The 54,199-nt window shown below is 32.3% G+C and overlaps 4 protein-coding genes, 1 long non-coding RNA gene and 1 other non-coding gene across 6 annotated transcripts in view; 1 reads left to right on the top strand and 5 right to left on the bottom strand.

Annotated features, from left to right (window-relative positions):
- Positions 1–15,459: 15,459 nt before the first annotated feature.
- LOC146953477 (uncharacterized) lies at positions 15,460–20,291 on the bottom strand. The gene is made up of 6 exons (XR_015010444.1): positions 19,677–20,291; positions 19,279–19,392; positions 19,038–19,094; positions 18,383–18,476; positions 18,208–18,279; positions 15,460–16,697 (listed from the first exon to the last, which is right to left on the bottom strand). It is a non-coding gene; the product is annotated as an uncharacterized LOC146953477 (long non-coding RNA).
- A 6,489-nt stretch (positions 20,292–26,780) lies between these two features.
- Positions 26,781–26,862, bottom strand: TRNAS-UGA (transfer RNA serine (anticodon UGA)). Its single transcript has one exon. It is a non-coding gene; the product is annotated as a tRNA-Ser (tRNA).
- Positions 26,863–27,710: 848 nt separating this feature from the next.
- On the bottom strand, positions 27,711–29,068 carry LOC146953475 (uncharacterized). Its single transcript, XM_085710178.1, has 2 exons — positions 28,526–29,068; positions 27,711–28,238 (listed from the first exon to the last, which is right to left on the bottom strand). Exons 1-2 carry the CDS (start codon positions 29,014–29,016, stop codon positions 27,926–27,928), a joined length of 804 nt encoding a protein of 267 aa, XP_085566304.1. The 5' UTR covers positions 29,017–29,068; the 3' UTR covers positions 27,711–27,925.
- Positions 29,069–38,186: 9,118 nt separating this feature from the next.
- On the top strand, positions 38,187–44,006 carry LOC146953474 (putative CoA ligase CCL6). The gene is made up of 19 exons (XM_085710146.1): positions 38,187–38,518; positions 39,398–39,461; positions 39,594–39,683; positions 39,821–39,877; positions 39,963–40,011; positions 40,331–40,407; positions 40,530–40,569; positions 40,663–40,757; positions 41,013–41,177; positions 41,516–41,632; positions 41,727–41,814; positions 41,949–42,015; positions 42,092–42,167; positions 42,247–42,364; positions 42,518–42,763; positions 42,875–43,014; positions 43,120–43,302; positions 43,410–43,529; positions 43,762–44,006. The coding sequence occupies exons 1-19, from the start codon at positions 38,367–38,369 to the stop codon at positions 43,807–43,809; spliced, it is 1,992 nt and encodes a 663-aa protein (XP_085566272.1). The 5' UTR covers positions 38,187–38,366; the 3' UTR covers positions 43,810–44,006.
- A 145-nt stretch (positions 44,007–44,151) lies between these two features.
- On the bottom strand, positions 44,152–47,443 carry LOC146953473 (cold-regulated 413 plasma membrane protein 1-like). The gene is made up of 4 exons (XM_085710170.1): positions 47,212–47,443; positions 46,233–46,340; positions 46,047–46,117; positions 44,152–44,615 (listed from the first exon to the last, which is right to left on the bottom strand). Exons 1-4 carry the CDS (start codon positions 47,340–47,342, stop codon positions 44,362–44,364), a joined length of 564 nt encoding a protein of 187 aa, XP_085566296.1. The 5' UTR covers positions 47,343–47,443; the 3' UTR covers positions 44,152–44,361.
- A 4,674-nt stretch (positions 47,444–52,117) lies between these two features.
- The window catches only part of LOC146953472 (cold-regulated 413 plasma membrane protein 1-like), a 2,691-nt gene continuing 609 nt past the window's right edge, over positions 52,118–54,199 (bottom strand). The window contains exons 2-4 of the mRNA XM_085710159.1: positions 53,275–53,382; positions 53,100–53,170; positions 52,118–52,648 (exon numbers count right to left, since the gene is read on the bottom strand). Of these exons, the coding sequence (XP_085566285.1) occupies positions 52,389–52,648; positions 53,100–53,170; positions 53,275–53,382 (439 nt within the window). The 3' untranslated portion in view covers positions 52,118–52,388. The remainder of the gene's footprint in view (positions 52,649–53,099; positions 53,171–53,274; positions 53,383–54,199) is intronic.

The raw sequence follows: 54,199 nt of genomic DNA, 5'->3' as shown, positions 1-54,199 counted from the left end.
TTAAAGTTTCATTTTGTTCCTTGAATTAATAAAAGTTACGTTGTGGTCCCTTAATTTCATCTCTGTTTGCCATTTTGGTCTTATTCTGTTATTTTTAACCTCGGTTAACCCCAAACGTCTAAGGTGAACCAACATTATAGGATCCACCATAAACCTTATTGATTTATTTAATTTTAACCCTAATCATTTTGAAATAAAATAGACCCTTAAATCATGCAAGCACAATAAATCTAATAATGAACCACCAACACTTCATTTTTTTATTCTTCTTCTTCTTCTTCCATCGTCTTCTTCTTCATCTTCATAGCATACTCATCAACATTCTAATATTGAATCACAGAGAAGAGAAAGAAATAGTTAGCTTTGTAGCAAACTTCCTTTTCTCTTTGATGATATGATTATGAAAAGTTTGGCATGATTTAAGAAGGGAAAAAAAGAAGGAATAATATGATGTGATGATGAAGGAGAAAAGTTGTAAATGAATTTTTGGATGATTTGGATTTTCTAGTTTTGTTTATTTTTTCTAGGTATGACTGATGAAGATGTATGAGGATGTTGTTGAAAATAATGAAAAAGATGAAGAAATAGAAAGAAAGAAGAAATTAGTTGTTGATGGTCCAAAGTAAGATACACTGAATCTCCATGATCCGATCACCTTTTCAAAAAATAGATTAGAGTTACAATTGCAAAAATTAATAAGGCTAATGAAGGACCTTCTGTAGGTTCGCCTAAAACATTTGGGGTCAAAAGTAACGGCCAAAATGACAAACATAGATGGAATTATGTCACAAAAACATAATTTTTATTAATTAGGGGATCAAAATGAAATTTCAAGATTAATTAAGGAACCAAATATCTAATTTAGCCATTTTTATAATATGAAAAGAGTAACATTTCTTGCTTTCTCGTCAAATTAACAATTTCTTGTGTCCTTAAAAGGCAAAACAAAATAGATTCCGTGAGAGTGATCTCCGCCAGTACAATCCGTGCATCGAGTTACTCTCCTTTTGTTCTTTACAAGACCAAACAGACCCTAAAAATGATGTCGAAAAACTTGATTCTACTGCTAATTTGTAAGGACGATAGGCTGATTGCTAGTTTGTGATATAACTTAGTTGTGAAATAACAATAAATTAAACACAGTTAACAAACGTACCAAAGTTGTTTAATGTAATTCAAAATTAGGGGGTATATATCCGACCTCTATCAAAATAAAAGACAAAATGATTTTGAAAGAGCAAAAGAACCAAATTGTGTTCAGTAAAAAAGTCACATCTTTATTGAAGTCAAATATGATCGATTTCAAAAGAGAGAAAGAACTGATAGGTCCTTATGACCAAAAGTCTCTCATAAATAAACAAGTATCGTAAAAAAGTATGTCATAAAAAATATTAGATGTTAAAGAATGAGAGTATAAATCATCACGACCAAGTCTTTCATTTCTATCACGATAGAAATTACTATAAAACAAAGGATGTAATACTATAAGACAATGAAAATAAATAAACAATAAAGAAAGGAAAAGGTTAATAATAAATAAGTATAGGACAAGAAGTAAAGAACAATGCCTCTAATATGGGGTTAGAACAATGCCTTCAGCCCAACAGTAAAATAAAGATTTGAAATAAAACTAAAGGATATAGGAACATATGGTGATAGCATTAGCAACAAAGTTTTTAAGTTACAAAGGAAAAGAAAAAAAAAAAAAACAGAGAAACAAAAGAACAAATAGAAGCAAAAAGAAGAAAGGAAGTGTAGATCAAATTGAAAATCCTTTTTCAATTTTACTTCCCTTGCAAATTGCTTACCCGCTGCCATTGCCATATATACAACAATAAAAAGGGAGTCTCTACCACATGGGTGCAGAAGTGATAAAGGAGAGTTGGTGTGAATTAATCTGAACCATTGGATCTTTCGTACATCTTAATTTGAAGCCGTTGGTTACGTGCTACCATGTACCAATTTTGACCTAGTACGAAAGAAAAAGAAAAAAGAAAAAGAAAACACTTAACTAGACATGTGCTACCAAATACCAGCATAAAGTTGTTTGTCTTTTTCATATACTCTCTCTCACTCGCTATTTTGTAATTATGAATGCAAATGAAAAATGATTAGCAACGAAAAAACTAAACTAATAAACATTTTTTTTGGAAATGCAATGCGTTTTGAAAAACAGCAAGAGAAAATCACGATGACATGAAAGTCATATTTTGTAGCTTCTTTGTTTTCACGTGAATAATATCTCAGAATGTGAAAACAAAACTCCAATTGTGGTTCAAACATACGCTAAATAGGCTAGATGAATAATTTTTCTATTTTGATACTTTTATTTTTTGTTTTATGATAATATTATCATGCCAATATGTCTACCGGCATAATAGAGTTATGTTACTCATTTGTGTTGATTTATAAATATATTTATTTGCAATTTAAAAAAAAAAATCTGTACTCATTACTAAAAATAAAATAACAATTGTACTCCAACAAATTCATATACCTGAGAAAATAGGATAGTATAATAGCAATGTGCACATTCATCATTTAACTAATTTATTTGAGAAGGGTCAATATTTAACTAATTGAACCTCAAAGGGCAATATATTGCCTTGAGTTTTGGCTTTGAATGAACCATGATGGGTCACGGCCGTTTAACTATTTAATCATTGTCCTATTAGATGGTTAAAGATGATTGAAAACTTAAACGACAAATAGAGTAGTGTACCTCTCATCCTTCCTCTCTCACTAGCTATCTCCCGGTTCTCGTAAATACTAAATATACACCGTTCTTGATCTATCTTAATATATGTGTAAACATCAACAATTTCATGATCATTCCGTTAAAATTCCTTCATCATGTGCATGGAATTAGACATTACTTATAAACCAAGGCAATGTGAAAGTGGTATTGTTTTCCCCCTCTGTTTTTCTAAGTTCATTTTTATAGTAGTATTGATTTAATTTTCACCAAGAATTGTATCAGATAGAAATATTCGAGCATTTAAATATTTATTGAATAGATAAAAAGCTGAGAAAATATTACATAATCTTATATCAAGACAATGACATTTGATGAGGATTGTCCAAGTACCAATGTCTGGGAAAACATTATTATAGGTTTTGGATGTTTCCCATTTTTGAGAATGTGAAAGACCAACGAAGGAATGACTGGTTTTGTGAAGGGAAGATAAAATGAAGTTATAATCGGATACGGAAGGGATACCATTAGAGAGCATGATATTGAACATAGTACAGCGAAACAGCCATACTTGCATGAGTGAACAATTTTAGGATCAATATTAAAGATGTTAGAGTTATCTTCGTAACAATGTTATTCAGTCTGCGGTCGAACGAGTTATTTCCGACTGAAACTTAAACTTAATCTCAGTTTCAAATAAGTAGTCCAACGCATCATGCAGAAATAAAATATACACAATGTGGAATGACAACTATCATACATAAAAGAAAGAAAGTAGGAAGAAATCAGAATCAGAAATGATACAGCAAATATGAGAAAGCAATATGAGACAGTCTCAAGTAGCTGTTATGAGCTAAACTAGGTTTATAATACTGGAGGAAACTTATTTGATCATAGCCAAAAACATGAATGAGAAACTCAATCCTAGATTGTACGGTCTATTACCGAATCATAAGAGTAAGATCCATCCAAAGAAAATGTCACAAGGCAAGACAATCATAAGCCATAATCTAAGAGAAAATATAAAACAAGAAACACATGAACAAATTAGAATTACATTAATTAAACATTATTATTTAGCAGTGCACACACTTGGAAGCAAAGATATAGAAGTGAAAGTAAAAGCAGAAGCATGGTCCTTAAATTAGAAAACTAGAAAGCATAAGCATGTAATCTACAATTTTCCACATGCAGGTAGCTCCTTCCGTCCTTCCTTCGCAGCATCCATCCTTATTTCAATAATTAACCTCGGTAATGATTTTCCAGAAAGCTAATGTCAAGCAGGAAAACACATGAAATAAATATAATCATAATAATTAACCTCAGTAATGATTTTCCAGAAAACAAACGGAAAATCTCAAACTCAACTCTTCCACATTTCTTGTAACTTTAACTCTTCCACCATTGTATAGTCCACCAATCACGGATTGACAGCTAGCAAGATCAGGTTTGACACCGCATTTTATCAGAACAGCAACTGCTCTTTTAGCAGCTTTCACCTCTTGTTTTGTAACTATTTTAGCAGCTTTCACATCTTGTTAATTACTGATGTTTCTTAGTGCTTCCCTAAATTCTCTAAACAAGGCAATTGCTTGTTTAAATTGACCAGTGATGCAATAGCCATAGACTAGACAGCAATATATGACATTACAAGGAATGATCTTCTTAACAATCATTTCAGAAAATAAATCATAGGCTTCGTTTAGATGTCTTTCCCTGCAGAGTGTGATTATGATCGCATCATACAAATCCTCATATTCTTCTTCCTCCTGCTCCGCCTCGCTCAAAAAGCGAAAGGGTATTTTAGTTTCTCCAATCTCACATAAACCATGCTTTTGTTCCTTGTCAATCTGCGGTGCCTCTCTCAAAAAGTGTATTGCTTTTTTAGTTTCTCCTATCTCACATAAACCATGGATTATAATCGAATAAGTCTGAAGGTTCAACTAAAAACCCTTTAGTATCGTGTACTTATAAAACATAATTGCTTTATAAATCTGGCCTCTATCACGTAAACCTTGAAAAAGATAATTCAAAGTGTCTGTTGGTGCTCTTTTTCTTGTTTTCCTGGATAGGGTATTTATGCAAATGCTTGCACCGACACTGATCTATTAATTTCACTTTGAAGAGGTTTGTTTGTTTGTCCTTGGATTCGTTTTGTTTGTGGAGATATCATGTGCTTCTTGTGTATAAAGCTGACCAGCACTCGCAAGTCTAGTGTTTGTGGTGCAGAGGTTGTTTGGTGGTGATGGTGGTGCCGTGGCATGTTGGTTTGCGCGGTGGGGGTGGTTATGTGGTGGTGGTGATGTGTGGCGATGGCGATGTGTAGTCGGTGGTGGTGACGGACGTGTGGTGTCTGGCAAGATTTGGCATGGTGCATTTGGCAAGATTTGTCTCTAGGTTAATTCTCTATGAAGAAATCCAAAAATATAATTGCATGTTGCATTTGGCAAGATTTGGCAATTAATGAATGAATGATGAAGAAGGGAGGAACACGTGAGGTAGGGAAGAGAAGAGAGGGATAAGCTTCTGATAGAGGGAGAAAAGAAAGGGAAAATGAGAGGAAGAGAGAGTTTAGCCCCTTTTTATACTTGACAATTACCAAAATGTCCTTCTCATTAAAAGTCTTGCTAAGACACACTAAAACTAATACTGATAGTTGAGCATGTATGTTTAACTGACACTGCAGATTAAGTATTCCCTATTACAATTAACTCTCGTAAATTTTTTCCTTAACACGTTTAATTGATTCTGCAGTTTAGTGAGAATTAGTGGAATGTTAGAAGAGTGAATGAGAGTTAATTGTTAGTGGATAGAGAATAATTATTTTGGGGGTATAATGGTCAATTTGGGGTGCGGGGGTGAAATTTAGGCAGCTTACTTAAAGAGAAATTTTCTAAGCTGAATTGTGGTGCAAAACGTGAAATCTAGGTATTGCAAAATAAGATAAAATACGATATTTTGTCTAAATTTTAGAGATAGAAGATGTGAAAGTGCACACACTCCCAACTATTTGGGTATGACCTTGATCGTGGAGATGTCAAAATCATTCTGGATAGGGTGGACTGGACTGAACTTGCCATAACGTATATGGTGAAACAATATAAACCATATTGTGTCATTTTATTTTCATCTCTCTTTTATGTTTTCTCTGTATTGTGGTAAGCCTAATGTTCTTTATAGTTAAACTTCACTTTTTTTTTTTAAAAAAAAAAAATAGTTTAACTTCTTATTGCTTTTCAGATTATAAATGAAGTTAAATAATTTCATATAGAAATTTTGCTTCTTATTCTTTGATATATAATCCTTTCTTAAACTAAGTTTAAGAATTTAATGGTTAAAGAAAATAATTTTTCAAAAGAGAAAACACAATTTAAACTGTGTCCTCTTTCTTGTGTTTTTCCACTTTCGTAAATACCTCAAAAAAGTTCATGTTGCACTTGATTTACTCAACTATTCAATAGTCTAGTGTAAATGAAAGGTCTGTCATATGCATATGCACTTGTGAATACTATGAAAACTAGATAACATTTTCATAACGGAAGCACTGCACCGCTCCTATACATTAGGAAGACCAATATTGGTAACTAAAAATATGTTATGTAAACAACAACAAAAAATAACATTTTGTAAGATACCAAACACACGATACCTTGAAAATAAAAAAAAAATATAACCCATACTTTTTCTCTTTAAGATACCAAACACACGATACCTTGAAAATAAAAAAATATAACCCATACTTTTTCTCAGCTTTGAATATGATTCTAAATACTTTTTCTCAACTTTGAATATGATTCTGAATCTCGTTCTTGCTATAACAAAAGCCATATAGATGATATCAATTAAGGGGTCTTTAGTGATCTACAAATGTAAATTAGTAATTATTCTCAAATTTAATACTGGTATATTAAGAACACGCCCAAGTTTGTCACATGTGGTGTGAAATACGACCCCCACCAAATTGAAAATTATGTTGAGGATAGTCTCACTATAATGAAAGTTGGAAATCAATCACAACGTGATGAAACTACATGGGAAATAACATGCTCCGCAATTTATTGAGAACTAAATTAGCACCACATGTGACGATCTCTGGCATTATCTTGAGATACTAGCATTAAATTTAAATTTAGGAATGAAAACTAGTTTGCATTTGGAGACTTCTAAAAAACAAAAACTCATTGATGACATCCCTTATATGGCTTCTGAAATTAGAAAGAGTAATATCCAAATTAAGAAAAAGGTTTGGGTTACATTGTTTTTCGATTTTCACAGTACATCGTGGTTTTTATGTTATTAGATGTGGATTTTTTTTAACAAAACTTATTTTAGTTTCCAATATCGTCCAAACAAGCTTTGCTGTCTTAGCCTTTACCAATCTATTCACCAGTTTTCCTTGTATTGCACAAGTGCATATACATATAATAGAAATAGACATTCAAATTATTCAGTTAGATTACAATGTTGAAAACAGTTAAAAAAATCAAGTGATTCGTGCCCTCTTTGAATGTTTTAGTTGTATTCTCTAATGTTGTCAAAACACTTAGAACTCTAAAAACGAATTGGGATAATATAATATTAAGGGCTTGGACCGAGTGTTATTTATTTCCATTTTGATAATTATCATTAAGACACCAACAACCATCTTCTGCTCCTTTTGTTGATACTTAATCGTGTTGAGAGGTTTGTTTTATTTTTATATTGTATGAACCAAAATTTGATTTACCCTTGAGTATAAATGTTTACAATACATGCAGAAGATAAAAATTTACCCTTAAGCATAAATGTTTACAGATATCTGCAGAAGATAAAAAGAATTACATCAAGTCACCTTTTGTTTGCAAGAAGTTGTAATTATTTAGTTATTCAAATAATCCATTGGGTTTAAAACTATTTGGGAACATGCTCTGCAATTTATTGAGAATTAAATTAGCACCACATGTGACGATCTTTGACACTATCTTGAGATACTAGCATTAAATTTAGAAATGAAAACTAGTTTGCGTTTAGAGACTTCTAAAAATCTCATTGATGACGTCCCTTCTAGGCTTCTGTAATTAGACAGAGTAACATCCAAATTAATAAAAATGTCTGGGTTACTTTTTTACATTTTCACAGTACAACGTGGTTCTTATGTTATAAAATGTGGATATTTTTTTTTGTTTGCAAAACTTATTTTACTTTCCAATATCTCTCAAACAATTGTTGAGAAGTAGCGCTTTGCTGCCTTAGCATTTACCAATCGGTCCACCAGTTTTCCTTGTATTGTACAAGTGCATATGCAAATAACAGACATTCAAATTATTCAATTAGATTACAATGTTGAAAACAATTACAAAAATCAAGTGAATCATGCCCTTTTTGAATGCTTTAATTGTATTCTCTAATGTGTGGTCAAAACACTCAAAACTTTAAAAACGAATTGGGATAATATAATATTGAAGGTTTGGAATGAGTGTTATTTATTTCCTTTTTGATCATTATCATCCAAACACCAACAACCATCTTCAGCTCCTTCTGTTGATACTTAATCGTGTTTAGGGGTTTATTTTATTTTTACATGAACCCAAAATATGATTTACCCTTAAGTATAAATGTTTACGGATACGCAAACAAATTATATTTTTGATTAGGAGTCCATTGTAGATACAAGAGGTGACTTGATGTAATTCTTTTTATCTTTTGCAGAAGTTGTAATTATTTAGTTATTCAAATAACCGTTGGGTTTAATCTTTTTTGAGATGATAACTTAGATTTGTTTTCTAAACAAAGTATAAAGTTGGATATACCAAGAAATCATCTTATCTGCATTAGGCCATATTGCAGCGTACTGGGGAAACATTTTCAGTTACGAAGTTCATCCATTTTTTCAAGATGTAACCAAATCTTATTGAAGTGGATCAATATTTTTTTTTTCCATTAGGCTGCACCTAATGTTCGAAAAAGCTATTATGTTTGTCCTAGTTACAACAAATTGGTGTCTGCACAAATTGATTGAGGTGTGGCAACCAATTTTTTTAAATAAATTTAAAAAATGAAAATCCATAATCATCACATAAAGCAGTAATCAAAACGCTTCTCATCAATTTCTCATTGTGCTTGATGCTCATAAAGTTTTTATACAATCAAAGCTATAACAATCTAAAAGCGAAATTTTGGAAACTTGTAAACAACATATCACATAGGATTGATTACAATGTACAATTTGAACCAAAATTTATGCAAGGTTTACGTAGCATTGTAACATCAAATCAATAGACATACTTCAGTTTATAACTTTCAATCAACAAAATTAGATTCATGGGGTTTATGCACTCACAAATTTGAGATAAAATCACCATATTGAAGCAAGCACACACACTCGAGCATATTAAACATGAAATAATCGGTTGTTGCTAAAGATAGCATTTAGTTAGAGATTGTAAAGAAAAAGACAAACAGGGAACAAAGATCGTAACTAATTTCACTAACCAAATAGATATATAAACTAGGAAAAGTAAAATATTAAATGGAAATCAAGGAAATGACAAACTTAGAGTTTTATGTACATTTATAATATTTTTTATAGGCTAAATTGGACATTTGGTCCATTAATTATTTTAAAAGTTTTATTTTGGTCCTTAAATTAATTAAAGTTATGTTTTGGTCTCTTAATTTCATCTTCGTTTGTCATTTTGGTCTTATTATGTTAATTTTAACCCCAATTAACCTCAAATTTCTAAGGTGGACCAATATTGTATGTGATCCACTATAGACCTTATTAATATATTTAATTTTAACCCTAATCATTTTGAAACAAAATAGATCATTAGATAATTTATTAAAAAAAAGATCATTAGATAATTAATGTAAGCCCCTTGAATCTAATAATGAACCACCAACACATAAACATTTTTTCATTTTCTTCTCCTTCTTTTTCAATCGTCTTCGAGAAGAGAAAGAAATAGTTACCTATGTTGCAAACTTATTTCTCTCTTTAATGACATGATTATGAAAAGTTTGGTATGATTTAAGAAGGGAAAAAAAGAAGGAAGAAGATGACGTGATGGTGAAAAGTTGTAAATGGATTTTTGGATGATTTGGATTTTCGTTATTTTTTTTTTTTTTGGGTATGACTGATGAAGATGTATGAGGATGTTGTTGAAGATAACAAAGAAGATGAAGAAATAGAAAGAAAAAAATAAAGTTGTTGATGGTCCACAGTAAGATCCACTGAACCTCCTTATCTGGTCCTCTTTTCAAAATATACAAGGTCTATGGTAGACCATCTATAACATTGATCCGCCTAAGACATTTGGGGTCAAAAGTAATAGTCAAAATGACAAACATAGATGTAATTATGTCACCAAAAACGTAATTTTTATTAATTAAGGGACGAAAATGAAATTTTGAGATTAATTAAGGAACCAAATATCCAATTAAGCCATTTTTATGATATCAAAAGAATAATATTTCTTGCTTTCTCGTCAAATTGACAATTTCTTGTATCCTGAAAAGGCAAACAAAATAGATTCCATGAGAGTGATATCCGCCAGTACAATCCATGCATCGAGTTGCTCTCCTTTTGCTCTTTAAAAGACCAAACAGACCCTACAAATGATGTTGAAAATCTTGACCCTACTGCTAATTTGTAAGGACCGTAGATTGATTGGCTAGTTTGTGATATAACTCGGGGGCTAATTTGACAGTAAATTAAACACAGTTAACGAACGTACCAAGTTGTTTAATGTTCAAAATTAGGGGGTATATATCCGACCTCTATCAAAATAAAAGACAATGATTTTGAAAGAGCTAAAGAACCAAATTGTGTTCAAATATGATTGATCTCAAAAGGGAGAAAGAACTGATAGGTCCTTATGACCAAAAGTCTCTCATAAATAATCAAGTATTGTAAAAAAGTCTGTCATAAAAAATATTAGATTTTAAGGAGTGAGAGTACTAATAATTCATCACGACGAAGTCTCTCATTTCTATCACGATATAAATTACTATAAAAGCAAAGATGTAATACTATAAGACAATGAAAATAAATAAATAAACAAAATGAAGAAAGGAAAAGGTTAATAATGAATAAATAAATATAGGACAAGAAAAGTAAAGAACAATGCCTCTTATATGGGGCGAGAACAATGCCTCCAGCCCAAATACATAATAAAATAAAGATTTGAAATAAAATTTAATAAATGAATGAATAAACTAAAGGATATAAATAAATACATAGAAACAAAAGAACGCATAGAAGCAAAAAGAAAGAAAGGAAGTGTTGACAAATTGAAAGCCCTTTCTCAATTTTACTTCCCTTGTAAATTGCCATTGCCATGTATATATACAACAATAAAAGGGGAATCTCTACCACATGGGTGCAGAGGTGATAAAGAGAGTTGGTGTGAATTAATTTGAACCATTGGATCTTTTGTACATCTTAATTTGAAGCCGTTGGTTATGTGTTACCACTTACCATGTACCATAGAAAAAGAAAACACTTAACTAAACATGTGCAACCAAGTACCATCATAAAGTTGTTTGTCTTTTCAATATACTAATTTGTAATTATGAATGCAAATGAAATACAATGCAATGAAACACTTAACTAAACTAATAAGCATTTTTTTGGAAATGCAATGCATTTTGAAAAACAGCAAGAGAAAATCACGACGACATGAAAGTCATATTTTGTGGCTTCTTTGTGGTTCAAACATACGCTAAATAGGCTCGATGAATAATTTTTCTATTTTGATACTCTTTTTGTTTTTACAAAATAACTAAAAATAAAACCAAAAGCATCAGTGTGCTTAAAGAATCTAAAACTTCACAACGACTAAAAGGATATTTTGAGGGTTTTTTCTTGATTTATTTGCCATTAAAAAAATATTCTGTTACTCCAAATTCATATACTTGAGAAAATAGGATACAACAAAAGATCGGAATCCAAACCTACTACACACATAGAAGTCTGTTCCTAATTAATAATAATGTGCACATTCATCAACAATTTCATGATCATTATGTTAAAATTTCTTTAGCATGTGCATGGAATTAGACATTACTAATAACCCAAGGCAATGTGAAAGTGGTATTGTTTTCCCCCTCTGTTTTTCTAAGTTCATTTTTATAGTAGTATTGATTTTATTTTCAACAACAATTTTATCGGATAGAAATATTCAAGCATACCAATATATAGCTAGGTCCTTGTGGTGACCAAGGTTGTCAAAATCGGGACTTTACTTCAGGTCGAAAGAGAATAACAAAATCGGGACTCGTAAAATCGCAATCAAAATCGAAGGATTTTACTCAACTACTTTTGCAGAATCGATATAAGAAATTGTAAAATCGCAATCAAAATCTTGTATCCTACCTATATTCCACAAACAAGTTCCTACGCACCATCCTAATTTCTTTATCTTACACATAGATGTTCCTAATTGTTCTACAAGTTTCAGCACTATCAGGTATATCTTGTTAACAATCATTTCATAAAATAAATCATAGGCTTCGTTTACAAGTCTATCGTGGCACAGTCTAGATATGACTGAGTCATACAAGAACGGATAATTTAGCTTCTCCTGTCTCACATAAACCATCAATCAGAATCCAATAACTTTCATGGTTCAACTGAAAACCCTTTAGAATGATGTAGTTATAAACATATTGTTTTATAAATCGGGTCTCTATGACATAAATCATCAAAAAGATCATTCAAAGTGGAAGTACTAGGATGATTACCAGTCTTGATGATTTTATTGAATAGAGAAAAACCTGAGAAGATGTTACATAATCTTATAGCAAGACAATGATAATTGATGAGGATTGTCCAAGTATCAATGTTAGAGATATCTTCATAAAAATGTTATTTAGTTAGCGGTTCAACTAGTTACTTGTGACCGAAACTTAAAACTTAATCTCAATTTCAAATAAGTAGTCCAACACTTCATGCAGAAATAAAATATAAAACAGTGTTGGAATGACAACTAGCATACATAAAAGAAAGAAAATACGAAGAAATCAGAATCAGAAATGATACACAAGCTTCTATATATAGTGAAAGCAATATGACACAGTTCTGAAGTCAAGGAACCATTGTTAGCCAAGAAAAGGGAGTCTATCCTCAATGACATTAAATGTAATCTGACAGTAGAATACATACGCAGTTGGCGATTGGGTCTACATGAAATTGCAGCCATATAGACTGAAGTCAGTTCTTAGCCAAGAGATGAATTGGAAACACAATCCTAGATTGTATGGTCTATTACAAAATCAATAAGATCATAAGACAAGTGGCTAACAAACATAATCATCAACCTAAGAGTAAGATCCATCCGAAATTAACGTCACAAGGCAAGACAATGACAAGGTATAATCACAGAGAAAATATAAAACAAGAAACATAGGTGTTAACTATCCGTCAGACATCTATCAGTGAACATGATCAAATTAAAATAACTAATTCAAGGCAATTTCTAGGTTTATAATACGGGAGGAAACTTATTTGATCATAGAAAAAAACACGAAAATGAGAAACTCAATCCTAGATTGTAAGATGGTAGGACAAATGGTCTTCCAACATAATCATAAGAGTAAGATCCATCCAAAGAAAATGTCACCAGGCAAGACAATCATAAGCCATAATCAAAGAGAAAATATAAAACAAGAAACACATGAACAAATTAGAATTGCATTAATTGAACATTATTATTTTGCAGTGCACACACTTGGAAGCAAAGATATAGAAGTGAAAGTAAAAGCAGAAGCATGGTCCTTAAATTAGAAAACTAGAAAGCATAAGCATGTAATCTACAATATTCCACAGGCAGGTAGCTCCTTCCATCCTTCCTTCGCAGCATCCATCCTTATTTCAATATTGTACAGCTAAACCCATATTATTATCATGAAAGCTAAGGTCAAGCAAGAACACACATGAAATAAATATAATCATAATAATTAACCTCAGTAATGATTTTTCAGAAAACAATAGGAAAATCTCAAACTCAACTCTTCCGCCTTTCTTGTAACTTTAACTCTTCCACCATTGTATAGTCCACCAATCACGGATTGACAACAAGCAAGATCAGGTTTGACACCGCGTTTTATCAGCACAGCAACTGCTCTTTTAGCCGCTTTCACCTCTTGTTCTGTAACTAATTTAGCAGCTTTCACATCTTGTTCAATACTGATGTTCCTTAGTGCTTCCCCAAATTCACTAAACAAGGCAATTGCTTGTTTAAATTGACCGGTGATGCAATAGCCATAGACTAGACAGCAATATAAGAAATTACTAGGTATGAAATTCTTAACAATCAATTCAGAAAATAAATCATAGGCTTCGTTTATATGTCTTTCCTTGCAGAGTGTGATTATGATCGGTCCATACAAAGCCTCATATCTTTTTTCATTGTCATACTGCAGTGTCTCCGCCTTGCTCATAAAGCGTATGATTGGTTTAGTTTTTTGAATCTGCTCTGGTTCCTTGTGAATCTGCGGTGCTTCTCTCAAAAAGTGTATTGCTTTTTCAGTTTCTCCTATCTTACATAAACCATGGATTATAATGTCATAAGTATCAAGGTTCAACTGAAAACCCTTTAGTATGGTGTACTTATAAAACATAATTGCTTTATAAATCTGGCCTTTACCACATAAGCCTTGAAAAAGATCATTCAAAGTGGAAGGAGCAGGACGATGACCGGCTTTAATTATATTGTTGAATAGAGAGAAAGCTGAGGATATGTTAGATTTAGAGTGACAACTGATGAGGATGTTCCAAGTATCAACGTTTGGATATACACGATCATAACACTTACGGGATAGGGATTCATCCCATCGTTGAGCAAGTTGAATTAATAGTCAAGAGATAACCCTTTTTTTTAAGGGAAGAAAAAAGGAAGTTATAATCGGATATGGAATAATCGAAATCGAGCATCACATCGAATACATGAAAAGCAGTACGATGGTTAAGAGTTTCAGGATCAAAGAGCAAGGGTTCTGTAATTGAAGAGAAGGAACGAATTAGGTATGAAACAAAAGGACGAGGAGGAGGAAACAGCTTGTTGTTGTTGGGAATAATAATAGAAGAAGAAACAGAAACGGAAGAGGTACCAACATATCTTATTAACCTTGACAACATTGTTGTTGTTTGCACTGAATGTATGTTTTGCGCACAACACAAGTCACAACACAGATTCAAGAGTACTGCCGCTACCCTAGCTAACCCTAACCTACTATATAAATATTGTTTAATGAAAAATGTTATAGTTAACTAGACTTTTCACCCGTGCTGTCGCACGGGTCATATACAATGTAAATGTAGTAGGGAAAAGCAAAAATACATCGTATATTTTCAAATGTCATAACTTTAAATTCAATAATAATGGAAGTTTTTTGTGTCTACACATTTCGAAAAATTTCTTTAAACATTGTCTTCATCTATTAGCAATTTTTTTAGACCGTTTCTTGAGGTGACCGTTGAAAATTGTGCCCGTGAACTCAGATTCATATCTATATCAATCCCAGTTAGGCTTCTTTCTGAACTTTTTTCTGTATTAATTGTACTTTAAAAGAGGTTGGTTTTCAAAACCTAAGTAAACAATGAATTTAAAAACATTAATTGGCTTCTGCTTGTACATAAATGCGTTTATCATTTAAAAGACTATATTTTAAGAGTGTAAGTGGACCGGGTAAATCCAACGAATTCAACAGGCCGAACCAAACCAACCCGTATACACCCGTGCTGTTGATTGGTTCAAGTCAAAAAATGATCCGAACTGAAGGCATTTCAGAACAAATTGTGTAAAGAACAATATGGTGAATAAATATCATAAAAAACAAAAAGAATGGAATAACGTATTTTCCCAATTCCCCTTGTAAATTTATTTTCCAAATGCAGTTTGCTAAGGTCCTACAAAGAAACACTCTTTAACAATTTTCGTTTTCATTGCTACATCTTTTAAGCAATGAATTCTTCAAATCTAATAATAATCAACTGGAATATACAATCTTCTATTTCCACATGTTATATAGAGTTGGCAGACTCATCATCCCATTTTTTTTCATCCTTCAATTGAAGGTCTTGTGTTGGGCAATCTCCTACCATTCACAAAGGAACTGAATAAAGGCAGTGCTCTAGAAGGTTGTACATAGGGTACCATGTGAGCACCTCCCCGTACGGTGGCGAAAATTAACAAATTTCCATACTCAAAGTTGCCCAACCTCCAACCTACACATAGATATGCAATGCAATTAATCAATTATTACCCGTCCAAATAATGGTTCGCTTAAATTTTACAAAGCTACAATGCTATAGCACTGCTAAATAGCGTATCTCATAACAATAATGATTTGTTTAAATTCCACTACGCAATAGCGCCACTATAGCCTTTATTTGACAACAGTGACAAAAACCACTGTTGCTTTGGAAAACTGGAGCGAAAAAATTGAATAACCATACTATAGAGTACTGAACTTATTTTTCGAAATACAGAAAATGGTTAAACTGTTAAAATAAAATAAAAATTGCCTGGCCTTTGCGGAACCAAGCTCCATATGGGACTGTAATCTTGAACTTCAGGTCATTAGCCAGTTCACGAATGAGTGTTCGAGAACCTAGCAATGGCACAACGGAATCTTGGTCTCCGCTGTCATAATAATTTAACAAATGATTAGCTTCTTAGTAATCAGAGGATTTCAAGAGAAATGATCAATAGAGATTTGGAAGCCTGAGAGTGAGTAAAACTTGTAAGGAGTCGTTCTGATAAAAGATGTAAAATGAATAATAAAGTATAGTATCTATAGGGACAGATCACCTAATTAATTTATAACTAACTTATTGATATTAACATAATTAGTATTCTGTAACATAGCTTACTATCAAAAGGCAAAATTAAATAGCCAATTGGTCTCTTTTGTTGAAATTAGTTACCTAAAAACCCATACTGGAATATGGTTTTGAACAATCCGTTTGAGAATTGGAAGCATATTAATGTTAGGATCTGTATCACTGTAATTTAAAACACTGCAATAAAGAAAAAGTGCAGATCAGACATCAGATCACTAATGAAATGAATAAGAAAAAAAAAAGACATATCTATTATGATTATAGCAGTCAAGATTTCAAGTAAGTTTAAAAATCTCAATTATCAAAATTCCAAAAAAAAAAATAAAATAAATCAACATGAGAGGCAATGATTGTTTATATTTTATAAGCTATATTAAGACGATATATCCAGTAGATTGTAATAGTGAAAAAACACAGTAAAGAATAGTTGTGCCAAAAGCCTTATTGACAAAGAACAGTAAAAAACAAAATCTCAAGACGGGATAGAGACTTAATTTAATAAAGTAAAGTAAAACATTAACAAACCATACACTTGCTTAATTTAGTAAACCATTTTGTGTTCACTTATCATTTCTCTTTGGATAGAGACTTAATTTATGTTACTAACACACCATATACTTGCTTAATTTGTGGATAGAGACTTAATTGGGAACAGGTAAACAATCTAGCAAAGTAGTACATGTAACATCATAAAAGGAGGGAAAAATTATATTTGGACATCATAATAGATTATAGAAGATTAACCAAACAAAGAACTATTAATTAGACAAAGAGCGCTATTAAGCACAAACAGAGGGAAAAATCAACGTGCATAATTATTATGTAGCATGAAATTGAAATCGTATGAGAAAGAACTATGAATACACATAACAGCTTGTTCCTCAACAGCTAGATTCCACCATGGGGTCCTATTCACATTGACAAACTATCTATATTAAAATTACTTCAAAAAAAAAACCTCCCTAATATCAATAATAATGCCACATCTGTTAGGTTGGTTATTCATTAACATATTCTGCTGCAACTTGGCTTGTTAAAAAAAAACATATTCTGCTGCAACTTTCCCAATCCTTAATACTCCTATTTCTGATTCATTGCAACTAACTATAAATTGCATAGATTAAATTTCTTAATCTATAAAAAATATACTAAAACAACTAACTATTTGGAATACCAAAACTGTAAATTTATATAGAAATCAGTAAAAGTATTGTGGATATAATAACTTAAATTTACATTGTTACATTAATTTATCGCCCAGCTTCAAATTAATCAAAGATCCTTGTTTAGATTTCAGTTTTTTTAGGCAGTGTTTCTATCAAGTATCAACTGAAACCTTGTTAGAAAACCTCAAAAGAATCCTATTAAAAATAAGATTAGGATCCATGTATTTACTTTATTATATATATAGGATCAGCATATCGTATCCTATCATATCATGTAAATAAGAACCGTATCCTATCATGTCGTGTAAATAAGAACAGAATATCCTGTATATATTATTGTATTAATTGATTTGACGTCTATATAAAGAGAGCTCATTGTGTAGTTGAAACACATGGTCTCGCCATAAGTCCTAGTTTTTCTCATTCAACAAACTCAAATACTTCATTTGCCCTATGTTAGAAAAGCTGAAGCTAGACAAATACAAATGAGTTTAAGCAACACCAAACTGATATGCACCTACCATGTCAAAATCATTGGAAGCTGCTGTTAGATTTATACCAACTCCACCAGCTTTAAGTGACATCAACAACACCTGGTGCAAGAGATAACTGGTGATGGTTATTATTAGTCAAAGCATTGAAACAGTTCACTACACTGATTAGGTAACAGATAAACATGATGAAATATGTTAAGACCTGTATGTCGCTGTCTTCTGAGAATTGTTTGATTACTTTTTCCCGTTGCTGCAGATTCAATGTCCCATCAAGACGTACAGATGAAATTTTATTCCTGAACATAGATGATAACACAAATATAATGATTAATTAACCTCTGCTATCATTGTTCTTGGAAATTGGGTTAAGCCAAATTCAACCTTACAAAACCGGCTTGAAAGGTGAGGCCTGTCCAAGATTTATAAACACTACACGGGTCATATGCTATCTACTTGGTGTTTCAAAATACATTAATATAACAAACACTAATTTCAGAAAGTACATTGCAATTTGCAAGTGATATATTTAAGTCCATGTTTTTTACTTTTGTTCCAAGCAGCTATACAATTATTACTGGTTCTGCCATACATACTCTTATGTAAGAATGCAATTTTTATCACATATAGTTAGGATGCTATTTCTTGTCATGATAGGCTTTAACATAATTCATGAACTTGTCTTAATCAGGGAGGAGTTTTTATTTAAATGGAACAACATGTACACTGCAAACATAATGAAGAATTTTTTAAGATGTTTATGTTTCAACTGCACAAATACGGGACCAACCAAATGAATCATCACAGCACAGTTCGTCTATACTACATAAAATTCTGTTGAATTTGAGTTTAGCATTTACCTATGTCCATTTACCGTTATTTCAATTTCCAGAATTGTATACAAACTGAATTCACACCTGCACAAATACAGGGAACAACGAAATGAATCATTCACATCACAGTACGACTATACTATTTAAAATTCTGTTTGAAATATTCAAGTTACGTTTTTTACTATATACTATATCCCAATGCTACTACAAAGACAATTAAGATACGAAAGTTAATATTATGGTAAAGTTAAAACAATAATGAACCAACCTTTTAAGCTAAGTAAATCACATGCAACCTTCCAATTGTTTCCTGCCATGATGAAAGAATTCATGTGCGACATTTCCAACCTTGCAGAACGCTATCTATTACCTTCAATCAAAGCTGCAAATCAAGAATAATGAAACAAAGCAACAATTAAATTTCAATCAAATTTTCATAATATATTAATTTCCAATGTCAAAACCAAATAAAATTAACAGTTGAATTAAGATCAGTGAACAATCAGATATCATTACAGCTCAATAATTGTTTCTTAAAAAATTCAACAAAATCAAATAAAAACTAAAACTGAGAAGGGGGTGTTGGTTTATGACATAATGTTAAAGAAAGAACAAAACAAACCTGTCAAAATTACCAATAGGAGAAAGTAGGTATAAATGTTAAACCTGTAGGTGACACCGTTGAAGAGGCATTCGATTTCGCATGGGAAAGGAGATAGTGGGAAGGGTGCGGTTGATTTTTGATTCACAACGGGAGATTCTGATTCGGAATTCGGATCAGCGTGACGATGATCGGCAACATTGGACTCATCAGAGTGTTCGTCGTACTGGCATGGCGTTGGTGTTGAATGAATGGGAAGCGGGAGAGACAACGGGACAGAGAGACCTAAAGAGTAGGCCGGAGGAGAAAATTAACGGCTGAGTCCGCCGGCCCAGAAGCTTTCGAATCAACGATTCGTGAGAGAGAGGGTGAAGAGAGAAAGCGATTAAAGGGAAAAACTGTTGCAGAGAACGAAAGAGCGATATAGATTCCGGTGAACCGTTAGATTCCGGTGGCAGAGGTCCATGGTGGTATTCAAAAAATGGGTGTGAGAGAGAAGGGAGAGAGAGAGGGGTGTGTTAGGTCAGAGGAGTGATGGTTTTCAGGGAAGAGAAAGAGGTTCGTAGAGAGAAGTATTTAGGAGTGATGTGTTGCTTTAGGGGTAATACAGTAATATTAAGCATTAGGGTTAGGTTGAAATTAGGGCAACAAAGTTTGCTTGGGGCAACTTTTATATATAGATTGATGGTTAAATAATATATACTCCTTTATTGTATTTGAAACCATATGACCTTCGACTCTTTCACTTCTTTTCTCATTCTCAAATCCTAGCCGTCACCATAATTCTTCTTGTTGACCTAACAAAGAGGGTGATTTAGCTTCAATTTTGACTTGAAATCACCCTTCAAATTTTTCTTTCTACTTTAGTTAAATAAGTGATTTCCACATATTTTCAGTCTTCTTTCGTTTGTTTTGATTTTTCACCTTTGTGTAGTGTTTTCTTATAGATAATATTCGTTGTCGCGAGACACTTTTTCCCGAACAGGTCACGAGAGTAATTTGCACACTTTAAATATCATTTTTTTGAAGGAAGAAATTCATTACATTTCATTAGCAAAAATATGTCAAATAAAGGTAGGTACATCATCAATAATATGGGGGCTAGGATTAGACATGGCTGCATGAGCTAACTCGTGAGCTACCCTATTTGCTTGCCTCCTGTTGAACTCGACATGAGAGTTCTGAAATCTATCCATTAGCAGCTGTTTACACCACTAGTAGTTGTTTACAAGCAGTAATAATACACCCAAATTCGCTACTATCATCTAGGCTAGAATTGAGACAATCAACAACTCTTTTACAATCAAGAACAAAATCGACGTTGTCAAACTGTTGATTAGAAATCTAATCCAAAGTTGTGTGCAAACCAACAGCCTCCCCCACGTCTATATCGCAAAGAGGAGCAAACAATTCCGTTCTTGCAAGAACAAAAGCACAATCATCATCCCTAAGGCACATGCCCAGACCAACCGTGTTAAGAGAAGAGGAAAAGGATGCATCAGTGTTGCATTTATACCTGTCAGGTGCCGGTTTCTTCCCATTATCTTCTTCTTGCCTTATGGGTCGCACCTGTGGTACGGTGGTTTGGGTGCTGTTGCGAGGCCTAATAACTTGGGTTGCTCTCCATTCTTCTAGAAGTTGAGTTGCACGTTGAGATACTTACAAATTGGTTTCATTCTGTTGCTGCCAAAGTTTCAAGTTCCAGCTCTTCCAAAGACTCCACATAATTGCGGCCATAGTTCACATTGCCCTGAAGAAAGATACTGCAAAAGAGTGAATATGAGAGCGTGAATATTATAATCTTGACGAATCATCCTGTCAATTGTGTCCCATAAATTCGCATTCCGCCATACTTGAACAGCTTTAGGACACTCAATGAGAATATGAATGCTATCTTCATAATTGTTATTACATTGAACACATTCAAATGGGCAAGAGACTCCTCTACTACTTAGGCAAGCGCGTGTTGGAAAACAACCATGACGTACACGCCAAGAAATTTTTTGATTTTAGGAGGCGCTTTTAACTTCCATATAAAATTCCAACGGCCATGAACATGCATGTGAGAATTATCCTGCACACTTTAAATAATTATTATCCATGTTTATCCTGGCTTAGTGTATGAATAATTATTATTCATGATTATCATTATGTTACCACTTTTGTTAATAATTATACTATATATAATTTATTTTAGGTGCAAGGTATGTGGTTTAGTGTATGAATAGAGATAAATTTTATACCCAATTTTGTTGATGATTTTGCACCAACCACTACAAGAATTTTAACATCACATTTTTATTTATAAAAATAAATGATATTGATTCATTCAAATTGATAGAGTACATCAATACAATATAAATGCAAAGTCTCTAAAAACAAAAAGATAAATCTGTGAAGAAACTCACAACACCCAATATCATAAAATAGAAAAGTACATATACCTACAAATATAACTATATATTCAAATCTCTAGATTGTTAAAAAAGAAATTAACCTTAGTGTTTTGTTGTGCTTGTCGAACATGTGTCAACTGCAGAGTGAGATAGAGAGAACTGGTGCAGAGGGGGTTCAAAGTTCAATATAGAAATTGCATAGCATCACACACATTTAAATTAAAGAAGGTCAGGGGGTTCTGGTGCATCCCCTGAACCCGACGTGGCTCCGCCACTGCGATGGAAGTAGTAAAGTTTAATGAAAATTTGAATCTCTTTACTAAACAACATTTTAAAAGTGTTATTCATATGCCAACGTCGAAGATAATGTAATTGGATTTGAAAAAAAATGTTTTGGAATATTAAAAACAAAAAAAGAATTTAAGTTTAATCTGAAATTAAATAAAAAGTCCAATGCTCTTTACAAAAAAGCCCAATGAGAAAACATGAAAGGAATACATTTAAAAAAAAAAAAATAGATGTTTGTCTGACGTGACCAACTAATTTAGAGACCAATCTCACCGTTTATTAACTGGGTCAATTGAAACCAAAGCAAAGCATGTATGAACCGATCCAATACATGAGCTATTAGCACTAAAATAATTCGAACCTTAGATTTAGAGGGGAGAGGATGACACTCTGATGTCTTAAGGCTACACTACCATGACAATCCCTAGGTTTGAAAGGAATACTTGAAGAATGAAATAACAAATAGAACAAAGAATAATCCAAAACAATCAAGTTCAAGGAACACTTCTTTGTCACACTTTACTTGATTTCTGATCGAACTCCGGATTATAGACCCATCGTAACGGGAGGGATCGATAACATCCAAAACAATAAGTTGTTTCCTCCTCCTCGTCCTTCTGTTTCATAAGTTGTCTTCTCGCCATGTTTAGAGAATTGAAGGCAACATAAAATATCAACACGAGTACTTATATTCCCACTTTAGAATTAGGTAAAGAACATGAGGTCAGAGCTGCTAAACGAGCCTTGTCTGTACGTGCTGATAAAACGTGGTGTCCAACCTCATCTCGCTAGCTATCAATCTGTGGTTGGTGGACTATACAGAGGTGGAAGGGTTAAGGTTGCAAGAAAAGTGGAAGAGCTGAGTTTGCAATTTTGCAAACCTTTTCTGGAAAAATACCATTATTGTGGAAGCTAGCTGTACGATACAAGAAATAAGGATGTGCCAAAAACAAAGGAGCTACTTCTCATGTAGAACATTGTAGACTATTTGCTTTCTATAGTTTTCTTTTTTTGGTAGTGTGCTTTCTAGTTTTCTAATTAAAGGACTATGCTTCTGTTTTTAATTGCATTTCTATATGTAGGTTTGCTTCCAAGTTTGTGCACTAGAAAATAACAATGTTTTTTTAATTCTAATTTGATTATTCCTTTATATTTGGCTGATATATTTCCATCAAGCAGATAGTTTCCTATGTTTCTTGTTTTATATATGCTCTTCGATTATGCCTTATTATTGATTTGGTAATAGACCATACAATCTTGGTTTGAGTTTCTCATTCGTCGTTTTGGCTAATGATTTCAGTCTGTACGACAGCAATTTCATGCAGTATTATTTGGATACGAAAATAACTCTTGTCCATCTTTTTGGCTAATGGATTTGAATTTGAATAGAAGTTGCAACTAAAGAAATTTGCTGCAGTATTATAAACTTAGATATTGCCTTGATTTAGCATTCTACTATGTTTAGCTCCTACAAACTACTTGAGACTATCTCATATTGATTTCACTTTAGAAGCTTGTGATCATTTCCGATTCTGCTACTTGTTTCTTGGGACCGGTTTTCATATATTTATGCTAAGTTGTTACCTCAGCTAAGTTGTAATTTTTTTCTGTTTTTTTTAAACCTTTTTCACTTTAACATATATCCTGTTTTTGTGTGAAATATTGGACCACATATTTGAAACTGAGATGAAATACTTGAACATAAAACTAAACAACGTTGTAAGGTAGATAACTTCGGATGCACAACACAGTTACACTAACTGTTATCAAGATTTCTTCATTATTAGACTCTTTATTTGCTGAGAAATTTGATGCATCTATTCAAACTTTTTAAGTAATATGTCACTTTAATTTTTTTACAATTATAAATATAATTGTTGTGTGCTGCGCAACAGATTCTTCTTCTTCTGAAGTTTTAGATGGACAAGAGTTATCTTCGTATCCAATCCAGCTCAGTAGCAAGGCTTTGAAGGAATATATTATTTGTTATTTGAGTGCTAATCACTGTCATTGTTACTTTGTGAACATATTTACAAGGAGCTTCTTTCTGAACATAATCACTGTCATTGCTACTTTGTGTAGAATAGTGTTATTTTGTTTGCAATTGTGATTCCATTTTTTTTGTTTGCTCTCTTTGTTACACCATATAGATCCCAATTAAGCACATGTGTAATGCATCCTATGCCACTTTTAAATTTGTACATATTAACTAGTCATAATCATAGAAAAAGTTTTTTATAGACAAAACCCCTAAAAAATCCATCAACCAATTCCAAGATAACAATTTCCATATGAATATACATTCAAATTAATACACAAATATTCCCCTTAAGTTTTTCACAATAGCATACATCTGATACAATACCATGAACTATCATCGACCAGAAGATCAAGCTCGTGACATCAATGACCTCATAATCCCAGCAATAAGAACCGTTAGCTCTCCCCAAACAGCTGACACAACAATCTGTACAGCCAGTCCAGCCATCTCAACACACTTCCTAACCTTCCCTTTGCTTCTTCCACCTCCATTATGCATAGTATGCAGATTATTCTTCAAACCATAGTCACATAATTCTGTTGACATTCTGCGAACTGCAATTGGTACTTGCATACCAGTTCATGGTACTTTTGTGAATTGGTTCGTACATATTCCCCTTTTATTCCTCGAAACCGGAAAACCAAGATAAGTAGGTGAAAATCGATTAAAGAGGAAGAAGAGGTGAGTAGGAGATAAAATATAAAGAAAAATCTCGGGTGATGCAAATTTAAATCAATCTTGCAGAAATTTTTTTTAAAGCTTTGGAGGAAGATAATGTCTCTTACAAAATAACACCGATAACAAAAAAAAGAAGAAGAAAAAAAGTGAATATCAAACAAAGTTGACTTCCCTAGGAAGAATGAAAAAACAAAAAAGAGAAGAAATAATATCTTAGATTCTCATCTCATCCTTAATTGTCCCAATATTTTCGGACATTTTTGTATGCATATATAGTAGGGTTAGGATTTCCGTAGTACTATTGAATCTGTGTTTTGTGCAAAACATACATTAGAAATATTGTTGTCATGGTTAATGAGGTATTGTGCTTCCGCTACTGTCTCTAATCTATTGGTCCTCCACCTCGTCCTTTTGTTTCATACCTTGGTTCCTTCTCTTCATTGACAACATCCTCGAACATTAATCTTGTAACTCCTAGCCCTTGTTCTTCTCATAATATATTGGTTTTCAAACTCGTGGTCTCTCCCTCTGGCGTTGACTGCTACTCCATATCCGATTATAACAACATTCTTTCTTCCCTTCACAAAACGGGCCATGACTTAACTAGTCTTGAACTTGCTCAACGATGGGAGAAATCCAAAACCTATAACAATATTTTCCCAAACATTGATGCTTGGAAAATCCTCACCAGTTGTCATTGTGACTCAGATAACATGTTCTCAGCAGTCTTTCTATTCCGTAAAATCATTGAAATCGGTCATCGTCCTACTACTTCCACATTGAATGATCTTTTTCGAGGTTTATGTCGCAGAGGCCAGATTTATAAAGCAATTATGTTTTATAATTACACCATACTAAAGGGTTTTCAGTTGAACCATCATAGTTATTCTATTCTAAATTTCTAATCAATGGTTTATGTGAGATAGAAGAAACTAAAATAGTCACACAGTTGTTGCAAGAGGTACTGCAGAATGTTGGCAAGAAACAAATATATGATGCTTTTACTGTGAGGTGCTTTTAAAAGAAGCTCGTGATTTGTTTTCTGAAATGATTGTTAAGAAGATAATGCATGGTTTTCATCTTACCACATAACCCTCTAATCTATGGCTATTGCATCAACGGTCAATTTAAACAAGCAATTGCCTTATTTAAACGTCAGTACTTTAGTTACAGAACAAGAGGTGAAAAGTGCTAAAAAAGAGCAGTAGCTGTGCTGATAAAACACGGTGTCAAACCTAATCGTGCTAGTTATCAATCCGTGAGTGGTGGCCTGTACAAAGGTGGAAGAGTTGAGTTGATTTTCATCTTTTTTTTGGCTAATGCCTTCAATCTGTGTGGCTGCAATTTCATGTAAACCCAGCAGCTAGTGGCATCAACACACACAAAATTAAACTTTTGCTGAGTATGCTAAGCCTTTGTTAGAGTTATTAGCCTCACTTGATCCAAATGAAAAAGTGGTTCTTGTTGGACATAGCTTTGGAGGAATGAGTATAGCTCTTGCAATGGAAAAATTTCCTGAAAAAATTGCAGTTGGAATTTATGTAATTGATCTAGATCTTTACCATCAAATGTAAACTAGGACTAGGATATGATGAGAATATTTTTGTCCCAAAAAATTGAATAAATATAAAAATGTGATATTTAATTCTTTAATCTTTAAATTCTTTAATCTTTAAATTAAAATACGTCAACAGCAGGGTTCGTCCCAAAAAATTGAATAAATATAAAAATGTGATATTTAATTCTTTAATCTTTAAATTAAAATACGTCAACAGCAGGGTTCGAACCTGCGCGGGCGTAGCCCAACAGATTTCAAGTCTGTCTCCTTAACCACTCGGACATATTGACAGATGATGTTTGTTTAAAGTTGATTAATATTTATTAGTTTAGTTATAATAACTAAATAAAACATTGCTCATTGCAATCAACTTTTCTCTTGATTTATTTCTTTTTTCTTTTTTGATCTCTATCATGCTTCTCAACACAAATCACAGTCACATTGTGGCTGTAGAGACATAAATTAGATTTATATTTCTTTGTACTAATGTTCATGTATTCCACCGTTGTTAGCAGAAAATCTCATTTGCTTAATTAATGAAATTTGATCATGTTTCTATTTGGCTAATGTATTCTAATTAATGTTGAAAATGTCAACTACAGCTGATGTAGTCTAAAGGGATCTTGATTTATGTGGTTTTGTGTGATAAGATGATGATTTTGGTTACTGTTATTCTAATTTGATCATGTCTGCGTATTTGGCCGATATATGTTCGTCAGACAGGTAGTTTTATATTTTCTCTTCAATTATGCCTTGTAATTGTCTTGTCTTGTGACATTTTCTTTTGGCCAATTATAGCATTTTAGTTTGCAATCAAGTTGATGATATATTACAAGCAGCAAAACTATATTTGGACGATATATTATGCCCGTCCAAATATTTTCTCATTTTATATTTTCTCATTGATTATGCCTTATGATTGTCTTGCCTTTTGAAGTTTTATTCGGATGGATCTTACTCTTAGGTGGAAGATTGAGTTGGCAAGCCTCTTGTCTTATGATCTTATTGATTTGGTAATAGACCATACAATCTAGGACTGAGCTTCTCATTCATCTTTTTGGCTAATGACTTCAGTTTGTATGACTGCAATTTCATGTAGACGCAATCGCCTACTGCATATGTATTTCACGACAGCTACTTGAAAACAAATATCGACATAACACTCAACACCAAAAATGCACATGTACAAATATTGGTGTTCAAGAAACAACTTACAAGGGTATATGCACACCAATTCCAAGATAAGAACTTCGATATGAATATACATTGAAATTGATACACAAATATTCCACTTACATTTTTCACACTAGCAGACTTTTGATACAATACAATGAACTACCATCCACCACAAGATCAAGATCGCGATATCAACGACCCCATAATCCCAGCAATAAGAACCGTCGGATCTCCCAAAACAGCTGACACAACAATCTGTACAGCCATTCCAGCCATCTCAGCGCACTTCCTCACCTTCCCTTTGCTTTTTCCACCTCCATTATGCACAGTATGCAGATTATTCTTCAAAGTCAGAGGAACCCCTGTCTCAACCATTGTTGCCATTGTTGTTGTTCTTCCATTGCTTCGTCCGACATACATCTGATGCCAGCTCTCCACAATCATCTCCCTCACACATGCCACATGCAAATTATACTTCTTACATGATGATCTGTAATCAGGGACAAACTAAGAAATTATGACTAAAAATTCTTATATAAATTTGTAGTACTAAAAATTTAGCATATTATTTTCTAAAGTATAAATATACATTGTAACTTTATTCTGAAGTCATCACTTTCAAGTTTTGCCCTTCATATTTGTATGAAATTTGTTTCTGCTAAGTGCTAATCAATATTATAGATTTATATAATACTTATGCATATATTAATTTTTCAAAAAACTGAAGATTTAGTGGGGCGAATATCACCGTCAATTTGTTAGCAAATTCATCCTTACCTGTAACTCCAGCTTCGTCCTTTTTGTCCACAACGTTGACACGATGAACTCACTTTCCTATATAGATACAACTTCATTTCACCGTGATCATCGAGTATCATTGGAAGCTTTGCACAACAAGGGTGAAGATCAAAACCACATGAAAAGCAATGATAGACAAAACCGGTGACACTCTTTTCGCAGGCATTACAATAACGAGGTATCTCCCCCGGTGGCTTTGAGAGGAATTGGAAGCAACATTTTGGGTAGAAAGGATGGAAAAGAGAAGGGGATGGAATAGAACAATGCATGTGAAGATCATAGTCACAAATGTTGCAGCTGTAACGCGAACCTATGCCAATTTCTTTGCAGCCATCACATTTGAATGGAAATTCGGAGTATTGGAATGTTAGTTTATGTTTTGGATGGCTAAAATGAGATATCTCATTGTATCTTTTTGTGGTGTTCATAGTTGTGTCTTTATGATGAGAAAATTTGGCTATGGAATACATTATTTTGGATTTTTTTTGGTTGCTTGTAAGAATGGATAGTTTATTTGGATGTGGAAGGATAGAAAAGTTATATGAATTATATATGATGAGGGTGAATCAAATTTAGCTTATGGTTCAAGCAATTGTAAAGGAAAAATAGTTCATGGGATGGGATTCTCCACGTATATAACAGAAAAGCACAAGATATACAGTTCTAATTTTTCAAACTACTTCTAGATTTTTGGATTTAGATTCTATACCGTAGTAATGTAGTTTAAAATTTTGTTTCCCTATTAGATTCTATACCGTAGCAAAGTAGATATTAAATTTTGCTTATAACAATTTTTCTATAAGATGCTTCAAGTTGCTACCATTTTTGCTTTTACCACGTTATAGTTATGAAGTTTCCACCACCATTTGACAATGATTAATATCTTTGCGAGAACATACAAACATACAAGTGAATTCTCCCCTCCCAACAAAAAATTTCTCCATACACAAGAGTCATGGGATCAAACTCTTAATCACTTGCTGCTCAAATCTCTCATCATTAGTACTAATCCAAATGTTACGACTTTCAATTTTACTCATTATTTGATCAAATTTCTCCATTAATCGTTATTAAACAAAACAAATCAACATTAACCATGCAGTAATAATGTTTTGTCAACAACATACTTTTATAACACATTTTATTTAGTATATGAAGAAATTGAGCAAAAAAGTAAGTATTCAATGAAATTTATTGAGAAATGTATAGTACTACTAAAAGAGTATTCTCATGTCCTCGTGAGCATAGCTCAGTTGGTATGGACAATGCATAGTTATAGTATATGCAAGGTTCAAGGTTCAAACCCCGGCCACCACCAAAAAAGAGTATTCTCATGTTCAAACCCCGGCCACCACCAAAAAAAAGTTTCAAGGTTCAAACCCCGGCCACCACCAAAAAAGAGTATTCTCATGTTCAAACCTCGGCCACCACCAAAAAAGAGTATTCTCAAACCTCGGCCACCACCAAGGCCACCACCAAAAAAGAGTATTCTCATACTAAATTTTTTAACTGCCCTGTCTTTTGAAAAACCTCGGCCACCACCAAAAAAGAGTATTCTCAAACCTCGGCCACCACCAAAAAAGAGTATTCTCATACTAAATTTTTTAACTGCCCTGTCTTTTGAAAATCTTTGGCTTTTCTATTTTTCTTTCATTTTTATCAAGTCATACATTGCATTTTCTTCAAAAAAAAAAAAAAAAAAGTCATTCTCATACTAAATTTTTTTAACTGCCCTGTCTTTTGAAAATCTTTGGCTTTTCTATTTTTCTTTCATTTTTATCAAGTCATACATTGCATTTTCTTCAAATAAAAAAAAAAAGTCATACATTGCATTTTTCCTTTTTATCTCCCTCCTTTAATGGGTATATGATAAAATATTTGTGCTAAAGTATATCAGGCTGTGGGCCTTGTGCCCCAGAAGAATATTTCCTAAATTTCTTCAACTTTAAGGAATATTTCCTATATTCTATTTTAACTTTAAAATAGAATATAAAAATAAATATTGCATTGAAAATATAAGTTTTGAAGTTTTTAAGGTTATGAATGCACAATTTTCAAGATTAAGTTTCTACATTTAGTTTCTTATCTTGTGCCCTTAGGGCACAAGTTAACAAGACCCTTTTTTTTATTATGAATAAGGGTAATAATTATTTTGGTCCCTGAATGTGTAACGAGTAGTCACAATAGTCTCTCAATGTATTAAAATTCTAAAATAGTCTCTGATGTTGCACTTTGTTAGTCAAAATAGTCGTTGAAGTGACAATAAGTAAGTATATTGAAACACTAATATGACAATATTAACCAAGTATTTTAATGTAGTGACTATTTTGACTAACAAAGTGCACAATCACGAATTACTTTGAAATTTTGATACATTGAGGAACTATTATGGCTACTCCTTACACATTCAGGGATCAAAATGATTATTACCCCTTATAAATAAAACACAATATGTTTAGAATAAGAACAAGTCAACAACCTTTTGCAAAACTTGTGGAAACAAACAAGTGCATCACATTTGTTATGATTTATAAACTTTTGAAGTTGGCTTTGCTCTTGCCGGTAGCAATTGCAAGCATTGAACGTGTTTTTTCAGTTATGAAAATTGTGAAGAGTCAACTATGTAACAAAATGGGTGATCAGTGGCTAAATAACTGTTTGTAACTTATAAAAAAGATGTTCTTTTAGCAATTAGCAATGATGTCATTTTAACTCATTTTCAACAAATGGATATGAGACGATTTTCATTGTAACGTATTGTATCAAACAATATTATTTCTTATTTTTAATATAGTTTGCATTATTGTTTCTTTGAAATTTTAGTCCCACATATACCAAATGTCTAGATCCGTCTCTCTGCACACATGCAAACAAATTAACTCTATATTACGAAATAAACTCAGTTTTTTATTCAAATCTTTTGACGTAGGTGGTATGGTATGCAGTTTCTTCTAGGTATATATCCTCACTAGAATGGTAACTTTAGGATTGGAACCTAACATTATAATGGAATTAATATAAGTATATATCCTCACTAGAATGGTAACTTTAGGATTGGAACCTAACATTATAATGGAATTAATATAAGTTACAGTTTACTTCCTATAATGACGCAAAGAATAGAATTCTAAAAGCTAAGGATATATATGTGGCATCACAAGCACGCCACCAATATAATTTTTAAAGAAAGGACGTACGAATAAATACCTACCTTAATTTATAGTTCTCTACCTTCTTAGCCTTTTAGGAGCAATATCTTCATAAAGAAATTTTGCATGCATCTTCATCTAGAATGCAATAACCCATTATGCAAATTAAATCTAAGGAAATAAATTCTTGAATATTTTGTGACCATAAAAAATATACTAGTACAACGTGTCTCATGGAGAGAGGTGTGTTTCATAGTGGGAGAGATGAATAATTGGTTAGAATCTATATATGCTATATTCTACTTCTTTATGAAATAAATGAGTAGAGAACCAATCAAAGAATGCTGGGTAGCTGAACACGAATAATTAAAGGTGCTGTTTTTTTTCTTACTTGTTTTCATATTTTGACTATTTTTTTTCTTATCTCAACAAAGAATCAAACATGATGAACTTTCAAGAAAGTGAGAGTTATTTGTTTTGATACTTACTTGATCCAATTCTTATGGAATAGTTGTACTTGTTGGAGATTAAATGTATAAGTTGAATATTATTCTCTTATGAATTTTGTGATCTGCGTCATTTGTACTCATCTCTCTTTTATCTTTGTGAAAAATGAAATTATTCCCTCCAACTCTCCTTTAGCCTTACAAATTAAGTAACTAAGCATCCTATACCAACAAAAAGTAACTAAATATATTTGGCAGCTTAGCTAAAATTTATTTCTTAAGTTGTTTTATGTACACATTATTAAATAAAATTTATTAAGTCTTAAGTTGTTTTATGACCAAAAAAATAATTAGAAGAAGGAAAGAGAAGGAATGAAATGTCAAAAATTAAAATAATTAGAACATTCATAGAATTATTTTATTTTACAATATTAAGCATGACACACATGTGAATATCCGTCTTTATCTTGTCCCGACTTAAACAGGAAAGCTCGCTTCAATTGTGTGGGTTTGGGTTTTTCCCTAAATTCAAAGTTGGGGGCGTGGAACGAGTAAGTGTCTTGATATATGCATCGAACTCACTGTTATTAAGAAAAAAAATCTTTATTAAATTCATATACTGATCCATTTTATTTAATACTTTTAATGTATAATAGATTTTAATAGGAATCTCCCTCCGTCAACCACTCTGGTCCTTTATGTTATTAGAGTTAAGGTACAAAAACGAAACCAAAAAATAAGTTAAGGGACCAAAACGAAACCAAAAATTAAGTTAAGGGACCAAATTGTAACGTTAATAACTTATGAGACCAAAATGTAACCAACAAATAACTTAAGGGACCAAATTGTAACGTTAATAACTTATGGGACCAAAATGTAACCAACAAATAACTTAAGGGACCAAAATAGTAATTAAGCCAAAAAAAAATAGATTTTAATCTCTTCTCTATATATGACAATATAAATGTTATAGTATTTCATTTTACTGATGTGTCTAATAATTACTTTGTGTTACCAATCAAAAAATATTTTGTTACGTGAATTTAAAATAAAATGAATACTTTATTATTTTATGTATATGTGCAGAGGCAAGAAAACCTGATCTCTGAGTGGGCAAGGACAGGCACAAATTCCAATTCCAATAAAATTTGGGAGTGTGAAGATTTTTTTATGGAAAATCGGAGGCGATTTCTGGTAGGTAAAATGGATCAATAAACATTTATATGGCAAGGAAAAAAAAAGGTGTTTTTAAGAATAAAGGGGTGAGAAAAAGAAACTCCCTCTAGAGATTGTAGCAATACTGCAGATAAGGCCCAATCATACACTTCTAACAATGTTTGGGAACTCCTTTGAAAAAATGTTTGAGAATTTCTTATTTTATCTTTCATGCTTCTCACGCACCCTCCAAAGATCTGAAAATGTCACTGAATTTTTTCGAATTCTAGAGTTCAAAATGAGTTTCTCCACTATTTGTAAAGAAAAAAATTTAGTCATAATCATTTTAGCTACGGTTTAAATCATGTCTAACTAATTTACTCAAGATTTTTACCCATTTTGATTCTATAATCGGAACAAAAACAAGTGTTTTTTTTTACCACTCAGCTTAAAATCTAAACACCTTTTTTACATGCTTCAAACATCTCGTGTGTCAAAATTAAATTTCACATTTTCCCATAATTATTAGTTGCAAGAGGGGTTCGAAGCATGTAAAAGGAGGTGTTCAGATCTTAAAATCTGAAGTACTTGTTTTGTTCATGTTTTAGAATCTGAATTGGTAAAAATCATAAACAAAACTGTTAATCACGACTGAACCGTGGCTAATTTTTTACACATTAAAAATGGTCGAAAAATCCCATTTGAACTTAAGAATACGAAAAACTCCAAGGCATTTTATAAATTTTGGAGTGAGCGTGAGAAGTATGTAGAGTGAAAAAAATTATCATAATGTTCTTGGCCTTCAACTCAGGTCTACTTCAAACTTCAAAGAAACATTAATTAATTTGGACCAACAAAAGACTATTTACTTGCAAATGATATAGTTTTGAGTCTTGGAGCTCATTATATTTAAAGCAGGACTTATTGATATGGAGATTTAAATACACACACTATATTTAAAGCTGGACTTATTGATATGGAGATTTAAATACGCACTCTTGTAGAGCATGAATTAACTTTTTATCTACTGAATCAAACTTCATTGTCGAATAAGTGAATTTTTTTTATGAGAGTGTCACTTTTTTGATAGCCTTTATAGCGATCCTTTGGATCAATCACTTTTATTGATTATATAATGATTTAATTTAACAAATGAATAAATATATTTTTATATTTGTAACTAATTGTTAATGTTTTAGTTCTAATATTTTGTATGTTTTAAATTTTCTATGAACATTTATCAAAAAAGTTTTTCTATATAAACCTTAAAATATAAGACTGTTTCTTTTCTTTTCATACTCACTTCTCACGCGCCTTCCTATATTCTAAAAATATCTTTGTTCGATTATATAATTTGAACTTCTTTTTAGGGATTTTTGGATTACACTTTCCCCAAAACTCCAAAAACCTAGAACTCTTATTTTAATTGATAAAAATATCTCTTTTGATCATCGTTTTATCCCCACATAAACTGCATACCAACTTTGGAGGTAGTATTATCATAACTAACTTCCAAAATGAAATTTAAGAAATAGAATTGTAGAATGAATGAAAAGTGAAGAATGAATTAAGATGTTGAAGAATGTAAGTCTATTTAATAGCCATAAAATGTTCCTATACTATAACTACAATTAAAGGAAACATCTAAAATGCATTAAACACACCACTAACCGTTCTAACCTTGTCTGTAATGCCACAATCCACACACTGAGAAGGTTTGTATTGTATAATTCGAATTTATTCTCATAATATTTCGGATTATATAATCTGAATTAGTCTCAGACTATGTTAAAACTTGAGGTTTGAAGAACTTGATAGGGTTCAGAACACAAGAAATTTTAATTTCAACAACATCCATTAAAAATAACAATTTCAACAACATAATAAATTCAAGAACATAGTTCAAGAACATAATAAAACACACACAATATAATGGATCAACCAAACTCAAATCTTCATCCGATCTACCCATGCAAACTCTGATTTCTTCGTAGGTCATAAGTCAAATCAAACATTCAACATTCGGTTGCCATGTATTAAAATACATTTTACCCATTTAAACATAATAGGGTTAAATATGTGTTTGGTCCCTATAAAATTGGGACCATTTAAGTTTAGTCCTTACTTAATTTTAATAGTTCTTTTAGTCCCTAAAAAAAATTTCTACACTCAGTACTAGTCCCTCCTCAATTCAAATTTGTTTAATTTATGCTTAAACTCTTAAGTTTTTGAACAATTTTTTTGCAGACTTGTTAATAACATTACTAAAAGTTCGTCTGCAAAAAATTGTCGCAAAATTTGATTTCTACGTCCAGATTTTGTTAATTTTATCTTTAATTTTGGCCGTTTTAAAAAATTCATATTTAATTCTTTTCATGTTAAAATAATCTAAATTTTAGTAAATGAACCTTTTCATAGTGTTCTAAACCTGTCTCAAAAAAATCGTTCAAAAATTTAAGAGTTTAAGGATAATTAAACAAACTTTGTTGTAACAGGACTAAAATTAGAAGTAATTATTTTTTGTAGGGACTAAAAAACCTATTAAAATTAAGTAAGGACTAAACTTAAAAGTTCCCAATTTTATAGGGATCAAAAACATATTTAACCCAACATAATATATACCATGGTTAGATTTGAATAAATTTTTAGAGCATTGTCCTTCATTTGAGAAATGAAATTTTTAGAGTATTTAAATAATCTATACCACTGGATTTATTCTTCATTGGTTTTAATATTCGTAAATAAATGATAAAATTAAACATGTACCAGTAACAATCAACAAACCAAAAAAGCAAGGGTATTGTACCATTCATTTTGCGGTACCCACATGCATGCCATAAGTAATAAATGTTGCATGAAACATTAAGGCTAGCACAAGAAATTAGGTATAAGTGTCTATCTTTTCAATTGGCCACTAACTTTATCTACCTCGTTCTCTTTTTTTCTTCACAAGAAAATGTTACTATCATTTCTACCTATGTTTTTACACGGTCATAGTCATTTTCTATTAAAAAAGTCTATCCAGAAGATATTTCTATCACCAATTAACCATACAACTTAAGAAAGCTTTTTGAAAAATTTCATTGCTATGAATATGATCATATGTTGAATTAAGTATTGGTTCAACCATATAGTGGACTATGGTCACATAAGTTACTTAATTTATTGTAGAAGACGGCATCGTAATGCACCTAATAATGAGTTTTGTTGCACCAATTCACAACTGCATGCATCCAATTTTCCACCCCAACTTAACTAGCAAATCGTTTTCTTTTCATCAATTAATTATATTTATATATCTGGGATTATTTTTCATTTTTTCCAATCCGTCGTTACCAACTTGTCTAAAAGTCGAATAATTAAATAGTTAAATTAGTAAAAAGAATATTATTGTTTGAATAATATTGATATTTATGCTAAAATTATATCAGTAAGATTCTATTTTTTAAATGAGTTTTTAATGTGTACTATAATATAAGATTTTTTTTTTTTTTTGGTTTGAACCTTAGACGAAACTTACACTAAATTCTGAGAAGTAGGGGTTCAAACTTATGCCGCGACAAAGGTATATGTAGCCTTATATCATATGAGTTATATTTACAGGATAAGAAAATTTAAATTTTAAGGTAAAAATTAGTAATATATTTAAGAGATTAATTATATTACTCCTATTTTCTCTTCCAAAATTACAAAATGTGAAGATATGGTGAAAAATGCTAGAGAACGTTAGAAGTACATAATGCTAAAACTAGATAATTTTATAAAAGAAAGAAATTTTGACTAGATCATCACAACATTTCTGGTGACATTAATCTTAAACAGGTGTATACAGAATGAAAATATTTCTTTCTGCCGGCATTGGAAAGCACCAACTACTCACTCAATAAATGCATTAGTACGACACCTTCATGAATTCATTATAGTATGTAACAAAAATGGTGACCAATAAATTAGCATGATACTAGTATTATGCAGGATTTAAGGGTACATTATTGGCCAGCCAAGTGGCTTAACTTTCAGCAAATTGGTCATCAATAGGCATGCATTAGTATGTTAATGCATTGTCAAAATACTAATAATAATATGTTCATTGTTCAAAACTATAATCTGTCAATATATAATAATGATTAAAAATAGATTGCAGTATTTTTTTATGACGAATATAAAAAAGATCATGCTAAAATGTGTCTTAAGGACACGTATTAAGGATTCCACAAATAACAAGTAATTATTGAGAAAAAATAATTTTCGACTTTTAAAAAATAAATTTGCGATATAAATCATTATTAGTTCCTTCAAAAAAATCATTATTAGAGTACATGTTAGCATTTTTCATATAAAAATTCGCACTATACTGCCATACATTGATAGACATTTAGTTTAAGAAAAAATACAAACAAGATACCGTAAAATCCAAATAATCTACTCATCTGACTCAAATTATGATTAGTTATTTTAATTTTAACGGTAAAGTGTGTTTTATTTACTAAAATATTCATATTAATTATAACTAGTGAAGTAGTTAAATGATTGAAATGCAATAAATAAGGTTATGTTAATGGAAAAATTACTACGAAAATATTGATGTATTGATTTTATAAATGGAATAAAAAAAATACACCTAATTTGAGAGACTAATAATTAGGTTGTCTATTTTTTTTTTTTTTTTTTTTTGAGGGATTTTTGGTTGTCTCTTGAAAGGTTTGACTATTTAATAATTTCATTACATTTTCTTTAAAATAATAAAACCAGAACCAAAGTTTTTTATTGAATGTTTTTCTTTCCTATTTCTGATTTTGTCTGTTGGAATAGTGACAAAGGTAGTTTGCAGCTTCACCAACCTTTTACAGCCACTATAAATGCTTAGAAGGACTAAAGTTTCTGAAAAGCATGCAAACAAACATAAACAGCTGAAAAAGTGTATAAAACAGCTTTGAAAAAACTGTTATTAACACATGCAATACCAAAAGTAGTCTTAGAATTTATTTCTATCAGAACTCAACTACCCTGCAAGTCACAGTTCTGAAACACACCTTTTGCTGCAGATTTCATTCAAGTTTCAGTTTCATAATGTCAGAGGTTTATACTGTGAAAGTTGAGGAAGGAAGGCCTGCTACATCTGATGGAAGGCCATCAGTAGGCCCTGTCTATAGATGCATTTATGCCAAAGATGGTCTTATGGAGTTGCCTTCTGGTTTAGAGTCCCCTTGGGATTTCTTCAGGTCACTATTCTACTTGTTGATTTATTTCATGTCATTCATGCTAATCAACAAAAATTATCATGCATGTAGCTCAAGTGTTTCATTTAGTTTATGGACAACATAGCTAATCTATAATGCATGACTTTATTATGTTGGAGCAGTTTAAGGACAATCCTTTCTTAGGAAAAACTGAAGGAGATATTTTGTTATGTTGCCTTGTTTGTATAAAGAACTTCATTCAGTTCTTATAGAGTGTTTATCGCAAATGTTTATGTATTTCACTTCAGGGAAAAATGTTCAGGAGAATCTGAGTTTGAATCGTGACTGGATCAATCATTGGCCAGACTTTACTTATCTCCTAGGCAAACTTTGGATTACCAGAGCCCTCTTTCTATGGGATCCGGGAGGATTAAGACCAAAAATATTGATTTTATAAAAGCTAAACGCCGTTTTCATTAACTATAGCTTATGAAAAGAAGGTGAAAACAGTTTGTGGACTTGTCATAAATTGTTTTCTCAAACAGTTTCATAAGTGATTATGTTAATTAGTAAATAAGCTTAAATAAGTCAATTCAAACCGACCCTAATGACGTTCAAGCACTTGACAACGCATTTAATTAGGTGGAATATCTTTCGATGCAACTGTTTTTTTCTCTCTAATGCAATACATTTAGTCAATCATAAGTAGTATTACTAGTACTACAAGTGTGCTCTAGTCTAACCAACTTTGTTAATACTGATTATGTTACTTTAACTTATGGTTTTTGATTTACTTAGTTTACTCATTATCCATGTTCTACGAGTCCTCATCTTTTTTATAGGTTCATTTGAACATGTATAATAGTAGTATTTGGCTTTTGAGCTTTTAATCTTAGAAGTTTATATGGTTTCCTTTGGCAGGGATTCTGTTAAGAGGAGCCCCAACAACCAAATGCTTGGAAGGCGTCAAAAACTCGATTCTAAGGTACTAACTTTGTCTTCAATGTATATCAATTCCATTTATTCTTTGTTGTAGTTTCAAGAGAACAAAATCTTGTTTCTTTTTTTCCTGTTAAATTGTGAAAACTTTATGTGAACATTGAGTTTGAATTTTCAGGCAGGACCTTATTCATGGCTCACATATAAAGAGGTTTATGATGTTTCCATCCAAATGGGCTCAGCCATGAGAAGCCGTGGCGTCAATCCTGTGAGTTTTCAGCAGTTCCTTCTCTTTCAACATTCTCTCTGGACTTAAATATAAGCAAAAAAGTACATGTAACTGGTCGATATTGAGACACATTAAATGTGAAATTTATTATCTGATTAATGGTTTTATGTTACTAGGGAGATCACTGTGGCATATATGGTGCCAACTGTCCTGAATGGATCATTGCAATGGAGGTATAGTACTTTGTTTGTAATTGTATCATCATTGTTATTGCAAATTAATTGTATTTGTTAATGATTCAATTTTACTATATTGCAGGCTTGCAATAGCTCTGCAGTAACATATGTTCCACTATATGACTCCCTTGGTATGTCTTTTCTAACTTCACAGTTGTTTTGGCCTTGCTTGGATAAACAACTTAACTAAGCGTTTATAGCATAAACATCTATTATATAAGCACCTATGTATAAGCTACTTCTATTACAAAATATAAAATAAAGTCAAATTGTTTTCATGTATAAGCTATAAATATTTTTCATAAGCTATCTTGGATAGCTTAAGCTGAAAACAGCTTATGAACATGTCATAACTCATAAGTTGTTTCCATAAGCTCATACATAAACACAAACAGTCAATCCAAACAAGCTAATGTGATTTCTTTTATCATTTCAAACATATCCTAACAGGTCCTAATGCTGTGGAGTTTATCATAAACCATGCTGAAGTTTCAATTGCATTTGTACAGGAAAATAAGATTCCATCAGTATGTTCTTGTTCTTTCAGCTCAATGTTGTCACATTTAACGGTTCTATTGATAAATCTTCTTAGAAAGAACTAACCATAGAACATTTTTTTCCCATATTGAACTAACATTTGTTTCAACAGATTTTGTCATGCCTTGATCGGTGTTCTTCAAATCTTAAAAGTAGGTCAATCATTGCTGTTTTATTATCTCTCAGTCCAGATTAAGGTGTGTTTGTTTGTTCCTCCATTTAATGTTGACAAATTAATGTTGTAGCTATTGTGAGCTTTGGAAATGTTTCTGCCACACAAAAGAATGAAGCTGAGGAATTTGGCACATCCTGCTTCTCCTGGGGAGAGTTTCTCCAGTTGGTAAGTCATAGTGTATTAGATTGCGGTTCCGGTTACACAGCAAATCTTTATATTGCGGGAATATACGACCATGTGGTCGAAATTGCAGTTACATGCAGAGACCTCAAAATTTTTTATATTGTGGCCACAATTGCGGCTGCGGACTAAATTTAACCTTGTTTTCATCTTCCTATCAGTATTCAAATTAGGAGCATGGACAATTTTGATTCAACATTCTCACTTATTAGATATTTTCCTTTCTTTTCTGTTCTTTAGGGAAGTTTGGATTGGGATCTACCACCAAAAAAGAAAACCGACATTTGCACAATAATGTACACAAGTGGAACAACAGGAGAACCCAAAGGTGTCATTATTAAGAATGAAGCTTTCATGTCTGAAGTGTTGTCTATTGACCAAATTATTAGGTTGACAGACAAAGTGGTAAGATGACAATTTTCTTTAAACTTTAAGGATTTCATATCAATAACGAATTAGCTCCCAATTCATTCAATTTTTCAGTACTTTTCTAATAAGTTTATAGGTATTTATAGGATGAGAAACCTTTTGAAAATATTGATATGCAGACATTGATTTCAAATTATGTGATTAATAGAACATTATGCTTTATGGTTAATGTATAATCATTTAAACTTTTTTCTTTTCTGTAACTACTTCTGAGAAAGTTTGTTCAAACTCATTCAATGAGTGAAATTTAATTTCCTATATTTGTGAAACTATATAGTGCTGACAAGAAATATACAACATTGTAATATTTTTAGGCAGCAGAAGCAGACGACAATGTCTACTTCTCCTTTCTTCCTCTTGCTCATGTATACGACCAGATAATGGCGACCTATTGCATCTTCAAGGGATCCGCAATAGGATTTTGGCAAGGCGTAAGACATCGATTTACAGTTTCAGATTCAATTTTTCAAATATTTTGTTTCAACTCTTAATTTTGCTTATAAAATATTCTCTTTATTCTTGCAGGATGTCAGGTTCCTGCTTGAAGATGTTCAGACACTGAAACCGACTATATTTTGTGGTGTTCCTAGAGTTTTCGATCGTATTAGTGCTGGTAAATCACAACTATATTCTTCTTATGCTCTTCTCTTGTTTTATAACTAACATATTTAGATAACTTTCTTATACAGTTATACTTGTGTAACTATACTGCTCAATTAATGTTGACTATATGCTTTTCAAATGTAGGTATCAAAAGCAAAGTTTCATCTGCTGGGTCACTGCAAAGTGCTTTATTTCAGTATGCATACAACTAGTACGTTTTTAGCACAAAACTCTTTAGTGTTTTGGTTATATATCTTTGTATACACTAATCCAGAATCCATTAACAGCAAGTTAAGATATCTAGAGAAGGGTCTTCCACAACACAAAGCAGCACCTTTCTTTGATAGACTTGTGTTTGATAAGGTACACTACGTATCTTTGTGAACTCTTTTTGCAAAGTTTGGTTTAATCGCAACTAAAATAATATTGGTTTTGTTGGTAGACAAAACAAGCGCTAGGTGGACGCGTTCGTATCCTGTTATCCGGAGCTGCGCCTTTGCCTATTCATGTGGAGGAGTGTTTGAGAGTCACTAGTGGATCCACATTATCACAAGGATATGGTATGGTAGATTGAATCTAATGCTAAGCAGAATATTTTGATGATAACTCAAATACATAACTTTATCAAAGTTTACATTTTAAATGAAGTAACCTTTTATGAGAAACAGTATATGTATGACATTAATCTATTATCATTTATTTTTTTGTGACAGGTCTTACTGAAAGCTGTGCTGGGTGTTTCACAGCAATCGGCGATGTGTTTTCTATGATGGGAACGGTTGGAATTCCCATGACAACCATCGAGGCCAGGCTTGAATCTGTACCAGAGATGGGATATGACGCACTTTCCAGTGAGCCACGTGGAGAAATTTGCCTGAGAGGAAACTCCTTGTTCTCTGGTTATCACAAGCGACAAGACCTTACTCAAGAGGTTATAGTTGATGGTTGGTTTCATACAGGTATATTGATTTATTCCTAGCAATTGAGGCACATGTGAAACCTATATTATTCAAGTTGTCTCATTGGCTCTAAATGCGGTATGTTTAGATAACATTTTGAAATCATTGCAGGCGATATTGGAGAATGGCAACCAAATGGAGCCATGAAAATCATTGACAGAAAAAAGAATATCTTTAAATTATCTCAAGGAGAATACATTGCTGTAGAGAATATTGAAAGCAAGTATTTGCAATGCCCTCTTATATCATCGGTATGCTTCTACATCAATCAAAGAACAGTCTATAACATTAACAAAAACAGAAATCCACTTACCTTGGTTGCTTCAATAGTTGATAAAAACTTTCTGTGTATTCAGATTTGGGTATATGGAAACAGTTTTGAGTCATTCTTGGTGGCTGTGGTAATCCCCGACAGAAAGGCTCTTGAGGATTGGGCAGTTGAGCACAATTTTAATGGTGACTACAAATCTTTATGTGAAAATCTAAAGGCAAGACAATACATTTTGGATGAGCTTAAAAGCACTGGTCAGAAACTCCAAGTATGTATATATGATTTTGATTTTCTTATCCTATTCTGCTAAGTTTTGATAGTATGATGTATAATGAATGTGATAGCTACATCTGACATGAAATGAAACTCTCTCAGCTTAGAGGATTTGAACAGCTCAAAGCTATTTATCTGGAACCAACTCCCTTTGACATAGAGAGAGATCTAGTAACTCCAACATTTAAATTGAAGAGACCACAATTACTGAAATACTACAAGGTAATTTGCTTCATGTGCTTTAATCAATATTTCATAATTACTAACTTTCTCTTGCAAAATTTAAGTAAAAAAAAAAAAAATCTTGATTCCTTAACTAATTTGGATTATAGTAGGATTTCACAATTTGGCTTCAATGCATCAGGACACAATGCTTATATATGAACTCTAATTAAATATTGGAATGCTTTTCTCAAATGAATTAATGTTACTATTTGCGAACAATGCTTTGCAGGATCAAATTGATGAACTATATGAGGAAGCAAAAGGAACAAAGGCATGAGTATAGTGTCCTGTGGCCATCTGATGCAACGTCGATTTGTATTTCTGTACATTTGATTGTATTGACTAAAGTGATAATACTCTATAAATATAATAGTACTTATATATGTTAGAACCGCAACTCCAGATGCAACTCTTGTAAGAATAATTACTTACAATAATATTTTCAAAATTATGAAATGTTAAAATTTTCTCCAACTGAAATAGCAATGACTGCACTTCAAGAAACACAATGGTGTATGATCCACAGGCTAACCAAATTATGATTTTCAAGTACAATATACAGTTTGTGAATACACAAGAAGATACGAAAATACAACAATGCTAATCATATTGTTAATGATTAATGAAGCCAAAAAAGTATTCCAATAATATTTCACTTCAAATTGATACATATACAAACTAGAGGGACATGTTTAAGTCCCTAGATATCAGTTTCGATCAAATCGCCAAATCGTTAAACTTATATCAACCAAATACAAATTTTTCACTCTATGTTAATGCCTATGTGGTAATATAGAGAACCTCCAGATGGGGTAGATTAGCAGAAGAATTATGCCAATTGTATTTGATATTCCATGAACTTTTGTGAAAACAGAATAATTATGCCAATTGTATTTGATATTCCATGAGCTTTTGTTAAAGAATCTCTAAAACCACCAGATGCCTGAATATGTTCTTGCAGCAAATAACATGCAATGACAAGGCATACTACCAAGCCAACTAAATCGCTTCTAAAGGTGTTTGCAAATAGATCGGGAGCAACAACAATAAGAAAAATCAAAGCAGCAGGTAATTCCAGCCAATCTGCAATAAATATGACGAAAAATTACGCATTATATTGGGAAAATATTTCACAGTATTCTCTCTTTTTCCCTTTTTGCAAGTTCTAGGTGGCTCCTGATGGACTAGGAGGACACAAGACGTGTATCCGCAGTATCCAACAATCATAAAATAACAACATAGGGGAAAAGTGGTTAGTTTGTTAGGGCTTGGGGAAGGGAAATTGTTAACAGCAGAGATTGAACCCTAGACCTCCTTAGAATTCCTTCAGCGTTCCAACCCATTCAAGGACAAACTAACACCTATCTATATAACTTTGAGGTGATGCGGGACAGTTTGAACTGAGAAATATATATATATATATATATATATATATATATATATATATATATATATATATATATATATATATATATATATATATATATATATAGAGTCAGGATCCGTTGACACCAGGTGTAAGTCAAAAGACTTACACCAAATCTCAACCATTCAAATTAACTAATCTTACGGTCCTAATAAAACTAAACAAAATTAGAATGTTGGGAAGTTGTACGCGATCTTTTCCCTTCCTCTCTTCCCCCTTCCTTAGACGGTGCTTGAGATTCATTCCATCACCATCAATCTCACCTCCACCAACAGTTCTTGCTAAATCTCCCAATTTTTAGGACACATATATAGGACACATTCTAAGTGTTCCTAAATCTCCTAAATCTCACATTCTTATTGTCTTCATTCGATCAATATTTAGGACACATTCTTAGTGTTCCTAAATCTCCCAATTTGCTAACATATTTAGATATAAATTAAAAATGATGAGATTGAATCAATTTTATAAATTAATATCCAATTTCTCTTTTAGATGCCCTTCAGTTTCATTTCATGACCATGTATCATGTATGGGTATTGTGCTACGTAAGATCATCCTTGTATCAATCAAAGTGTTATATTTTATATTACGATTCCGATCGTTTCGTTTCAATTTGCTACTCCTTTGATTTATGTTCTATCCACGCACAACCCTTATTTGGTGTTTGTTCTTGCAAAACTAAAGGTCGATAGACAATAATCATTGTCACATAATTGCCGTAGACATAGTTGAGACGGCAAGTTTGAACACCGAGTGGGATTAGTTTAGGGAAAAGCGAACACGTTTGAGGAAGGAGAAAGGAGAAAGATCGTGTACGACATCTGAATATTCTAATTTTGTTTAGTTTTATTAGGACCGTAAGATTAGTTAATTTGAATGGTTGAGATTTGGTGTAAGTCTCTTGACTTACACCTGGTGTCAACGGATCCTGACTATATATATATATATATATATATATATATATATATATATATATATATATATATATATTATGTCAATGAATAACAGCTAATATGTTGACAGAGACACCCTTATAATGTGCATCTAATAAACAAGAGTGATATCACTGTGAAATTTGAACATACCAGGGAAGTGTCTTGAAACAAAAAGTCGTCGTACAACAGCAATGAGTGCAATCCATCTCCCAATCTCTGCCCTGTGAAGCCATGAAATTAAGTATCAAGAAAACAAAATAACAAACACAAAATTTGGTATTGGAGTAAAGTGAAGGGTAGGAAATTGATAACAATAAAGCATGAAAAGCTAATCACCTGAAGACACCGAAAATCCATGAAGGCATGCTGAAAAAAATGTATGGAACGAGTAGTGATGTGAAATTGTTGGTCTCCCAGTTTGTACGATCCAAACTCAACAAATAACTGCAGTTCATAAATAAAAATTACCATCAATAACATGGATAAACTCCCGCTTCGGCAAAACACTTTGTGGCAAATTTAATCTAGACACACATCAAATTTACATATAGCTTTAGAAGACAAAGGAAAGCTTAACTCAACACGGACTGAAATTGAAGTGTGTTTAATACGACTCATATATTCACCAATAAGAGGAGAGCAATTGAAGTTGAAAGTGCAACGAGTGTAGCAGTACGGTTCAGAGCACATACAGTTTAGGCCCAACGACAAATTTTAGAAAGTATCAAAGTCTATCCAAGATCCATTGGGCCACCTGATTTTAGGTTACCCGTATCGGGCAACTATGGTTAGGCTACATATGTGCAGTCCTGGACATGAGGGGGGTGTCGCACATTGGAAGTGATATGGCCTGAATAAGTGGTTTATAAGTGGGGGCAGCTCTCACCTTACAAGTTGGTTTCGTGAAATTTGAGAATCTAACTTGAAGCTATGATTTGTAGATTTTAACTTCATAAGTGACTTTTACACTCAGTTTTTTTTTAAGCTTAATTGCAGTTTTGGCCCCTAAGTATCGCAATCTTGCGATTTTGGCCCCCTATAAAAAACAATAACGAATCAGCCACCTAAGTTTACCCCTTTTGCACTTCTGGCCCCAGACCAATTTTGACTAAGTCAATGCGTGGCACCGACATCACTTAAATGCAATTAAGCCTTTTTTTATTAACTCACTTTGATATGAATGTATTCAAACATACATTTGACTTAGTTTTAACTAAAATCAATTTTTATCAAGTCAGAACTAAACACACACTAAACTAAACCTAATCAAAACAAAACAATAAAGGAGAGGGAGTTAAGAGGTTAGATTACATACATAGCAACAATATAAGCAATGAATTGGAGGACGGAGAATCCAGAACCTGAGACATGTTGAGCGAGGTTATTAGCAAGGTCAGTAAGATCAGAAGTAATTTGACTTTTAGTCAGCAAGTAGGATGATGACATGGTGTACTGTTGTGTACTGTGAACTCGTAGGACAATGATACTTTCCAGTTTCCACTTCGACTACAAGTTCCAATTGTATATCAAAAATAAAGTCAAATAACAAGTCAATTAAGTGTTTTTTGTTATTTTTTATATGGGTTAAATATGTTTTTGGTGCCTATAAATATACCAACTTTTCGTTTTAGTCTCTCTAAAATTTTTCTTCAACTTTTAATCCCCATAAAATTTTCCATTTTCACTTTTAGTCCCTCCTTTAAAGTAAACTCATATGTAGAATTCATAATTTTGAATAAAATTTTGCAGAAAAATTCATAATATTATAAGAATCTCTCTCAAAAAAAATTAGATTTTTTTAACAAAACATGAATTTAATATGAATTTTTATATTTTTTAAGGTTAAAAATTCATATTTAATTTGTATTTTGTTAAAAAATTCTAATTTTTTTTGGGAATTTTTTTTAGAATATTTTACACATTTCTGCACCATTTCACTAAAAAAATATAAAAATTAAATTAAAAATAGGAACCAAAAGTAGTGATTCAAAATTTTATAGGGACTAAAAGTTGAAGAAATTTTTTAGAGGGACTAGAACGAAAAGTTGGTATATTTACAGGGATCAAAAACATATTTAACCCTTTTTTATAAATTGATTATTTAAGTCATAAAACATTGCATCATTATTTTATTCTTATTAAACTCGGTTTAAAAAGTTTTTTGTGGATGTTTATTGTTGAGTTGTTAGTCCAAATTCGCTTTTAAAACTAGGGTTGATGTTTGATTCAAATTTTGATCTGAATTAAAATTGATTGGTTACTTGATTTATAATATTGTTGATGAAATATTTATTTATAAAATTATATTTAAATTCAAAAATAAGAAAAGAAAAAAATATGCGCAAGTAATCATATTTGATGTCATAAACATTTTGGGATCTATCATCTCAACGTAAAATATTTGAGCTTGTCAAGAATAGATTGATTATAGTAATAGATTTAGGTCTCGAAAAAATATACTAAGATATGGTGAGCATGTTGATAAAGATTCAATTTTTTTCTTTTCCTGTCAAGTAATTTAGTAGATAGAATTCCACCATTTTTAAATGGGATAAGTGAAAAATTTGGGGTTTAAACCCCTTCTTCATATAATGTTTCTGCCAACTGAACTACGTTTACGGCGATTCAATTATTTATTCTTAAATATAGAAAAAAATTCAACTAAGAGGACATTATCATTGGTCAAAAAAAAAACTACAGGTATGAAAAATTCATACTTATAACATGTAGTGAAGAAAAAATAAATATAATTATTATACGAAATTACTTTTATTGAATATGTATTAACAATTTATCATAAATATAAATGATAGTAAAACAACTTGAAAGTAATTTGCATAATATTAAGTTGAAATTATATTTTTTGAATGAGAGGATAAAGAAGCTAAGAGAGAGACTTGAAGAATTAGTGGTCTTGTTCCTTAGCATCGAACTTGCTCAATTCCAATGCAAACCCACATCATGTAACGCTCTCTTTACAAAGCATAAGTGTTTATGTTAATATTCCACAATTTTTTAGAGGATATATATAATTCTTTTCTTTTTTTTAATACAAAGAGGGTCGAATTCAGAAAAGAAAAACTACAAAGAACTAAACGAGGAATGATAATCCCCAAAACATCAGCTACCAACAAATAACTAAACTGCGGCGAACATGCATCAAACAACACAAGATTGGAATCCAAGGAACCTATCAGATTTGCTAATGCATCCACACACTGATTTATACCTCCCGATAAGTATGATGAACAACCACTTTCCAATCCATATCCAACATCCTTCGAATCTTCATCACTAGAGATCTTCCATTTGGAGAATCCTGACCACCACCGCTGAATCCATATGTAACTTGACGCGCCGAAAATCAAGTCTTCTAGCATACCTCAATCCTTCAAGCACCCCTTGTTAGCATATATTTTTCTATGTATATTTCGACATGCAGGATGATTGACAAAACTGCAAAATTTTCTAAGTCCAGGATAAAACACAAGGTTTTCGACAAGACTTTGACTCCAATAAAATTAAAAATTATGTTCCCAGTTTAAAGAAAGTTAAGAAACACCATGAAATGACAACTTTAACCTCATCAGTAGTTAGCTACCGTCGAATTCTTTTCATTAGTAGTTAGCTGCCGTCGGTTCAATTCCAGCGGCAGTTAGCTGCCGTTGCGATCTTGTTTCTCCATAACACCACATTTCATCTGAGTATGCTACAAAATCAACCGATCAAACAATGCATGTAGAAAAACCATAAATGAGTTAATGAAAAGGCTAAAATATGGTATTGGTCCCTGCAAAATAGGCCAGTTTTGGTTTTAGTCCCTGCAAATTTTTTTTATAGTTTTTGGTCCCTGCAAAAATAGGCCAGTTTTGGTTTTAGTCCCTGCAAATTTTTTTTATAGTTTTTGGTCCCTGCAAAAATAATCCCGGTTTTGGTTTTAGTAACTGCAAATTTTTTTTATAGTTTTTGGTCCCTGCAAAAAAATTATTTATGTGTGTGTGTGTGACCAAATACTATTCATTTATTTTTGTGCCCATGCAAAAATGCCTCGATTTGCACGTTGTTCAAAGAGTTAAAGATCCTCTCAATTTCTTAAAATATCTTAAAATAAATGACAATGTTCATCACTATAATATGAGACATTAATTAAACATTTGTACACTAAAACTATAATTTTTTTTTTGAAAGACCAAAACTATAATAATTGAGAGGTCCTTTTTTTTTAATAAAGAGATCCATTTTTTTTATAAATTGTTATGTCCAAATTCACCGCTCCCAAAACTAGAGTTTAGAGGTGTGTTTTACCAGAGAGTTTGGCTTGGTCTTGCTGATTTTTTTATGGACAACACTGCATGCATGTATTTCTAAACAATAAGGAAACTCATATCTGACATATTATCCATTTATCCAGCAAAGTCGGGCCAATATCATCACTGATCATAGTGTGTTTGACCTCGTTAAAGCGATCTTCATTGGCCAACTCTTTGAGAAGCTCATAACGGATAACCTTATAATCATCAACAAACATTTTACGTAGGCCCACAACTGCATGGAATCCACAATGACCATCACCGGCTACATCTACCACTTTTTCAATAATTTGGTGCATGAATGACATGATTTTTTCTGTGTGGGATCTCGACTTTAACCATAAGTGTCTTAGGATTAAGAGACATATTACTTTTACGTGTACTTTTCCTACTTGAACATGTTGACTAAAACTGTGAACCATGTGTATCTAGATCCCAGGAGTCAACATGCTCTCAGAGTGAAGATGATCACTTTATTGAACGTACAATAAGTTTATATTTTGTTTTGCCTATTGCCTTTTTATTTTCCTGAGTAACCCCCGTCCACCCAAAACCTATTATTTCTATATACTAGTCTGTGCTCTTTAATTGATTCGTCCTTTTGTATTATCATGTCCAATCGTTATTTTGTCTTTCCTCGCAATTTTTTGGTTTCGTTTCGGAAAAATGTTTAAGTGAGTTCCTCTTCTAGCATACCTCAATCCTTAAAGGACCCCTTGTTAGCATATATTTTTCTATGTATATTTCGACATGCAGGATGATTGACAAAACTGCAAAATTCTCTAAGTCCAGGATAAAACACAAGGTTTTCGACAAGACTTTGATTCCAATAAAATTAAAAATTGATGTTCCCAGTTTAAAGAAAGTTAAGAAACACCATGAAATGACAACTTTAACCTCATCAGTAGTTAGCTACCGTCGAATTCTTTTCATTAGTAGTTAGCTAACTGCCGTTGCGATCTTGTTTCTCCATAACACCACATTTTATCTGAGTATGCTACAAAATCAAACGATCAAACAATGCATGTAGAAAAACCATAAATGAGTTAATGAAAATGATAAAAGGAAAGGTGATAAAAGGGAAAATGCTAAAAACAAAAAAAAAAACAAAAAATCATTCAGATTTGGCACATATTTTATGGCTTCTTTTTAGTTTTTACGAGGAGTGACGATGAGAGAGAAGTTGTTCATATCATTGTATGTTTGAACACCTCTCCCATCACCACCCATCTTTTAAAATATCTACACCTCCACATTCAATTCAAAACAAAATAAATTTAAGTAGTAGGAAGTATTTAGTTTGGTGGTTTTTTGTTTAGTTTTTAAGAAGAATGGTTATTAAAGGGATTGTTCGAACACCTTCGCTCTCATCACCATGCATCTTATAAACTGTTGAATTTCGATGCAATGAAAATAACACTGCCTATTTATAGAACTTTCTGTTGCACTTTATACTGTAAGATTTTAGTAAAAAAAAAAATCTTGATTCCTTAACTAGGATTAAAGTAGAATTTCACAATTTGGCTTTCATGCATCAGGATACAATGCTTATCTGTGAACTCTAATTAAATATTGGAATGCTTTTCTCAAATAAATTAAAGTTACTATTTGCGAACAATGCTTTGCAGGATCAAATTGATGAACTATACAAGGAAACAAAAGGAACAATGGCATGATCACATGTCAAGTGGCCATTTTATGCAAAATCCATTTGGTTTTCTGTACATTTGATTGTATTTACTAAAGTGATGATAATCTGTAAGTATGATAGTAATCATATATGTTAAAACTGCAACTCCGAATGTAATTCGTGTAAGAATAATTACTTACAGCAATATTTTCAAAAGTATAAATGTTAAAATTTTCTCCAACTCAAATAGTAATGACTGCACTTCAAGAAACACAATGATATTTGGTACACAGGCTAACCAAATTATGATTTCCAAGTACAATAATCAGTTTGTGAATACACAAGATACGAAAATACAGCATTGCTAATCATATTTTTAAGGATTGATGAAGCTAAAAAGTCATCCACTAATATTTCACTTCATATTTATACACAGACAAACTACAGGCACATGTGTACGTCCCTAGATATCAGTTACGAACAAATTAACGATATCGAAGCCAAATCGTTACACTTCCAGCCAAATACAAATTTTTCACTGTATGTTTATGCCTATGTAGTAATATAGAGAACCAATGTCCATATGGGGTAGATTAGCAGAAGAATTATGCCAATTGTATTTGATATGCCGTGAGCTTTTGTGAATGAATCTCTAAGACCACCAGATGCCCGAATATGTTCTTGCAGCAAATAACATGCAATGATAAGGCATACTACCACGCCGCCAACTGCATCACTTCTAAAGGTGTTTGCAAATAGATCAGGAGCAACAACAATAAGAAGAATCAAAGCAGCGGGTAATTCCAGCCAATCTGCGATAACCGTGACGAAAAATTACGCATTACAGTGAGAAAATGTTTCGTAGTATTCTTTCTTGTTCCCTTTTTGCAAATTCTAGGCTGCTCCTAATGGACTAGGGGAACGGAAAACATGTATCCGCAGTATCCAACAATCATAACATAACCACATAGGGAAAAAGTGGTTACTTGTTAGGACGAGGGGAAATTGTTAACAGCAGGGATTGAACCCTAGACCTTATTCTTAGTATTCCTTCAGCGTTCCAACTCATGACACTAGGCTACATCTTTAGGGACAAATTAACATCTATTTATATAACTTTGAGGTGATGTGGGCCAGTTTGAACTGAGAAATATATATATAAATTATGTCAATGAATAACAGCAAATATGTTGACAGAGACGCCATTATAATGTGCATCTAATAAAAAAGAGTGATGTCACTCTCTGTGAAATTGTAACATACCAGGGAAGTGTCTTGGAACGAAAAGTCGTAGTACAACAGCAATGAGAGCAATCCATCTCCCAATCTCTGCCCTGTGAAGCCACGAAAATAAGTAACATGATAACAAAATAACAAACTCAATTTGGTATTGGAGTAAAGTGAAGTTGATAACAATAAAGCATTACAAGGTAATCACCTAAAGACGCCGAAAATCCATGAAGGCAGGCTGAAGAAAATGTATGGAATGAGTAGTGATGTGAAAATGTTGGTCTTCCAGTTTGTACGATCCAAAATCAACAAATAACTGCAGTGCACAAACAAAAATTACCATCCATAACATGGAAAAACTCCCGCTTTGGCAAATCACTTTGTAGCAAATTTAATCTAGACACACATCAAATTTACATATAGCTTTAGAAGACAAAGGAAAGCTTAACTCAACACAGACTAAAATTGAAGTGTGTTGAATATGACTCGTGTTCATTGATAAGAGGGCAGACACTCGAGCTAATGGTAGCAGAGCAATTGGAGCCGAAAGTGCAAGGAATGTAGCAGTACGGGTCAGAACACATGACTACAGTTTAAGCCCAACAACAAATTTAAAGATAGTATCAAAGTCTATCCAAGATCCGCAGAACCACCTGCTATAAGGTTTCCGCTATCGGGTCACTCTGGTCATGCTCCATATGTAGGGCTTGAGGTGGGTGTCCTACATTGGAAGAGATATGGCATGAATAAATGTTTATAAGTGAGAATAGAGCTGCTCCTAAATTTTTTGGTGCCTTGAATCAATAAAGTTGTGCCCTCTAATTATTTGAATGTTATTCTTACATTTTTTGTTGCCAAAGATTCATTCATAATCAAAGTGTTCTAAAAATATACTTTCAGTAGAATTAATCAAAGCGAGTTAAAAAAGAATATATCTATATAGTACCAAGTAAAAATAATAATTTTGGTGCCCCTAAGAAAATTGTGCCCTGGGATGCCCACCCTCAAGTCCACCCCTAAGTGGGGGCCGTCTTCACCTTACAAACCGGTTTTATGGGTTTGTGTGTTAGGTCCAAACACAAATTCTAAGTTATTCTAACTTGAAGCTATGATTTGTAGCTTTTAATTTAAAA

Source organism: Medicago sativa, chromosome 1 (assembly GCF_051527215.1).
Source record: "Medicago sativa cultivar Bolivia chromosome 1, Bolivia_mono, whole genome shotgun sequence".
Taxonomy (NCBI): domain Eukaryota; kingdom Viridiplantae; phylum Streptophyta; class Magnoliopsida; order Fabales; family Fabaceae; genus Medicago; species Medicago sativa.
Note: the sequence above shows the minus strand (reverse complement) of the source record. Positions and strands in the feature narration are given on the sequence as shown.

Bases quoted from the DNA above. Each gene is read 5' to 3' on its own strand.
- LOC146953474 (XM_085710146.1), top strand. From the start codon at position 38,367: ATGTCAGAGGTTTATACTGTGAAAGTTGAGGAAGGAAGGCCTGCTACA. The intron at 40,012-40,330 runs GTATGTCTTTTC...ATATCCTAACAG, and splicing joins TCCACTATATGACTCCCTTG to GTCCTAATGCTGTGGAGTTT. The intron at 42,168-42,246 runs GTACACTACGTA...TTTTGTTGGTAG, and splicing joins ATAGACTTGTGTTTGATAAG to ACAAAACAAGCGCTAGGTGG.
- LOC146953473 (XM_085710170.1), bottom strand. From the start codon at position 47,342: ATGTCATCATCCTACTTGCTGACTAAAAGTCAAATTACTTCTGATCTT. The intron at 46,341-47,211 runs GTATGTAATCTA...TATGAACTGCAG, and splicing joins ATTGCTTATATTGTTGCTAT to TTATTTGTTGAGTTTGGATC. The intron at 44,616-46,046 runs GTATGTTCAAAT...TATTTATTGCAG, and splicing joins TGTTTCAAGACACTTCCCTG to ATTGGCTGGAATTACCTGCT.
- LOC146953475 (XM_085710178.1), bottom strand. From the start codon at position 29,016: ATGTATTCCATAGCCAAATTTTCTCATCATAAAGACACAACTATGAAC. The intron at 28,239-28,525 runs GTAAGGATGAAT...CCCTGATTACAG, and splicing joins GGACGAAGCTGGAGTTACAG to ATCATCATGTAAGAAGTATA.